Source organism: Eschrichtius robustus, chromosome 3 (assembly GCF_028021215.1).
Source record: "Eschrichtius robustus isolate mEscRob2 chromosome 3, mEscRob2.pri, whole genome shotgun sequence".
NCBI lineage: Eukaryota > Metazoa > Chordata > Mammalia > Artiodactyla > Eschrichtiidae > Eschrichtius > Eschrichtius robustus.
Window position 1 is genome coordinate 156,901,022 of NC_090826.1, and position 71,797 is coordinate 156,972,818.

Sequence of the window (71,797 nt, forward strand, 5' to 3'; positions counted from 1 at the left end):
GTAATTTTGGGGACGGTCTCCTCAGGATATTGTGAGGGTAAGAATTTATGGAGTGAGGTTTCCTCCCGCCTCCTATGATGGCCACTCTCCCACTCTCACTTAGGAGGCAATGGGCCTTTTTCCCTTAAGCCCAATGAAACAAAAGCGTTCAGGTCTCTGATAGAGCTTGCCATGATGGGCTCCAAGGGACAGAGCTCCAGACGTGTCAGTTGTGTGACCTTAGGCAGGTACCATAACTGCTCTCAGCCTCCTTCCACAACAGTAAAATTAGAATGCTACTGATTATACCTACCTCACAGGTTAGAGGAGACTAAATGAAAGACAAATGTTAGAGTGCTTTGTACATTTCATAGCTCTTTAGCCTGTCTCCCTCCCAGTGGAGTTCGGAGTAAGGCCAGAGTGCTAGGCAATCGAGGCTTTTAGCTCTGTCCCTGTCTCCCGAGGTGACCTTGGGCCGGACACTCCCTGTTTCCTCAACTGTAAAGTGGAGGTGGGAGGGGCTGTGGGACCAGCTGGCCCCTAAGACTCCTTCCAGCTCTAACGTTCTATGTGCTCTGAAAAGTGAAGTAAAGTAAAATGCCCCGGGTCCTCATACCTGGTCCATTTGGCTGTGAGCACAAAGGTCTTTGCCGGCGGCCAGCACTACCGGGGAGGGTCTCTTTCTTTCTCCAAAGCCCCCAAATAGGAATGGTGAACACTGATTGGCAGGCCACCAATTGGAATGCCCCCAACCCTGAATTTCTGTGCTGGGCCACCATGAGATCACCTGATACTACAAAATCCTCAGCTAGTTTCCAGGTCCCTAGAGAGGGATGGATTTGGGGATGGTTTGTGTGATGTCTTTTATGACATTTGACTTCTTTGGAATCTGACCATTTAAGCTGGGATCAAACAGGCAAGTCGTAGAGTTTGCACTTGGGGAGCATGGGGTCTAGGTGGGGAGAGGAGACTGACAGGTGACCCTGATTTGGGGAGCAATAGAAGAACTCCTTGCAGGCTGGAGTTTGCAGGCTTTGGGAGATGCTCAGGGTTTGGGTGTGTACAGGGAAGGTGTGAGGGTGGTGTAGAGGGTAGGGTATCTGAGGAAGAGTGACGAGGCTGGGCCAGCTGAGGCTGAACAGGGGATGTCTAGTCAACAGAACGTGCATTTGACTGATCAAGCACTCATTTGATCCTCACGGGCACTCTGGAGGTGGGGATTATTAGTCCCACTTTACAGATGAAGAAACTGGGGCTCAGAAATGCCGGGAGGCTGCCCCAGCTTGCACCGTTAGTTAGCGGGCCAGGCCTCCCAACTCTAAATCCACCAGGCTGCCCAGAAGGCAGCTCCCCTCGGGTGCAGTGGGTTTGCACAGAGACTGACAGAATCAGGGGTGAATCGGGACTGTGGGACTGTGGTGGGGGTCCTGAGACTGATGGGGTGAAGGGGCGATGGTGGGGCGTTTGCTGCTCATCTGTGGGCTGGCGACCTGGGGGGGGCAGTCAGGAAGCTCAGGAGCCTTGAGCTGGGCTGTCAGTTTCAGGGGTCAGAATGACTCCAAAAGACAGAGAGGCAGAGACTGGAGGGATAACTGGACAGCCTTACAGGTCACCAAGTGGCCACTCACTCCGGGTGGAGGTAGGCCATTGCCCCATCCTCCCCCATCACCCAGCAATCAGACTTCATCAACTAGGCAGCCAGTCTCTGCCCTCTCGGTGCCCTGGGATGGAGGAAAACCTCTGTCACTGCAGAAGCTGCACAGCATTTCTTCTCTTCTGGGGGCTTTCCTGCCCCTCCCTCCACTGGCTTCCTGATGCTCTGGGACCTGAGTTGGGGGATGGTGCGAGAGGGTTTCACTTTCCCAAGGTGGCCAGCTCCAAGATCCTGGCTTCTATTTGGCCCCTGACTCACCATCTGCCTCCTGCCTGGCATGGGCAGCAAGACTAGGTCTCTGCCTCCTTGTAGGAGCTCTGCACCTCTCATTCGACCCTTTGGTCTCCTGGGGAGATGGTCAATGAGCAGTATTCCTGGGCCATCAGCATCTGGGGGGCTTCCTAAAACGAAGCTGGTTGGGCGTCACCCTAGATCCTTGGAATCAGAATTTTTGAGGATGGGGCTTGGGAATCTGCATTCTAATTGGCTTCCTTGGGGAGTTCTTAGGAATGGTAAAGGGAGAGAGCCGAGAACCAGGGCATGCGATCATCACACTGTACCCTGTCGGGGAGGGGCTCATCTCCCAGGATGCCGGGAAGGAGTCTGGGTTGCTGGCAGTTAGATAAGACCGGTTGAATGAGCAGAGTTTCAGAAACCCAGGCAGGGAGGCAATCCCCTGGCTGGAGGCCCTTGAAGTGGAAAATTGCTCTCACCTCCGGGTCCCCCCCCCCACCCCACCCCCCTCAGGCTTCTTCACACAAGAGCTCTCTCCCTGGCAGAGCCAGCCAGGAACACTCAGGTTTGGGTCCAAGGAGGAAATTTGAGGAAGGGCTTGGAGATGGGCCAAGAGGAGAGCCAAGGAAGTGATGAAAGATATTTTTAGGATTACTTATTCCAGAGAAGGCCGAGGGGGCACTTATCATCATCCAAGAACTTGGAGAGGCTTATTTATTAGACTCTTGACCCAACAATCAGAGATTAAACGGCAGCTGAAAGGACTGAGGTGAGATGAGAGGAAGGGACCTGTGAGGTCCTGACACGGGTCCAGGAAGAGGCTGCGGAAGCTTCTATCCTGGTGTTTTTTGAGGACAGTTCATTCAGTCATTCCTCAGGTATGTTTTGTTGTCTGCTGTATGCCTGGTACTTGCTTAGCATAGGGGAAAACCACGAACAAGGACTTGTCCCCCTGAGCTGGAGGTCGGGTGGAGAGTCCCTTCTGTTTGGAAAGCCTTTCTCTTTGTGGAGCAAGCTTGCCCAGGGCAGACTCCTGGGTGGCGGTGCCCCATTCCCCGCCAACTACCCCCGTGCTCCTGCAGGGAAACATCTAGAGAGTTGACTGCTTGCCAGCTTTCAAGCATGCCGCCACATTTCCACAGGGGCCTCCTTCCATATGACTAAAGGCCTGTCAGCAAGCTGAGCAGCCCAGGCTGCCCTCACCTCTGACAGTCCTGTTGGGGAAATCTCCTGTTTCAGAACCAGTGCCCCCGGCCCGACTTGCCAGGCATGTCAGGTACCCTCGCTGAGCCCCTGTGGCTGCCAGAGTCACCTGGGCACTGTTGTCCGCCGCTGGACATCTGGGCTCCCAGACACCCCTGGTCAGTGATGGGCTCCATAGTTCAGCTTCTCTGGAGAGCCTGGTGAGATCAGGGGATTGCTTCTGCTTTGCTGTCCGTCTCTCAATACATCAGCCATCCCGCTATTCATTTTTCGAGGGTTTCTATATCCCAGCACTGCTAAGGGGGTAAGAGGGACACAGGAGAAAGCTCTGTCGCTGACTCATAGGGTGGCCAGGACTAACAGACATGAAGTAATGAGAGAATTTTATTCAAGTCCGAAACCACAAGGAAGTGGGAGTAGAAACTGGGACACCTTAGGTCTTTGTCCAGCTCCCTTTCCTGAATCACTGTTAACTTCTAGTAAGTTCCGGTTCCAGCAGAAACTCTCTAGGTTCTCCCTCTGTAAAATGGGAGGATGATCTCTGTGCTTCCTTGAAACAAAGTGAGGGTGTGTACGGGGACAGACAGGAACAATGGCTTGTGTTTATGGAGAGCTTGGGAGGTGCTGGGAGCAGTGCTCAGTGCTTTATATAGTTATCTCATCTAAGCTTCTTAGCAACCCTGTGAGGTAGCACTGTTATTATTTCTGTTTTACAGAGGAGGAAACTGAGGCAAAGAGAAATGAATAACTTGCCCACTAAGTGGCTGGAATCAGCCCCTGGCCTGTCTGACCAGGCTTCTCACTTACAGTAACCGGGAGAGTGAAAGGGCAGGTGGAAAAGCAGGGCCAGCTGGCTTTCAGACTCCAGGGTTGCCTCCCGAGGTTCCCAAGAGGTGCACATGCCACCCTCAGACCTGGAAGCAGGACCCCGTGTCTCCAACCCAGCACCTTTTCCTGGGTGACAGCTGGGTGCCAACCTGAAAAACTGCTCTGTTTCCTCTCGTGAGGTGGTCCCCTCGCCCCGAGCCAGGGTCCTTCACATCCCTTCAAGTAACGCTCGTATATCAACTCACTTGCCGTTTTCAGAGCATTCTCCCACTTCACCTTCCCAGTGTTTTTCTTCCTATTTACCAGATAAGGGGACTGAGGCTCTGGTGAGATCAGAGACTTGCACAGTGTCTCCTGGTTGGTGGACTCAGTCCAGTGCCCTTCACTAAATGGAGGAGTCTCCGTAGAAAGCAGTGAGAGATTCTTGGTCCTTCCCTCTCCAGGCCCCTTTATGGGGCTAAAACACCGTTTTAGTCAGAATTCTGAGGGCTCAAGGACCAGGCATAGCCTGGTCATTTATTCAGCCATATTTACTTGCCATGCTCTAAGAGCTGTGCCACATGAGGGCGCAATGATGAGCTGCCCTGGGGACCTCAGAGGCCCGGGGGATGGAGGGACAAGGGAAGCAGAGAGTGAGCAGGCAGTTATAATACCAGGTGCAGATACTGAGGAAAGACATCTAAATTTGGGAAGCAGGGATGGCTTCCTGTAGGAGGTGATGAGGCAAAATCTAAGGTGAGACCAGATGGATGAATAAAACTAGCCCCTGAAAATTAGGCTGGGGAGAGGGAGAGAGGAAAGTTCCTGGCAGAGGTAAAGCATTTGGGAGGGCCCAATGGCAAAGGAGCGCATGGTGCACCTGCTATGTCCTCAGCTCCACCCGAGTTTCTCTCGCCCCAGATCTTTCCATCTCCCAGTGACCCCTTTCACCCCCAGGATGCCCAGCTCCCCACTTCCCCTCGGATGGGCAAGCCTGGGAGTGAGCACCATTGCGTCTGCCTGCCTTGTGCAGGGATGCCTGGTGTGAATGTGGATTATTTCCCTTTGCGGGTAACTGGAGAAGAAGCAGCAGGTGAGGCAGCAGGTATAGTATCGAGGAACATCCTGGCACTGGCTCTGTCCTGGAGACCCGTGGGAAGCCTTTGTCCCAATGGCCTGTGATGGGTTTCAGGAGAGAGCTTCAATATTTGCAGCAAACAGTGGCACAAAGGATATGGAGGGCTATTGTGGACTCTCCAAAGAGGAGCTAATCCTCAGGCAAGCCTCCTGGGCCAGAAGGGGTTCAAGTGCTGGGCGGGCTGCTGGGGGGTGTTGTCATTTAAGAGCAACTGTAGGAGATAATAGCAGAGAGAGAGACATTCTCTATACAGGTGGAGGGAGGTGGTGAGAGGCACTCCCCACAGGGGAAGAAGGGGACAGCACCTGTCCTGAAAGCTCAGGGCACAGGTGATACTTCCCCACCCCCACGCATCTGAACTCTGTGCTTCCTCCAGGCGGCCTGGGCTGCCTTCTCAGCTGTCCTTTGCCCAGGGGTCAGATGACTCTGGGGTGGGGGGTGTCAGCCAGGGCTCTCAGGCCTCTCTTTCTTCCCTTTCCTTCTCTCTAGCTCTCTCTCTGGGCCTCTTTTCGGTCCACTGCACATAGACAAGTCATTGCTTGGCTCCAGGGGCCAAGGAAAGAAAACCAACTGTATTTGCATATCATTAGCATAAAGAAGCTCTATTTGCATAAGTCTATTTTAAGCTCCTCCCTCCTTCAAACTTGCCCCATCATCTCTGAATATGGTACATAAATGTGCTGTCCAGCCACTAGGACAAGGGATGTCTTGGGGATGGGGGTTGGTAAAGGCTGTTTTCCTAGGTCCCTTCCAGGGATGCCTTGTGGCCCGAGTGGAGGGAAACAGAACCAGAGTAAGGCTTTGTAATGACCTAGAGGGGTGGGATAGGGAGGGTGGGAGGGAGGCTCAAGAGGGAGGGGATATGGTGATATATGTATGCATATAGCTGATTCACTTTGTTGTACAGCAGAAACTAACACAACATTGTAAAGCAATTATACTCCAATGAAGATGTATTAAAAAAAAAAAAAAGAAATCTGCAGTCTGGGAGTGGGAGAGGTTGGAAAACTCAAACCTGCAAGCTTTGCATCAGCATGGGGGGTTCTGCCAGGATCCCCTCACCCCAGACACCTCCAGGGGTACAAAGAGCTGAGACTGGAAATAGAGGAGAAAATGTGCCAGTACACTGATTTACATTACAATTCGCATAATCTTGTGTGATTTGCATGGATGAGATTACTCAGTTGTCCAGAAATTTTCAAATTAGATCTTTTTGCTTCTTAAAATTCTTCTTTCTTGGAGTTTTCTTTCCTTTGCTTCTTGTCAGTTTCCTAAGATGTGGATCAGCTTCCTCTCCAGGAGGGAGAAGAGGACTGGGTAGGAGCATAGTAAAAGGGATGGGGTGGAGAAGACAGGCAGTGTAGACATCTGAACTGGAGAAAAGGGGTGGTGTAGACATCTGAGGCCTCTGCCAGGTCCCAGCAGTGCCATCTCCCCTTTCTGTTGTCCCTACTCTGTGGGATCTTCTTTCTACTCACAAATTCATGGGAGTAGAGCAGGGAGGAGGCTGGGTTTGTCTGCCCATTTCCCAGAGGGCAGCCAAGGCTACACAATAAGAACCCAGAAGGCCTGACTCCCAGGCCACATTCTGGCCAAGACTGAACTGCATCTAGAAATCAAGAGCCTTGCTCCTGGGGAGAAAGTGCTGGTCTTAAGAAACATCCTCCAAACTGCTCCAGACAGCAGCAGATGGGCCCCCTCAGCCCTGGGGTTCTAGGCCACCTCTCTCCTCAGGGTAGGAAGAGAAAGGGGAAGAAATCTGATCCCTCTCACAGTGGAGCCCTGGAAACCTATGTAGTTTTTTCCATTTACAGCCCATTATTAGTATATTGGATTGGCCAAAAAGTTCGTTTGGGTTTTTCCATACGATCTTACGAAAAACCTGAACAAACTTTTTGGCTAACGCAGTGTATAAGATAAACGAGGCTTAATTCTGCTGAAGCTCAGGCGAAGGGAAACACCTGCAAAAGTCATTTGCTCAACCACTGTCCCTACTCCCCGCCTACGTCTGCCTTCCCTGACCTCTTCTTCCCTCTGTCTCTTGTCTTCTAAACATGTTTTTAAAAAAACATTGTTATAATTATTATTAGCAAACTCCAATGCTATTTAAACTAAAAATAATAATATCTCTTCTAAAACATAATCACATTCAGATCACATTACTCTTCCGCCTGGGAGCCTCTGATGGCCCCCATGCTCCTTTCCACAGTCTCTGAAGCCCTGCACGGTGCAGATCCAGCCTTCCTTTCTTACTTCACCTCTTACCACTGTCCCCTTTCTCATGACTCTTCAGGCCCCTGGCTGCCCTACAGCTTGGAGAACATTCCTAGCTCTTCACACCTCAGCTTCTTTTCTTTGTTGGCTCTTCCTCCAAGGTCTTCTGAAAGCCAGCTTCTTTTCATCGCTCAGGGCTCGGCTCTGCAGTCCTCTCCTCAGACAGGCCCTCCTTTGCCTCCGCACCTGGATAGGACTCCCAGAGTATCAAAGCTGTGCCTTTCTTATTTATTTGTTAACTTACCGGTTCTGTCTTCCATATGGGCAGAGACCTCACCTGCCTCATCTATCTCCATGTCTCCAGCACATGGTAAATCACCTAGAACATTGCAGGTGCTCATTAAATATTTGCTGTGTGATGGATAATAACACCCAGTGACAGATTGGGGTTGGTGACAGATCATAGATTTGGAGTCAGAGAGATGCAAGTTCGCATCCTGGTTTTGTCACTCACTGGTGAATGGCCGTGGGCAAGGTACTCACCTCCCTGAGCCTCTGAGCCTCTTTCTGGGAACAGAGATAATAACATATATTGAAGGTGAAGTGTATGGCACTATTAGGGGCTCATTAAATAGAGATTATTGATGTGGATAATTACATCTTTGTTTCATACTTACTCTGCACATGAGTCTGTTCCTGCCCTCAAAAATTCAGTTTATTGAGAGACACAGTGACCTGCATGGCCAACTATGAAACAATGGTGAACATACTAAAACAGAGATATGAACCAAGTACCACAGGAACAGAGGCAATAACAACAAATTCTACAATCCCTGCATTGGAATAGCATTTTACAGTTTATGTACCATGTACACTTCTGTCATTCATTTGATTGGCTCCTAGGCTGTTGGAGTAGGCAAGGCCTCAGCAGCTCCATTTTACAATAAGAGATCAGAGACTCAAGGAGATGACATCATTGGCCCATGGTCAAACTATATCTCCTTGCCCTGCTATTTGTATTCCCCCAAAATTCATATGCTGAATCCTAACCCCCAAGCTGATGGTATTAGGAGGTGGGGCCTTTGGGAGGTGATTAGGTCATGAGGGTGGAGCCTTCATGAATGGGATTAGTGCCCTTATAGAAGAGACCCCAGAGAACAAGCTTGTCCCTTCCACCCTGTGAGGACACAGTAGGAAGGTGGCCATCTGCAACCCACAAGAGGGTCCTTAGCAGAACCTGACCATACTGGCCCCCTGGTCTTGGACTTTCAGCCTCTAGAACTGTGAGAAATAAATTTCTGTTGTTTATTAGCCACCTAGTCTGGTATTCTGTTACAATAACCTGAACAGCCTCAGACACCCACTCTATCCTTCTTACACTACCCTCACTCCTCTGGACACCTTACGTGATTATCTGTGTATGTTCCATCTCCCAGGCTAGAATGCAAGCTCCATAACAGTCTGTTTTGTTCACTGCTCCACCCCTAGTTCCTAGAACAGTGTCTGACACATAGCAGTTACTCAGTAAATATGTATGGAATGAATGAATGGAAGATAGAAGAAAGAATTAGTGAAAGGCAGGTGTACACTTCAAACCTCTCAAGCAGGAGGCAGAATAGCTGGCTAAGAGCTCAGCTTCTGGAGCCTGACAGCCTGAGTTTAGATCTCAGCTTTGTCACATACTAGTGTGCAACTTGGACAAGGGATTTAACCTCTCTGTGCCTCGGTTTCCCGATCTGTCTAATGGGGATGATAATATAACACCTAGTTCACAGGATTGTTGTGAGGACTAAACGAGTTAACATTCATAAAGTGCTCAGAACAGTGCCTGGTACATAATAAGCCTCAATATATATTTGGTAGCTTAAAAACAACCAACCAACCAACCAAGGTATTTTGACTCCAAATCCAGCATTCTCTCTCTACACCATGTTGTGTAGAGCTGTATAGTTTCCAAATGACTAACATATTCATGAATTTATTTTATCTTTCTATCATTTTTCTATCTTTCCCTGTGAAATGAGCAAGAAATAATGATATAATAGTTTTTTTGGCTGTGCTGCACGGCATGCAGGATCCTAGTTCCCCGACCAGGGAACCTGTGCCCCCTGCAGTGGAAGTACAGGGTCTTAACCACTGGACCACCAGGGAAGTCCTCAAGAAATAATTACTGTCCCCATTTTACAGAGGAGAAAACTGAGGCTAGGCACAATGGCTCAAGACCACACAAAAGCTTGGTTAAAATAACCTGACTTCAAATCAATGATTCTGTCCATGATTCCACAGGTAACTCTCTCCCTTAGATCTAGCCTGAAACAGGAAAAAAAATAAAATAAAATCAGAGACTGGCAGAGATTCTCAGAAGCCCTGAAAACATCAGTCTCTCCCATTTTCAGGATTTGGAAATCCACTTAATTTTCTCCAATCATGGGCTGTCATTGTATACAAAACAAATGTTGCTGAGACTTTAAGGGCAAGGAAATCTCCCACAGATTCAAGAGTGATGGATCCAAGGCTGCAAATGTCTGGGGAGCTCCCTGTTGACCAAAGCCCTCTCCTCCCCAAAAGCAGCTGTTATGGGCCCAGAACTGTGCCAGGTGCATGGCAGTAGGGAGAATGCAGTGAGTTCTTCCCACAAGGTCCTCTCTTTGGTCCAGTTTGGAGGGTGGAGACAGAATCTTCCTGGGGCTAAGCTTGTCAACTGCCTGCTTTCAGATGCCCTGGGTAGGCGTGAGAATTGGATTTTGTTTTAAGTGACCACAATGCTAACCAGGCAACTTGAGTCCCAGAAGTTACTGAGGGGAGCAGATGTGGAGGTACGAATAGGATGAATGAGTTTTTTTGTTTGTTCCCTCACTTGTTTATTCATTGCATCCTCATTTACTGTGCCCTTAACCTAGAATGGTGATCCCAGAATCCTATGCCTTTATTCACTTTATTATTTAAATACGAGATTTAAACCAACACCCTTGCAATTCTTCCTGATCCAGTAATAACCACCATTTATTAAGCATCTACTACGAGCAGGCATAGCGCATGCATAACCCTTCAACGTAAGCATTATTATCCCCACATACAGATGAGACCGTGGAAACTCTGAGAAGTCAGGTGACAGGCCCAAGGTCACACAGCTAAGAAAAGAAGGTCAGGATTCAAACCCAGGTGGGCCTGATGCCAAAGCTCAGGCTGTGGTTGAAATTTTAAAATTTGAATACTTGAGTCATTAAAAAGAATCCCTGTAACATACATCTAAGATACAAGGTGTAATAATAAAATGACTGCCTGTGGCTCCACAACTCAATGGAGAAATAGAACATTCCCAGCATCGTCCAGGTGCCTTGTGTGTCTGGCCCCTATTGCATCCCTCTGCTTCCCCCCACTCCGACCCCCCAACCAAGGTAACCACTGTCTAAATTTGGGGTCCATTAGTCCGTTGTTTGCATGCCTTTTTTTGCTTTATGTTGTTTTACCACATGCATTTGTGATAAATAAGTATGAAGATAAACCGTTTAGTTTTGAACTTTACATAAATGGTTTACAGTATGTCTTCTATGGCTTGCTACCTTCTATAAGCTTCTAAGATTCACCCAGTTGATATATGTGGCTTTATTTATTTCCACTGCTGTGAAATTCCATTGTTTGAATATACCACATTTTATTTATCCAATTTCCTGTAGGATATCGAGGTCATTTCTAGTTTCTTTCTTTCTTTAAAAATTTTTTTGCTATTACAAACAATACTACAAAGAAAATTCTTTTTTTTAAATTGAAGTATAGTTGGCACTTCCCTGGTGGTCCAGTGGTTAAGAATCGGCCTTCCAATGCAGGGGACGCGGGTTCGATCCCTGGTTGGAGAACTAAGATCCCCCATGCCGTGGGGCAGCTAAGCTCGCGCACCGCAACTACTGAGCCCACGTTCTCTGGAGCCTGCATGCCACAAATGGAGAGCCTGCACGCTGCAACTACTGAGCCTGCATGCCACAACTAGAGAGAAGCCTGTGCGCCACAACTAGAGAGAAGCCTGCCCTCCACAACGAAATATCCCACGTGCTGCAACTAAGACCCGGTGCAGCCAAAAACAAAATGAATAAATAAATATTAAAAAAAAAATTGACGTATAGTTGATTTACAATATTGTGTTAGTTTCAGGTGTACAGCAAAGTGATTTGGTTATATATATGTATCTATATCTATATCTATCTATCTATATATAGATATATATATTCTTTTTTTTTTGATTCTTTTCCATTATAGGTTATTACAAGATATTGAATGTAGTTCCCTGTGCTATACAGTAAACCCTTGTTGCTTATCTATTTTATATATAGTGATATGTATCTGTTAATCCCATATTATTAATTTATCCCTCCCCCTCCCCTTCCCTCTTTGGTAACCATAAGTTTGTTTTCTATGTCTGTGAGTCTGTTTCTGTTTTGTAATTAAGTTCTCTTGTACTATTTTTTAGATTCCACATACAAGTGGTATCATATAGTATTTGTCTTTCTCTGTCTGACTTACTTCACTTAGTATGATAATCTCTAGTCCATCCATGTTGCTGCAAATGGCATTATTTCACTCTTTTTTAATGGCTGAGTAATATTCCATTGTATATATATACCACATCTTCTTTATCCATTCATCTGTTGATGGACACTTAGGTTGCTTCCATGTCTTGGCTATTGTAAATAGTGATGTTATGAACTTTGGGGTGAATGTATCTTTTCCAATTATGTTTTTTTCAGGATATATGCCCAGGAGTGGGATTGCTGGATCATATGGTAACTCTATTTCTAGTTTTTTAAGGATCCTCCATACTGTTCTCCATAATGGCTACACCAATTTACATTCCCACCAACAATGTAAGAGGGTTCCTTTTTCTCCACACCCTCTCCAGCATTTATTATTTGTAGACTTCTTAATCATGGCCATTCTGACTGGAGTGAGGTGCTACCTCATTGTAGTTTTGATTTGCATTTCTCTAATAATTAGCGATGTTGAGAATATTTTACGTGCCTGTTGCCCACCTGTTATGTTATGTCCTCTTTGGAGAAATGTCTATTTAGGTCTTCTGCCCATTTTTTGATAGGGTCATTTGTTTTTTTGATATTGAGCTGTATGAGCTGTTTGTATATTTTGGAAATTAAGCCCTGTTATCTCTTCATTTGCAAATATTTTCTCCCATTCTGTAGGTTGCCTTTTCATTTTGTTTATGGTTTCCTTTGCTGTGCAAAAGTTTATAAGTTTGATTAGGTCCCATTTGTTTAGTTTTGCTTTTATTTCTTTTGCCTTGGGAGACTGACCTAAGAAAATATTACTATGATTTATGTCAGAGAATGTTTGCCTATGTTCTCTCCTAGGAGCTTTATGGTGTCATGTCTTATATTTAAGTCTTTAAGCCATTTTGAGTTTATTTTTGTGTATGGTGTGAGGGAGTTTTGTAACTTCATTGATTTACATGTGGCTGTCCAGCTTTCCCAACACCACTTGCTGAAGAGACTGTCTTTTCTCCATTGTATATTCTTGCCTCCTTTGTCAAAGATTAGTTGACCGTAGGTGTGTGGGTTTATTTCCAGGCTCTCTATTCTGTTCCACTGATCTATATGTGTTTTTGTGCCAATACCACGCTGTTTTGATTACTGTAACTTTGTAGTATTGTCTGAAGTCTGGGAGGGTTATGCCTCCAGCTTTGTTCTTTTTCCTCAGGATTGCTTTGGCAATTCTGGGTCTTTTGTGGTTCCATATAAGTTTGAGGATTATTTGTTCTAGTTCTGGGGAAAATGTCATGGATACTTCGATAGGGATCACATTAAATCTGTAGATTGCTTTGGGTAGTATAACCATTTAAACTATATTAATTCTTCCAACCCAAGAGCATGGGATATGCTCTTCCCATTTCACTGAATCTTTGTTGATTTCCTTTATCAATGTTTTATATATAGTTCTCAGCATATAAGTCTTTCACCTCCTTGGTTAGACTTATTCCTAGGAATTTTTTTTTTTGGATGCAATTTTAAACAGGATCTTTTTTTTTTTTTTACTTTCTTTTTCTGATATTTCATTGCTAGTGTAAAGAAATGCCACAGACTTCTGTATATTAATCTTATATGCTGCAACCTTGCTGAATTCATTTATCAGTTTTAATAGGTTTTTGTGTGGAGTCTTTAGGGTTTTCTATATAGAGTATCATGTCATCTGCATATAATGAAAATTTTACCTCTTCCTTCTGATTTGGATATCTTTTATTTCTTTTTCTTGTCTGATTGCTGTGGCTAGGACTTCCAATATTGTGTTGAATAGAAGTGGTGAGAGTGAGCAACATTATCTTGTTCCAGAATTTAGCAGGAAGGCTTTCAGCTTTTTACTGTTTAGTATTATGTTGACTGTGGGAGAAAATTCTTGATCATGACCTCTGGTGCACCAGCAAGGGTTGTGCATGTACAGGGTGGAATTGCAGGATTGGAGGGCCTGTATGTGGTGCCTTACTCAATAATATCCAAAAAAATAGTTGTACCAGTTTACTTTGGAGCCTATAAGCTAGAGCAGTGTCTTTCCAGGGGTCAGTGCTGGCTTTAGGAAAGAGGGTTCCAGGGTGTTGACAAACTGGTAAGCCCTGAGATTAACCTTGGGAAATTCCTACCTCTAAGTGTGGCAATTCACAAAGGAGTGAAGAGACTTGATAGTTTATCTCCAGAGCTGAGCTTCTGAGGTTGGAAACGATCGCTCAGTTACTAGTTAACATCCCAGGAGACAGGATCCTCCTATAGGACACAGGAGAACCAAGAGAACTTGAGATGATCTCACCACATGTCAGGGGACTTGGCATCTTGGCCAGAGCATGTGGGCTTGGAGCATTTCTTAGTCGTGTACCCTCTGGTGGCAGAATCCAAGTTTGTCAGCCTTGGATTCAAGGCCATAAGATGGACTGACTGGAGGCAGCTAGGTCCTGGTTGGAGTTTTGCTCCTTTCCCTGCTTGTACTTATTTCCACCAATATTCATTTTCCTTCTTTTAAATTATTGATTATGTAATAATTCAGAGTTCAAAATTCAAAGTATAAAATTATACAAGGAACAGTCTTGCTCTCACTCTTGACTCCCACTTGCCCAGTCCCCCTCTGAAAGGAAATTGCTTTTATCCATTTTCCATGCATCCTTCCAGAGTTTTCTTTATGTACAAGCAAAAATGAACATAAAGTCTTATCTAAGCCTCCTGTTATAGAAGAGATAGCATATCATTCCCATGATTCTGCCATTGCCTTTTCATAGCATCTCAGCTATCTATTCCATGTCATTACATAGAACATTTTATTGTTATTTAAAAAAAATACCTATGCAGTATTCTATTATATTCCACAGTATTTATTTATCATGTGCTGTGCACCAGTCTCTAGCTGAGTGCTGGGGTTAAAATGATTAATCAAAACAGGCCCACTTCAATAGAAGTTAATTAAAAAAACCAAACAAGCCCTGCCTCAGGGACACTACAGTCTAAGGGCAAACAGACAAACAATTATGATAAAATACTGCAGGAGCTCTTCCTTCCAAAAATATTTCTCCAGTCCCAATCACTTGTCAGGCATTGCTCTGGGCACGAGGGAGACGGTGGTGAATAAAACCGATGAAAATCCCTGCCCCGTGGCACTTCCATCCTAGTGGAGCTACTGTTCCGGCACTGTGATAAGGGGGGCTGGGGGGGCACATGGTGGGGTCCCTAACCTGGTCTTGGTATCAGGGAATCCTTACTGAAGGAAATGATGCTTTAGCTGGTAACTAACAGCTAAGGAGGAATTGGCCTGGTGAAGGACCAGAGAGGGGCCAGAGTTCCCAACAGAGGTCCCCCTGCCAGGCAGGGCGGGGAGGTGAGAGGCATCCCTGGGGACTGAGAGAAAGTCCTCCGTTTGCAGCATCGAGAGAGACTGTGGCCAGAGCTGAGCCCTGGCAAGCAGGCAGTGGCTGGCGGTGGTGGGCCCTTGTAGGTCACAAGAAGAACTTGTCCTCTGGAGGCCACTGCGATGGCTGCCATGTGGAGTGGCTAGGAAAGAGGGACAAGAGGGCAGGCAGGGGATCGAGGGGAGGGAAGTGTGGTCTAGGCAAGGCTTGTGGTCGGCTGGACCCGTTGGAGCAGAGGATGAGGGGAGAAGGAAATGAATGCAAGACAATGACGAGGGGGTGTTGACAGGACTTGGTGGGATGTGAGTGGAGGGAGAGGAAGCCTCAGTCTCCTCATCTGAAAAATGAGGCCAATGCCCTCCTCCGTGGGCTGTTCTGGAGGATTCACTGACATGAGGAGGGCTCTTGGCAGTGTTTCTGTCCCCTCACTGCCAGCACCCCTTCACCTGTTTTTTTGTTTGCTCCCCTCCAAGCCTATGAGCTTAGTTACAATTTTTCTGTACTTCAGCAAGGGAAACCTACTGTCTGATCTTCTAAGCCCTTGCTTCCCCCATGCCCCCGACAGGCGTGCACAGAGTGCCCTGGTACAGGCCGCTGCCCTCTACTGGGACGAAACTTCCTGCCTTGCCTGTCCGCCGCCTCCAGCACACACCGCAGAGGGAGCCTCCAGGTGCACATGCAGCAGGCCTGGCCTCACGTGGGTCCACTGTCGCAGCTGTGTCTGCTGAGCGCGGCAACTAGTTTTGGGTGTTGCTGCCAGCGTGGCTGCTTTGAGGCTGCCATTGGACTGTGCGCTCCTGGGAACAAGACCACATTGTGGGTACCCGCCACGTGCCTGACTGCGGCACCTGCCTGTGGCTGTGGATGGTGCAGTGGGAGCCCCTGCTGAGCAGGAGCAAATGCAGAAACAGCATTTCCCCAAATCCCCTTGTGCAGTATGGCACCCAGTAGGGCCCGGCCAGGTTTATTTGGCGAGAAGATCTGGGTTTGTTTTTCTCCAAGCCCCATGGGCGTGTGCTGCCCAGAGCCCTGGCCTGATCATTCACTAGCAGCGTGGAGCTGCCCCTCAGAGCAGGGCTGTGGTGGGTAGAGGAGCAGCCTGGTCGGAGCAGTCTTGTTAATCTGGGTCCTCTTCTCTGAAAGGATGCTGAGGACAGGGCCCTGGGACATGTTGCCCCCCCACCCGCCCCCCAGGCTCTAGTGGGCTCCCCTTGGCCCGGAGTTACAGCCCCACATCCTGCCTCTCTCTGCCAATACCTGCCCCTGCTGGCTGGGAACCGAGGGCCAGTCTCAGACTCAGGAGTGGGGGAGGGGGTGTGGAGCAGCCCACAGTGTTTTGGCTCAGTTCCATTTGCCCTGGAGATTGGTCACTAGCATGTCCCCTAGTCTTGATAGGAGGGATGCAGTGGGCCTCAGCTCCCCACTCTCCACCCCCATGTGAACATTCGGTCCTGGCTCCTGACTCTGGGGAAGATTCAAAGTGCGTGGTTTGGGGCTGGTGTTGAATCTCCATGTGGCTTTTGCAAAGACAGAACCTTTTATCTCCAAGCGGCCCAGGTGGGCCTGGCCAGGGCTCTGTCATTCTGGAGGGCACTGAAAACATAGTGCTTACTCAGGCACAGTTTCCTGGGTGCGTGCCACCTGCACTCAGAAGGACCCCACGCTTGGTTTAATGATCCAGTGTCACCGTCTTGGAACTCTTCATGATTTTTGGACAAGGGGTGGGGCATTTTCATTTTGGACTGGGCCCTGCCAATTATGTCACTGCTCCTATTTTACTTTTTGTTGTCTCTATCTTCCCTTTTATTATCTTTTGAATTTTGAACTATGGGGATATTGAAAAAAAAAAAAAAACTTTAAAAACTAAATACCACAAAAGATTAAAACAAAGAAAGACACACTTATTATTTGTTGTGCACATTTAGAATGGTCCCTATGTCCATTGCGGTGCACGAGCTGCTGCATACACACCCACGCACCACACATCCAATCCACAGTCCGACCGACTCCCAGGAGAGCCTGTGTGACATGCAGGGTGCCACCCCATGAAGGACACAGAGACAAAGGCATGCTCCAGGCCACCTGCTCCTGTGTCAGGTCCATGCCGTTGCCCAGGACGAGCAATTCTTACTTCACAGCTGGGTGGGGAGAAGGGGTTCCCCAGACTCTCTTACTGACTCCCACCTCCCCTTTCCCCCTACCTCTGGGCATATCTTCAGTGTTAGATGACACTTGGAAGTCATAGGCTAACATCCCCAGCTCTGCTGGGAGCTCAGGGAAGGATACTTCTGTGTAGACAGGAGACTTCTGTGGTGGGCATGGATGTGGTCATGGGAGACCCTAGGAGGGTCATCTTGCCTATTCCCTTCAGGTTGGGCTCTATCTGTGTTGTTTATCGCCAGAAGAAAAAGAAGATTATGGCTGTAGAGACTGCAGGGACAGAGACTCCATGAGCTTTCCAGGCCCCTCTTCTAGTATTTGTCACTGATGCAGATTTCTTGCCTGAATCACTGATGCTGCAGTTTTTGCTCATCTCTCTGTAGGCTTAAGAAACTGGGATTTTCCTGCCCCACAAATGTCGAAGGGTTGAAAATGCCCAGAGGCCAAGAACGAGCTTTGAGCATCTGCACAGGAAAACTGCAGCTCTTCATGGGCCCCTGGAGCTTCCGCTTTCTGCTCTGCTGGAAGGAAAGGAGCACTGCTGCCCTCTGGTGGCCAGTTGACAGAGACGCAAGGAGTCATCCATTGGGCGGGGTCCCCTTTGCTTTTCTCTGGGATAGCAGCTTTGAGTCCTCAGATAAATTAATCTTTTCACTGTTCCTGGAACACAAGTTTGTCCTCGATCTGGGGCCTTCGTCCTTGATGCAACCTCTCCTCAGAATGTTCTTTGTCAAGTTCAGGCGGCAGCCCCTTTCTCATTCTCTAGCCTTTGAGCCAATGTCACCTCCCCAGGGAAGCCTTCATGGACTACTTCGTCTGAAACAGCACCCAACTGTCCCTCTCTATCCCATTACCTTGTTTCACTTTGTTCAAGCACTTACCTGCTATTTGAAAATACCTGTTTAAATTCTGTGTTTCCTGCCTCTCTCCCTCGCCAGAATGTCGGATCCAGGAGAGCAAGGTTGGTTACATTTGTCACTGGACCTCAATGCACTGTACATAGTAGATACTCAAAAATACTTGTTGAAAGAATAGTAAATGTATCTCAACAAGAGCAACTGAGATTCAAGCAGAGGTTCTGGTCCTCAAAACCACACTGATGTGGGCAGGGCACATGTGACTCCCATTTGACAGATGAATAAGCTGAAGCTCAAAGAGAGTTATGGGAGTTGCCTGAGCACCAGCAGGGAGAAATGCACCAGTCCCCGGTGGGTTTTTCCTGCGCTCCCTCAGTCCTGCATTCTGGAGGGGACAAACGGGAGTGTCCCAGGTCTGAACAGCTGCTGTCAGGGGTTGAGGTAGACCCTCACTCCCTGGCCCCGGTTACGAGGGAGCCTGAGCTGTACCCTTGTCCAAAGCTGTGCTGTGGCTCTTGGGGGGTGTGGTGGTTGGGCTGAGGAAGGCCAGTCCATAGGAGAATATAACAGGACTCCAGAGAGAGCGGCCTGTCTGCAGAGATGTGCGTTCTGGAGCAGGGGTGTGGCTGGGAAGGGCGTGTGGCAAGAAAGCTGGAGTCCACGAGGGAATCGTGACTCCTCTGGGGTTTGGCTGTGGCATCCGGGGTTTCATCCAGGCTCAAGGGCCCAGCCCCGGCCTCTCTACACTCAGCCTGAGGCAGGGCCGCCCTCTGGTTCTGGGTCCCGCGCAGATGCGAGGGATTCAGGGCTCTGGCCGCAGAGCCTGGACTGCCATGTGAGCTTCGGCGGGCAGTGGGGCTGTTGGGGGCCCAGGATGACCAGGCCTTGCGCATGCTCTGTCCCTGGGTGTGCAGAGCGGGAGTCTGGAAGGTCAGCAGCAGCTGCTCTTGGACTGGCCTTCTGGTGAGAGCTTGATGGAGTCTGTGAGGTAATTCTCTAAGACGCTTCGATACTGGAGAAGGAAAAGAGGAGTCAGTGTTTGCATCCTGGCAGGCAGAGCCCCACCTGCCCTCTATTTCTTAATGGCCAATGGTGGTCGGGCTTTCTGTTCCCCCACCTTGTGCAGCTGGGAGACTGAGGCCCAGGGGAGGAAGTCTTCCCTGCCCCCCTCCTTCCTCACCTCCTCCTCCAGCTCCTTCCCAGGAGCCCAGAGCAGGTGGGCGGCTGCGTTAGAGGCCCAGGTCTCCTGACCTCCAGCCAGGTCCCGTAACTTGCCATTCTCCAGAGGGGACAACTGAGGTGACGTTTGCCCTCAGGCAGAGATGATGACGGCCCACTCCTCATTTCTGCAGGAAACCTCTCCCTGCAAACGTCCCCACACCCCAACCTTCTCTCACCGTGCCCACCTCTCAACCTCCCACCATTCTCTGAACTTTCCATGTCCAGGGAGCCCTCCCTAAAATAGACTCAATGTTTCTACTGGGCCTTTTTGCTTCTTTGCCCACCCTCGCAAAGTCTCCTGTCCCAACGATGTCCAGAGGAAGCCCCTTCTCAGTCTAGCAAGCCTCTCCCCACCCCGCTGGCCACTCCTCACCTATGACCCACCCAGCTTGGTTCAAGGGTGAGGGCGGGGGAGGGCATCCTTCCTCAAGGAGATGGGTTCTACACACTGAAAGGTCTCTTCTTCGAGGGATCACATCTCTTTCCTTGGCCAAGGCTCCCCCCAGTCTCTGAGCTCCCAGCCTTCATGTTCTCCCGGCAGCTGGTGGTGTGTGTGAGGGTGAGTGGGTAAGTGGACACGCTGGTGTAGACCTGAGCTGGACAGAGCCCCCTGTGGGGCTGCCTGTCTCAAGTGCCCCTCTGAGGGGACAATTTCTAGAAGAGCGGTTGTGCCTGCACTGATTTTTTTCTCCTCCATGGCTCCTGGGCTCCGGCCATGGTGCCCAGCTGGTGAATGTCAACCAAACCCTTAGTGCCGGTGACTCTGGACCCCAGGAGGCTGTGTCACACCTGCCTGCGGCACCCTCATGATAGTCACCCCCCAAGACACATGAGAAGGTCCCCTGATGCCCCGTCACTCGCTGCCACCACCAGACAGCGAGCAGTAGGTTAGCCTGACAGCACAGAGCTCAGGGCACCGGGCCTGGGACCCAGCCCTTCTTCCCACTGTTTCCTTCTTGAAGAGCCCCCATTTCTCACCCACTGCCTGGTAGGGTGTCCGGGCCAGCAGAGCACCAGCTACCCTTAGTCAGCCTGGATGATGGGCCTTGAGTAGCCCTCAGCAAATTCTTTGGCGCTATTAGAATTTTATTTGTTATATATATATATTTGCATTAGGAAAGATTAGTGTTGGGGAGTGGGGGGCAGTGTCTCCCAATGAAAGCCTGGCCCTCTGGGGATGTCTCCACACCCCAGTTCCATCTTCCCCTGCGCTGGGGAGGATCCTAGCCCACTGCTTGCCGACCTGGCCCCGCGCACCACAGGCCTTCCCCAGCCCTTCACCCTGAAGGAGCAGAGTCCTTCCCTGAGGTGCCTGAGGCTCCTTCCCCCAGCACTGCCCAGGTCTGCTGTGCGGGCTCGGGGCTGCACCGCCCGGGACACTATCCAGTCCTCCAGTTGGCCCCATCTGCAGGGCCCACTCACTCCCCTGAGCTGGTTGTAGTTAAAATCCTGACACGTCTGAGCCTCACAGGGAGGGACAAGGAGAAGCAGAGCATTACTGTTTAAGTCCCGTTCTAAGCTGACTGATCCGCTTCTCCCAGAAAGACAGGCTTTTGAAAAGATTCTCTGATTTTTGTACTTTCCTGGTCCCCCTCTCACCATAAACATCAAAGAGACCTTGTCTGGGATCAGGAACTTTCCTAGCTGGGTCTTTTGGACCCAGGGGGCAGGGCCTGTTGATTCATCACCCCCGGGTATGCCTCACCCTCACGTCCACAGAAGGCCCAGCTGGGATCATAAACAGAGCCCGTGCCTTGTCCTCGATGCCAGCCTTTGGGAGGGAGAGTCTAAGCTGAGGGCTTTCTGAGTTGCTTTGCACTTTATCCGAGGAACAAACAGTGCTGCCTTTGAAGGTGTGAGAAATGCCCTCGTTCATTACACCGGCAAAGCCTGAGGTCTTCATGCCAGCTCTCTTCACCCAATAACAGTCACATCCTCCCCAGGTCCAAGTCAGCTCTGAGCTCTTCCCATTTATGACATCATTTCACTCGATAATGGCATCATCTCGCTCCTCAGGTTTCTTGCAAACCTTCCAAGTCACTGGCAGTCCATAATTAGATTTCCTGTGTAATTCTTTTCTCCAGACCCCAGTCGTCTTAGCAAGTATGTGCATGTCTAACTGTAAAGTAACACCATAGTATCCTAATGCATCATTTCAGTGGGGATGTGACTGTGGGAGTCTGTCTCTCCAAGCCTGGTCACCTCATAGCCCTGACTTTAGATCCTACATCCTGACGACTTCATAAAAGTCCTATAATTTCACTAAGCTTACCTGCCTGTCAACCTGCTTCCCTCCCGGATGTGGCAAGTTTGTCTTTCTCTAATTAATCCAAAAGGAACTGGGCCTCCATGCTGCAGCTCATGCCGGGCCTGACCAGCCCCAGCAGGGTTGGTATTGCCAACTTGGTAAGAGCAAAATCCCGTCATCCCAAATCCCCCAAAGCAGGTGGGTGTCCCTTCTTTGATTATGAGGGCATTCTTAGTCATATTTTGGAATAACTAAATACCCTAATCCTTGAAGGTGGCCAGATTGGGAAACTAAAGTAACTAACTACCTTCTCTCCTTCCAAAATGTAAACCGAGTACCTCTTCTGGTGCTCTACCTGTAAGCTGCTGTTTCCATCCAGAGCTCACGGCAGAACTCAGACATTCCAAGGAACCTCAGGCAACCCCAAATGCCATGTGCTCCATTGCCTCCTACTCTTGGGATGCTTTTGCTTTCCCCTCTCTTTTCTATCTTGGTCTATAGCATCACTAATCAATCATCCCTCCGTTTGCCAAGCTAGAAACCTCGGTATCAATCTCAACAGCTCCTGATTCCTTCTCTCCTACATTTGATAATCATCAACCCCTAATGGTTCTCCCTCCAAAGTCTCTTTAATCTATACCGTCCTTGCCATCTTCATCTTCTCATGTCCGGACCTTCTGAACCACACATCAAGCCCATCCTCCCTGCGGCATGAAACTTCCCTGCTGAAAGCCCTTAGCCATAGCTTTCATTTAAAAATAGCTACCTTTTATTTAATGCCTTCTCTGTGCTACCATATTATTTTATTTAGCCCTGGCAACAACCCTATGAAGAAGATACTATTACTTGTACTTTAAAGGGAAGGAAGTGATGGCTTAGGGGAGGCTGTATGACTTGTCAGGGACACAGTGAGTAAGAGGTAGAGCCAGGATTTAAGCCAGACCCACCCGGCTTCAGAGCCCAGCTCTTCCCACCCCAGGCTGCGGCTCCCTCCTTATTCTAGCAGCACCTCTCACGTCTTCCTCTCCAAATACTCTGGGCTGGTGTGAATGAGCACATGACCTTCCTGGGAAGGAGGGGAGAGGTACTTGTAGGAAATGTCCCTGAAAACTCCTGTTTGATTTTAAAGTATAGATTTGGAAACTCCAGTTTCACCTTAAAAATCCATGTGAGTTTTTACATTCTGTGCTCTAGTAATTATGTTTATTTTAGGGTGAAATGTTTCTCTTTCAGATTTCTGAATAATAGAGACATTGCTGGAAGATGCGCCCTGCCGGCCTCCAGGTCCCGACTGGGCCCCTGTGTGCCCTGGGAGTCTGGCAGCGGGTCTCGAGGTCATGGGCCTACAGCATGAAGTCCAAGGTCTGGTTGGGGCTCACCAGGCCTTCATGGTCTGGTGCTGTTGGCCTTGAGAGCCCCATCGCTCACCTCGGCCCAGCGGCCCCACTTCCCTCCATGCCACGGTTCTTCCTCTTACAGACGGAGCCCACAGTGGTCCCTCACATGAGCCCTGTGGACTCACGCCTGGGCCTCTGCGACGCCCTTCTCTCCGCCCTTCTGCGGCTCTTGCTCATGCCTTCAACGGCCTACCATGTCCCCCATGCTAACTGCACATGACCTTTCAACCTCCAACTCACACGCCACCTCTCTGGGCAGGCATCCTTGCCCACCCTCGCCACCAGCACCTCTGAACCACCTCGATGCCTTGGCCATGTCCCCTCCCCGCCCCAGCCCATGGCACTTACCTCACTCCATGACAGTCTATTTGTTTTCTTTTTTATTTTGTAAATCTGTATTTTTTGTCTTTTCCATTATGGCCTATTACAGGATATTGAATATAGTTCCCTGTGCCATACAATAAGACCTTGGTGTTTCTCCATTCTATATATACTAGTTTGCATTTGTTAACCCCAAACTCCCAGTCCTTCCCTCCCCTCCCCCCTCCCCCCGCCTGGCAACCACAAGCCTGTTCTCTCTGCATGACCTCCTATTTTGGATGCCTTACTCCTTTACCTGACCGTGGGGCCACCGAGGTCCACATCTCCAGCCCTAGCCTGACAACTCAAGAATGTTTATGGGATGGCATTATTTCCATCTTATGAGGAAATTGAGGCTCAGAGAAGTCATATGTCTTGCCCAGGGGTCCACTTGAAAGCATGTGGGCGGGATCAAACCCAGGTCAGTCTGACTGCAGGTATCACACCCGTGACCGCCAAACTTCTCATCAGTAAGTTTCCCCCATCATTGTGAAGGACCGACATGGGGTCGCCAATCCATTCTTTTGCCAAGTAAGGACAATGGAAAAAAAAACAAGCAGACAAACTGCCATCCACTAACATCACCGTGTCATAAAAGTGACACAGCAGGAAGGACCTAGTTTCAAGAATGAAGGACACTCCTTCTCCAGAAAGGACAGAGGCTAACTACGCACAGACACTGGCTGGCTGTGGGCTGATGGAGCTTCCCTGCGACTAAGCACTTGGCGATCACTGCACTGTGTTTGTGGAGGATCAGTGATCACGTATCACCCTATGAGGTCAAACAGCATCCCTCACCTTCCAGGGAACGGCATGAGCAGGCACATCTGTGTTACCGACTGTGTGACAGAGCAGCACTTCCTGACCATGTGCTAGAGGTAGCCGCCCCTCTGCTTCCTTTTAACATGACACAGTGAGGGCTGGGGGCCAGGAGGGGAAGCATTAATAATAGCGCATGGGGGCAAACTCTGAGATTAAGGCAATGGGGTGTAAGGATGGCAAGCTTGAGCCCTCTCCCTGGGCAGCTGCTAGGGGTGGCTGCTGTCCCTCTCCGTTGTGGACAACCCACAGGGCAGGGCCAGGCAGACCCTGTGACAGCAGGCCCTTCCACAGAGGGGAGCCCTCCGATTGCCCATCCTCATTCGCTCCTTTCCTCAATTCAGAATCACTGCCGTGATGACCTTCTCCCCATTTCTAAGAAGCCCACCTTGATTGCCTATGGCAGAATAATGAAACATGCTGAGCCCCTCCCCGTGCCAATCTCTCACGGACACTCTTCAGAGTTTCTGAACTCTATATCAGAATGGCATTAAAACCCTGCTAATACTTCCAGGTGGCCTTCCCTGATCTTCCTCTTCTCTCTCCCCCTTCTCTCCCCTGCAGTGTGGGCTGTGTGTCCCTCCTCTGGGGCCCCATCACCAGTCCTTGCCCACCATACAGAGCCTGCCCTGCAGCCACTCCTGGGCCGATCTGTCTCCCTTACGAGAGCAAGGGACCCCGGAGCCCTGGACGGGACCTGACACACGTGACATACTCAACACATGCTTGTTGAGAGACTACACCAAGTGGTCTACATCTATCCATCATTTTGATTGGAGGATGACAGCAACTCCCGCAGGCTTCATTATTCCACTTGGACCAATACTTGGCACCTTGGGGCTTCTCTCCCATCAGTGGGGACTGAACTAGAGCATTACTTCTCGAACTCTTACTAAATTAGAGTCTCCAGGGGTGAGGTATAGAACTGTTATTTTTTAGAAACTCCACAAATGATAATCAGCCGGATTGAGGGACCACTGATGATGGATTCTAAGAAAGCTTTATGCCTCTGGCATTCTGTGGTTCCAGAATTGGAGTACTGTTGAGCCCATTCAACAACTAATTAATTAAGATGATGAGCAATCCTGTCCCAACCACGTCTCTCCCAATATATACTTTTCTGGACGCTCCTGAGTTCCCCCATCCTAGGGGGCAGCCCTGGCAGGTGCCACTCACCCTTGACAGAGCCCGACTGGCCAGCATCTCGAAGGCTTGTACCACATTGATGTCATTCTTGGCACTGACTTCAAAATAGGGAATATCCTTCTCTTTACACCAGTCTTGGGCTACCTCCTGTGGCACCTGCATGAGGGGAAGAAATGATCACTGTTCCTGTGTCCCCATCCCCACCATGATTATCACCATCACCACAGCCCCACCTTCCCCACCACCACTCTCATTTATTGAGAACCTTCCATGTGTCTGTAAGTTTACAGGTGTTATTATTATTTTTTAAATTAATAATTAATTAATTTATTTATTTTTGGCTGTGTTGGGTCTTCGTTGCTGCGCACGGGCTTTTCTCTAGTTGCGGCAAATGGGGGCTACTCCTCGTTGCGGTGTGTGGGCTTCTCACTGCGGTGGCTTCTCTCGTTGCGGAGCACGGGCTCTAGGCACACGGGCTTCAGTAGTTGCGGCTCGCGGGCTCAGTAGTTGTGGCGCACGGGCTTAGTTGCTCCACAGCACGTGGGATCTTCCCGGACCAGGGCTCGAACCCGTGTCCCCTGCATTGGCAGGCGGATTCTTAACCACTGCGCCACCAGGGAAGCCCCACGTGTTATTTTTTAACATAAGCCAATGAAGTGGCTATTGTTAGCTCCATTTTACACACGAGGAGACTGAGGACTGGAGTGTGTGGGGCTGAGCAGGGCTTGAATACAGGCTTGGCAGAATTAGAGCCCTCTGCACTATCCCATCTTCTTAAGGTCTACACTAGGAGCTTCTTACTGCCATTGACTCCTTCCCCAGTCCCTTCAAAGGGAGGTGGACATAACAGACACGAGCCAGGGAGGGAGGGCTTCCTTCTCCTGAGCTGGCTGACCAGGCCCACGCTGCTGGGCAGAGACTCAGGTCCCTGTTAACCCTTCTTCCCCAGGGTAGAGTCTTTGGAACAGTTGGTAAGCTCCCACTCCGGGCCAGATACTAGGTTAGACATCTGATCATATTAACTCACTTAATCCTCTAACAACCTTGTGAAATGGGTCTTTTTAGCTTCACTTTATAGATAAGAACACTGAGCCTCAGGGAGGTTCCGCAGCTTGCCTCAGATCACACAGCTAAGAAAGGCAGAACTTGGGTGCAGCCGCAGCTCAGTGCTCCCATGGCATCTGCGCTGCCCTCTTCAGGGCACTGCACAAGAATTGTGCTGCTGTTCTGTCTCTCCCACCGGACTGCAGGTTTCTTGAACTCAGGGTCAGGACTTTTAGCTCTTGGCCTGGCACCATGAGCCACTCAGTACAGGCTGAATGACTACGTCTCTACCCAAATGCAAACGCCAGTCACAGTTTGAGGATGTTAGATTGGAGAATGCTCTGGCAGCCCTGTGGGTTACTTCCAAAGACAATTGGTTCAACTGAGTTTAGTCTAATCAATTATTTTGGGGAAGAGGGAATGACCATATATTGATATTTGCTGTGCCTGATACTTTATAACCATTATTTCACTTTAAGGGAGCCAAGGTTTTTCTCCTGGAGAAAGAATCATTCTGCCCCTTTCCCTGAACCCCGGGCAGCCAGGGGGAGATCTGAGACTGTTCCTTGTCAAATTGTCTCCTGCAGGTTCTGGGAAGTCTAGCTTACTGGGATTAAAGGAACCATCACTGTCCCCTGTCTCTTTGGCCTTTGCTGTCCTGGCCTCAGGAGTGGCAGCAGGGCCCAGGGGCTCATGGCTCTCTTTCACAAAGCCTCTGTTGTCCAGTGGCATTGCTCTGGTATTGTGAGGCTCGCTTCCTAAGACTGGAGGGTAGAAACTGGGGTCAGCTAAGCAGTCTGCCCTTTGGGGAGCCCGGATGACACCCCTGGCCCCCCCACGCTCAGTCTCCCTGGAGCTGCTGCACTTGAGCAGAGCAGGGAGAGAGTTCAGGCCCTGGTCTTGGCCTCTGATCTCTAAGGTCCTCCTGCCTTTTGGGGCGAGGGGCCCCCGAACTGGCCACGACTGCTCTCTTCTGTGGAGCATAGATGTCCCTGGTCTGGTGAGCATCCAAGAAGCCTCACAGCTCCGGGAAAATCCTGAACTATTTGGATGAAGAATCAAGGATGGCCACATGGCTGATTATTATTTTCCTCACTAGTAACACACAAATAAATAATCATTAGGAATTAACAGGTTGTCATAATACCTTGATGGCATCTTTGGAATCCCAAAGGTTTTGCATCTTTTAAAGTTCTTTAAAAGACCTTAGGGTGGGCTTCCCTGGTGGTGCAGTGGTTAAGAATCCACCTGCCAATGCAGGGGACACGGGTTCGAGCCCTGGTCCGGGAAGATCCCACGTGCTGCGGAGCAACTAAGCCCGTGCGCCACAGCTACTGAAGCCGGTGTGCCTAGAGCCCGTGCTCCGCAACAAGAGAAGCCATGGCAATGAGAAGCCCGCGCACCTCAACGAAGAGTAGCCCCCACTCGCCACAACTAGAGAAAGCCCACACGCAGCAATGAAGACCCAATGCAGCCAAAAATAAGTAAATAAAATCAAGAAAGAAAGAAAAGAAAAGAAAAAAAGTTAAAAAAAAAAGACTTTAGGGCAAGGACTGGACTTACCCTTCTTATTGCTCCCCCTTCTTTATATCCTACCGCCACCCCACGGCCACCAGCTAATGAGCATTTTTCTGGGCACATCATTGGTGCTCAGGAGTTGCAGTAAAAATGGAAGTAAATTGCAATGAAGTCAAGTGCCTCTGATTCTCCAAGAGGCAGGGAGATTCTTCATATGCTATGGCATGAGAAGCTGAAGCCCAGACTGGTGCCCAAGGTCACCCAGAGACAAAGCTAGGAAGACAAGCCCACACCTACAGCCCGATGACCTCTCTGTCCCTTCTCTACCACTGACAGTGAGTGACTGGGCCTGCCCAGAGTCCGGTTATGACAGACATTTTCTCTCACTTCTCCCGGCTCATTCTCTGTCTGGTTTTTATGGAGTGATTAAATACACACTCTAGAATGTCAGTTGAGATTGTGTTGCAAATTAACATTCCTTTTATATCCCCTCACCTCTCCCACTCAACCTCAGAATGTCGCCCTGCGAAGAAAATGACCCACACAGCACTTTTCCCTTCCAATTCTAGTTACAGCTTCATGATTTTAAAAATCATCTTGTCTTCTTTTATTTATGAAATAACAGCTATTTATAATTTAGGCTCTGACTGTGGAAATAAACTCAGGGTGTCAGCCGTGGGGACATGGGAAGTATGAAAATTTTGGAAGTGTTACTTCCATTGATTTTGTTTTGGCTGACAATATACTATTAACATTTTACTTTCCCTGTTATAATTTGGCTTGTTCATCAGAGGTCAAATGTTTGACAAAATTAGTCCACTTTGCAGACTTTTATTTATGATGCTTTTCCATCTCATATGCATTTAATTAATTAATTTGTTTGTTTGTTTGCCTTTGGCCGCGCCGCATAGCATGTGAGATTTTAGTTCCCCAACCAGGGATTGAACCTGTGCCCCCTGCAGTGGAAGCGCGGAGTACTAACAACTGGACCGCCAGGGAATTCCCTAATATGCATTTATTTATTCTTTTTTCTTTTTTTTTTTAACGTCTTTATTGGAATATAACTGCTTTACAATGGTGTGTTAGTTTCTGCTTTATAACAAAGTGAATCAGCTATACATATACATATATCCCCATACCTCATATGCATTTAAAATGATCAATTGTGTGTGTTAAGATTAGTATGTCAGATACATCTTAAACCAATCAAAAATAATGAAGAAAACATAATAATCCCAATGTTATGAATCAGCAGTAAGTCAGAAACTGCCTGAGTGTAGAGCAAAGAATGCACATCCTAGTGAATAAATTCTTCGTAGCATAGATGCTAGCAGAACTGTTCTTTCTAATAAACTAATTTTTTTTCACTTTTACCTTGTGTAGAAGGAGTAGGGGTTTTAAGAAAAATCTAAGTCAGCAATTTCTTTAAAATTATCCTGGTGAGGTATTGATTGATTGATTGATTGTGGTAAAATATACATAAACATAAAATTTACCATTTTAACTATATTTAAGTGTACAGTTCAGTGGCATTAGTACATTCACATCATTGTGTAACCATCACCACTGCTCATTTCCACAGCTTTTTCATCATCCCACATCTAACATATATGTTTTAAATATTCATTTTCTCTTTGTTAAGTAGGAAGAGCTTCCCTATCTTCCCAGCCCACACCTCGGAGGTATTAAATTAAGGAGGGGAACAGTCACTTCCACGTATTAAGATTGCCATGTGCTTTATAGGCATCATTGCCTATAATCCTCAAACAACCTCATGAAATCTGAGTCTGGTCTCTATTTCACAAAGAAGCTGGAACTGGCCAAGGACACACACGAATTTGAGCCCAGAGAAGGGGCTCCTTCCGGTGGCCCTCAGCTCTTATCCACTCAACCCTGTGCGAGCGGGGACTGTCTCCAGACTGGCTCTCCAAGCCCAGGGTGTGCCTCTCAGCGACTGGCGGCATCCCCTGCTGGGTCTGTGCCGTTTGCGGGCAGCCGCTTCCCAGCCTCACCTCTGGCTCCACGATCCTGGGTCTCTGGATTGAAGTCCCTCTGTTCTCCCCACTTCCAGTTCCTCCTCTCCACTTCCCTGTGCTCATCTCATGGCTGCGAGCACTTCTTCACCTCTGTTCCTCCTGCTCTGCCTTCCTTCAAGCCCTTCCCTTGTCACCCTCTCCAGTGCGGGTTATTTCCACACCCTACTCAGTACAGACCCCAGAGACCTGGTTGGGCTTGCCTGGGTCTTTGCTACTTCTTTCAAACTTTTATTCTTCCTCTCTCTGCAGAACAAAGCTCATCCTCCTGCAGCTGGGATTGGACCCCCTCTACCCCTCTGAGTCATCACCTATGCCTCCCATCCTGCCAGGTACCCCCTGATTCACTGAACACTTGCAATCTCATGAAACTTCCTCTGCACGCAGCCCCCAACGCTCACGAGAGCCTCACACTTCCTTCCCCTGCAGCCGTCTTCACCTTCTCTCCACTCAGCCTCTCCTTCCCAGGCCCAGACCCAGGGCCTCCATTGTCTGGTCTCCTTTCCCCTCCCTCCTTCTGCCCTGTTCCTCAACCTCTGACAGCCTCCTGGCTCTTCAGCCTCTTCTTGTCTCTCCTCTTTCCTCCATGGGTTCTCAGCGAGTGCCCTTGCAGCTCTGTTCTTCAGCTACTCTTGTCTGGAAAAACCTTCCATCAGGTCCCTGGCTTTTACCCCATGTACCATTGTTGAAGAAAAACACAACATAGACTCCACTTCAAACTCCTGGTCTCCCTGAGCCCTTGGTGTCACCCATCAGTTCTGGTCTTTGTCCTTGACTAGCTCCTTCACCTGTTTCTCTGCAGAGTAACTGGCACAGCTTCACCATGATTCTTGAGATTCCTCCTGGGCTCCCTTCCTCCTCTCTCTCAGCAGAAGATGGTGCCTCTTATTTCACTGAGGAAACGTCGGACTCTCAGTCTTGAACTCCCTCGACTGCCCACCCCACGACTTGCAGGTATATGAAGCAAGATGTGAAATGGAAGTTTTGGCAGAGACACTACAGTGTGATTGATGCCAGGTATCAAGTTGGTTGGGAGACAGACCACCCCTGGGACTGTGCACATTTCCAAAGGTTCATGACCAAGAATCTGCTAGACGACTCTAACACCCCTGGCATGGATATAAAAGGATTGAAAAGGAGGGTTAGAAAGGATTTTTTTGGGGGGGTACACCCCTCCTAAGAGGGAGACCATGTAAGGCCTCACCTCTGGACAAAAGAGGGTTTCAAGGAGGCCACTTGGAAAGGTTAACATATGACCCCTGGAGTTTGGTGGCTACAGTGGATTGGTATCTGATTGCATCTGAGGGATTTAAGGCAAAAGGCAACAGGGCAGAGAGAGGACAGACTGCACTGAGAATGAATTACCCTTGGCCCTACAATGGAGCCAGAATGCACGGTGTGTCTTATGAAAGAGAGGCGGGCTCCACAGAGAGCTAGCCAGCCTGGAGCTGTTGTAAACCCCATCAGGAAGAGTGTCTGCAGGAGGAGGGGACCCCATGGAGTGGAGGATGGCTCTTAAGCTCCTAAATTAGGAGTTGAGGAAGAATATGCAAGACCCTTGTCAGGGGAGGTACAGTTAAATGTTCCCAGTGGAGGCTTCTTAGGACCCAAAGGAGTAATCCACCAAGAGACAGCTTGAAATACCTGTTGGGCCCGGAGAGCACAAACTATCTTAAGACAGTACCAGTCAAATAAGGATCTTTTCGCTTCTCCTGACCTCTTATCCCTCTTTTTGCTTCATTCCTGATGGGGTCTGAAACCAAAATTATCCTGAGAAGGGGAGGAAGTGTAGACACATAAAGTTGGCAATGAGATGCCCCTCCTAGACCACAGTGTTCTCACTTGCAGCTGGCCCCAGTGGGAAAAAGAGAGACCCCTTGGCTGTGAATGAACTTAGGACTTTGATTCTTATTTGAGATTGGATATTTGTAATTAGAGAATTGACACTAAATTTGCAACCTGAAGTTACCATAGAATTGATGACTTCTATATTTCTATTTCCAGCACAGACTTCTCCTTTGAAGTTTCATTCTTATGCGTTCTAAAGCCTACTGCTCATCCCCAATTAGTTGTTCTCCAAGCTCCTCCAACTCAGCATGTCAGAACCAAACTCATCTCTCTCTCTGAACAAGAGGCTCTTCTTTATGGAGGTAATAGCTTAGTTGGAAGCACCACCATCCATTCATCCACCCACCCATCCATCATTCCAAGTGATGCCTCAGTTCTCCTATCACTTTTCTCCATTTGAACACTTGTGAAAATGTGGTTCAAATATGAACCCCATTTATTTTCTCTATTTGAAACACTAAGACAACTTGTTCAGACACTCTTTTTGGTGTCCTTTGGGCTTTGTTTGGCACAAGAGCATCTTTAATAAATTGTCTACTTTTATTCTCTTCTCATTAGTAGGCAACGATGAACAGAGCTCTACTCAGTGCCACTGCCATGGTAAACACCTACGTAAGTGTGGTCGCTGCAGCCATGGAGCAAGCAGATCATTTGTCAAGTGGTTGGCCAGATGATATAGAATATGCTTAAGCTAATAAGAAATAAATACTGTATTACTACTTTCCCAGAAAATTTGTAGTTTCAAGACTTCATAACTGCAGACCCCCTATCTGACCCTGGGTAGAAATACTGTTCTACAGGTTAATTCAAATCCCACCTGCCTACTTCTGATGCCTTCATTCTTCCATTCCCTCTCTCTAGACAAAATTGCCTTCGGTTCTCGGTTCACATCATGCTATTTCTTACCTTTGTTCTTGCTGTCTCTTCAGCCTGGAACCCACTTCCTTATAGGAAGCCCTTTCTATACTCTGGGCTTGAGTAGATAGATGCCCTTTCACTATGGTCCCCAAATATCCAAGGTGTATCTCTATGATTGCTTATGATTTATCTTATTGTATCATAATTGTCTTTTAAATTATCTGCATCCATTACTAGACTGTAAAATTCTTAAGGTAAGGACTATGCCTGATTCAACTCTGTATGTGTGGGACTTAACTCAGTGCCTGGCATATAGCCAGTCCTCACATGTTTGGTGAATGAATGGATGAATGAGTCAGCGGTACCTGCCGGTCTGCCAGATCGATCTTGTTCCCCAGCACCACCATGGGGTAGGACTGCTCCATTGGAATGGTTTTGGCCAGAACATCACCCCTCCAGGTTTCCAGGGCTTCAAAGGTCTCCACGTCAGTGACATCAAAAGCCAGGACGCAGCCATCAGAGCCTTTGTAGAATGTAGACACCATGGAGCGGAATCGCTCCTGTCCTCCTGTGTCCCAGATCTGGAGGGGAAGAACAGAGGCTCCATGGGGCTGTGACGAGTGGCTGAAGGTATGCCCAAACAGGTCACATCATGTCAAAGCTTCTTTTTCTGGGTAGGGGGCAGATAGCCCTGGCACAGGTGCATGAGGTCCTTTCACACACGGGCATCACACACCCTGTCACCCATGTACACTACAGAATCTCTGCACTAATATTTAACATCCCAAGAGTACTTTCACATCTGAGTCCTCATTTTCCACCTGGGGCATCAGGACAGGCATTGTTCTTCCACCTGATAGATTTGGACCTTGGGAGTGACTTGCCCAAGTCCACTTGGCAATTTTTCCAGGGAACCTGAGCCTTAGGGGGCCTCTTAATTCTGGATTGGTGCTCTCCCTTCTAGATCAGGGATCAGTAAATTTTTCCATAAAGGGACATATAGTAAATAACGTAAGCTTTGCAGACTATATACCGTCTGTTGCCACTACTCAATTCTGCTGTTGTACTGTGAAAGCAGCCATAAGACCGTGAGTAAACAAACGGGCAGGGCTGTGTTCCAATAAAACTTTATTTTCAAAAGCAGATGGTGGACCAGATTTGGCCCATGAATTAAAGTTTACTGATCTATGCTCTAGACTCTTCTAGCTCCTGGTGCACATTGCTGTGTGAGTGGCCGTCCAGGGAATGTGGGGTGATATTCAGGTGTGTATGTTGAAGAGGGGATGAGAGGGCGGCTCACCTGTAGCTTCAAAGTTGTGTCATCCAGTATGATAATCTTGGAGAGGATGCTGGCTCCCAGTGTGGTCTGATAGTCCTCGTAAAATGTCTTGTGCACGAATCGGTGGAGGAGGGAAGTCTTTCCAACACTAAGGAAAAAAACCCAGACACATGTGGACACACTACAAACACACACACACACACACACACACACACACACACACACATATCCACACCTTTCTCAACATCTTACCATGACCCTCTCACCACCGTCTCTCTCTGAGATTTTGAATTTCTAACATTTGCAGTTTGAGCAGCTTGCTAATACTAGGGAATGGACACTAGAAGCAGGGACCAAAGTGAGCAGAGAAGTTTGCAGAGAGCTGAGTGCCTCACAGCAAAATGGTCAGGTCTTTCCTATATGTGGCAGGAGGTAGGAGGGCAGAGAGATGCTAAATGGCTTGCCTAATTCACATACCTAGTTACTGCAGAGCTAACTGCAGAGCCGGGGTCAGAAACCAAGTAGCCTGACTCCCAGTCTCTTTCTCCCATCTCAGCTCCCTTCCCTGGGGTGGAATGCCCTCCCTGGTGCCACTCTGAATCAGAAAGGGACCCATGCAAGGTGGGAGCACATACAGGACATCTCACTGTTCTTGGGTAGGGGCTTCTTCCCAACCCCCAGACCCCGAGCTGAACTTGGCTTACCCCAGGGCTCCAATGATGATGAGCTTGAGGTCCACCTTCTTCCGAGGATTCATGGAGGGGCTTCAGAGCCTGTAGGGAAACAGAAGTCATCTACATGCTGGCCAGAGTAACCCTGTGGCCATTGTCACTGGGGCTGGTCTCTACTTTCCCCTCGTCATGTGCAGAACTCTGCCCTGGGCTCGGATGGGGTTGTTCTCCAAGTGAGGCGGATGACTCAGCAACCCTTACACGCCCACCTCCTCACTTCCCCTGGGGGTCTCCCTGAGGCTGGAAGGATGGTGGCCCCACCCCATCCTAGGACAGGCACACCTCTTACGTTTCAGCTCTACCGACCCCGCAGGGCACCAAGGCTGGCCTGGACTGAACAGAGGCCTCGCAGACAACCTCTGTTCCAAGCCTGGAGCCAGGGATGCAGGGCGGTGCAGGAAGAAGAGATGGGGGTGGGACAAGGGGTCCATTGTTAGGACCGCTGAGAGGCTTTGGGTGGAAGAGTGGCCTTCCTTCAGCCCGAGGTGTTGCTGCATTGGCAGAATCAAAAGGCTCTTCTCTAATGCAGCTGGTGGGGGTGTAACTGGTACATGTTTCTGGAAAGCTGCTTGGCAGCAAGTATTGAGAGCCTTAAAAATGTCCCTGCCCTCCACTTCTAGGAATTTGTCCTAAAAAAATAATCTGAAACGCAGGCAAAGACTCTTGTTCAAGAATGTTCTTTCCCAGCGTCATTTATAAACATCCAACAATAAAGAAGTGGTTAAAAAAATCATGGCACACGATGAACTATTAAGCAGTCATTAAAATGGAGTTTGTGAGCATATTATAATAATGTGGGAAAATGCTTATGCCATAGGATCTAAATGAAAAACAGAAGACACTAAACTGTACATACCATACCACCCCCCCAAGTATTGAAATGAATTCCTACTTGCATGGAAAAAGATCTAGAGAGAAATATATAAAAAAGTAAGTCGTTAATTCTGGGTGGTAGGAAACTATGATTTTAACTTTGTTCTCTATACTTTTTAGTATGTTCCAATTTTTTTTTAACAACAAACATGTCAAACATGTATTGTTCCTATAAGAGAAAAATACTTGTATGTATGTTTTATATATATAAGTTATATATGTATATATATTGTGATTATTAACAAGATAAAGCAAAACTGTCTCAGGGAATTATGCTTAACTGGCTCTTTGGTTCTACCCTTACATGCACACACATATATACTATTCCCAACTCCTGGGTCTTCTGACCTTGGATGCAGTAGATGTATTGAGTTAACCCTGATCTGACTCTGCCTGGTTGAGGTAGCAAAAGTTGGCCAGCTTGAACTTGCCTGGTACTGGGAAAAAGCTCTCAACTGGATGTCCTGAGGTTTAGGTTCTAGTTCTCACTTTGCCACTGTGTGACCTTGGGCCAGTTACTTCCCCTCTTTGAGTCTTGGCTTTCCAACTAGAGGATGAGCCATCTGGGCCCCAAAGACCCAAGGCCCCTTCTGGTTGACAAATGCTTTATCTGCTGGAGTGTAACTCACTGGGCCACGAGAGCCTTGCACTGGACACTGGGAGGAGCAAAAGGCAAAGCGAATAGGAGCCCACTCCAGGGAGTCATCAGGGAAGGGAAAGGGGTGAGTGATCACAGCAGAGAGAAAATGTAAAGTGCCCCGACAGAGGCCCCGAGAAACTGCTGTGAGAATTCAGGGCTGGGGGAGAAGCTGCCAATCCAACTGGGCCCTGAGGAAATGACACACGTAGTTGGGAGTGATATTTCCCAGGAGGAAATGAAATATCAAAGCTCTGTGAACAGGGGAGTAGAGAAGGTGGATGGTTTGCTTCAGGGAAGGGTGAGGTGAAGGGTGTGGAGAGAGAAAAGCCTAGAAAGGAAGCAAGATTAAGATGGGTCATGAATACAGACCAAGGATTCTGTCATTCATTCATTCATTCGTCAAACATTTCCCACGCTTCAGACAGGCAGAGGAAGAGAATTCAAAGTATTAACAGGGGCTGGTATTTTGTAATGGGTGTCACCGCCTACAAGGAAACCAGCCAAGGGAGAAGTGACTCAGAAGCTTCTGAAAGGCATGTGTCTCTAAGCATCAGTTACCACTCGGGAAGGGGAGCAAGGGTGAGCTCTTTCCTAAAGGCTTTGGTACAACCCGCTAACTTGGCCTCAAAAGCCAACAGAGTACCCTGGAAAGGGAGTCAGAGCAAAAGGGAGGCAGGGGAAGTGGGAAGGGAACCAGCATTGGTTGAGCACCTGCAGGGGCTGCTCTGTAGAGCTTAGGAAATCATGAGTTATGAGATGAGTACAATGGGGCCTCAGAGAAGCCAGGTCACTCATAACTCATCTAAGGCCCCACAGGTAGTATATGGATGAGCTAATGTGTGAATCAAAGGCCAGAGAAGGCTGCTCTGTGCCATGTTGCCCGTTGACGTCCTGAGTTTGAATCGGTAGAATCTGTGTGCACAGGATCTAGGGCGCTGGGCTCAGGTTTGGTGAACCCCAACAAAACCTTGGTAGAGCTGTAGGGGATCGAGAGAAGGGCAGCCAAAGTGACAAGAGCCATAGTGGAAGCCAAGGGAATGGGCTGCTGAACAGGAGCTGTCGTGTGTGGACTGACCACAGGGGTCAAAAGAGCATCCTGAGGCAGAGGGGAGCAGATTCACACGTTGGCATGCGGAGTTGTCAACGCTCACACTATAAGCTAAGGTTTACTCGCCTGGTGGTGTTCTAGAGCGCTTTGCGAATATGCAAATAAACATATCATCGTGAGGTTAATAAATGAATACATTATTATACTACATTTAACACACATAGTACATTATTATAATGCATTTATGGCACAAATTAAGGGCTCAAGAAATGTTAGCACACAGAAATATCTTGTGGGATTGATACTACTCTTATCTCTGTTCTACCACTGAAGAAACAGGTGTTTAGAGAACTTAAGTATGAAGTTCATCTCTAAAAGCATGGTCTGTAAGTGGCAGAACTGGGACTTGAATACAGACAGGCCTGACTCCAGAGATCACACTCTTAGCTGCTAGGTCCTACTTACTGCCTTCTGTGAAACTAGAATGAGGATCACACACCCTGCCACTTGGTGCCCCTGTCGGAGAGTCTGGGGGGCTGGATGGTTTGGGTTTGACATGGTACAGCAGAGCTGGTGTGCATATGAAGGGAAAGCTGGGGTTGAGGGCAGGGTAGGTGGAAAGTGTATGTGTATAACAGAGGATCAATATCCACTATGTGTAAAGCACTCTACAGACAATCAAAGACAACACAGAACATAAAAGCGGGCAAAGAATACGAATAGGTAACCAGTAGAGATCTTATAAATGATAAGTAGTAAGCTTTGGGAGATACTTAAACTTACTAATTTTTAAGGACATGCAAAGTTAAAAAATACCACTTTTTAACCCACCAGAGTGGCAAAAATTAAAAAGATTGATGATAATATTTAGTGTTGACAAGTGGGTGGGGGAAAACTCTTGTTTATTGCTGATAGACTATGAATTGGCACCGTCTCTTTTGGAGAGCAGTTTGACATTATCAAAATTTAATATGCGTACACCCTAGATTCTAATTCTAGGAGTCTATCCAACCGAAATACACATATGCTCAAACATGCATTTTTACAAAGATAATTGCTGAAGAACATTGTAACCTAAATGTCCATCAATAAAAGACCCTTGGCATAAATTATGATCCATACATACTCTGGAATACTAGGCAGTTTTTAAATGAGTGAGGTAATGAAGTGGAAAAATATGACAATTTAAGTGAAAAAAAATCACTGAACATTTTGTATAGTATGATCCCAATTGTATAAAAACAACAAGCCTATGTGTGTGACTATATGTTTAATATTATATTTATGCTTGTCCTGCAGTACATAGAAAGCTATGGATAGATACATACTAAATGATTAATAGGAGATGGGGAAAGGTAGATTAGAGGCAAGGAGCTATTGTTTTATTTTATATATGTCTTGTGTTAAAATTTGTTACACAAGTCTAAGTTGTTATTGTAATTAAAATATCAAATAGGGCTTCCTTGGTGGTGCAGTGGTTAAGAATCCGCCTGCCAATGCAGGGGACATGGGTTTGATTCCTGGTCCAGGAAGATCCCACATGCTGTGGAGCAACTAAGCCCGTGAGCCACAACTACTGAAGCCCACGCACCCAGAGCCCGTGCTCCGCAACAAGAGAGGTCACCACAATGAGAAGCCCGCACACCGCAACGAAGAGTAGCCCCCACTCCCTGCAACTAGAGAAAGCCCGCACGCAGCAACAAAGACCCAACATAGCCAAAAATAAATAAATAAATAAATAAATTTTTTAAAAATTAAAAAAATTAAAAAAGCCTGGTGAGGACTTTTCAGTGTATGTGGCATGAAGTCCAGTTTCCTGGCTTAAATTCCTGGAATTCCTCACTACGTCTAAAAAAATATATATATCAAATAAAGACAACATTTCTTTATAAAGAGCAGGTGGAAGGATGGCAGCCCAAAGTCATCTGAGTGTGACTTCCTGACAGGACAAGTCACTTTTGTGTCTGGGGCAGGAGAGAGAGGCCTCCTGGGACTCCGGAGTGATCATGAGTTTTGGAGTCAGAGTTTTCATCCCACCTCCATATATTTGTGACCTTGGGAGAGTTTCTTAACCTTGGTGAGTCTGTTCCCTTGTGGGTAAAATAGACATCGCTCATGGCTGTGGCTGATTCTGCAGTGTGGCATGTGTCATGTTCTTAGAGCAAATTGGAAAGACCTGGTTAAACGGTTAAACACGGTAGGGGGCAAGATACCTGATTTGTAGTGCCTGTCACTTTCAGTGGTGTAAATACTCCCACCATGACTGATTTCAAGCTACCAGTGTGGATCATTCTCCAGTTCACTACAGAAGGACCCCAAAGTTCATCTAGTCTAACCTCCCACCCAGTGCTTGAGCCACCTGCACCATATTCATGGAAAGATGGCCAGACTTGCCCCACAGAACTTGCCTCCACTAGGGGTGGGTTTCTCCTGGAAGCCACAGAAAGAATGCTCAGTTCCTCTGCTACATGCCAGCCCTCCTGAGATTTAAAGTCTTGGAGTTTTACTTGAGTCTTTTCTTCTCCAGATTCTTATAACTCACCTCAGCCTTTACTCTGAGCCCCCTTCACTCACCACTGCCCTAGTCCTTCCTCTGCATGAGCCCTCAAAGCCTGCTGCCATGCAGATTCCCCTACACCTGCCAGAAGGGCAGGGATTTGCTGAGGCTGCTCTTTATAATAGCCTGTCTCTCTCTTCCCTTCTCCACCACCTTGGTGTGTGTGGTTGACTCTGTTCCTTGCCATGCCTTCTCACAAGACATTCAGGATCAAGCAATTCCTGGCCAGGAAACAAAAGCAGAATTGTCCCACTCTCCCAATGGATTTGCATGAAAACTGGTCACAAAATCAGGTACAACTCCAAGAGGAGACATTGGAGAAGAGCCAAGCTGGGTCTGTAAGGAATCACACACGAGACGGCCCACATATCGATGCTGTATCAAGGTCACTGGCATCTTACCATATCTAGCTGAAAACATCGCCACCGTCTGGACAGCAGGACATGTTCTATTGGGAAAAATGATTTTTCTCTTTGTCTCTATGCTTCTGCACTAGCAGGTTGGTTCAGTAGTAAATACGTGAGCCCTTTTGTTTGAAAAATAAAATAATATAAAACAGCCTGGTCGTTGGTCCCAGGATAACTAGCAGCAAGAGGGTGACCAGGACTACGTCACTGGCAGTGGAGGGTGGCTTGAGGGTAGACACTGGATGGGCTCACCAGGGAACCACGTGCAGATTTCAGACTGTGGCTGAAGGTCCTTCTTGTATCCTTTGGGCTCTGCCCTTGGCTGGGCTTTGGCAATGTCTGTCCTTTTAAGCCTCCTTCCTCCCACTCAGCTGACTCAGATACTTTAAACCAGTGCATCCTCCTAGAGGCCAGACTGAGTCATCACCTTCCACTGTTAAATAACAGTGAAAAGCACGTTTGCAATGCAGGGCCCCCCTTCAGCCAGCTCAGGTCCGAACAGAGCAGAGTCTGCCGGGGACTGTTCTCCACTGCACGTGGCTAACTGTTCTCCCCATCTTGCCTGGCAGGACTTCTAAGCCCTAGCCTTGCCCATCTGCCAAAGCTCAGTGTAGCTCAGTGCCCAGGGAGTGAGAAAGATGGAGTTGATGCCTCCCCAGTGCCCCCACCCCATGCAACACATTTTTTTTTAAAGTCAGTCTTCTAAGAACTCTTGGACCTGCTCTGCTTTTACCTTCCCACTTTGCTTCTCTCTCTACCCTCCTGGCCCCAGCCGGGACCCAGACACAAGCTTCAGCCTAAAAGAGGTGTTGGGTGAGGTGTCATTTCTGCTGACAGGGAGGAGGGATGAGAGGCAGTGAGCAGGGGCAGCTGAGATTCCTGAAGCAGGCAAAGCCTCCCCCTCCTCATATCATCTTACCCCACGTCACAGCCTCCCCTCTGTGCTCCCACGCCTTGGAAAATGACAAATGTATCCACCCTAAAACATAAATGGGATTTACAATCTTGAAGTAAGTTTGCATTTGAAAAGAGGCTATCGGGGAGCATAAGTCTTTATTGCCTCTCAGGAAGGCTTACAAGTCTGCCTCACCCACCCAAATCCTAGCAGGTTTAGACCTGCTCTCTCCGGGAAGTGTACCCACAGCCCTGGTTTCAGAAGGCTCAGCACTCCTGTTCTTTAAGTTCTTTGGGGGTATTAGTTCTATTTCCCCAAGTAGACTGTCAGTGCCCAGAGGGCAGGACAGTGCCTCACACCTCTCAGTATCCCTCCAAAGAGTCTGACCCATGCTGGGAATACTGAGTCTTCAATAAATAGTCATCTATCTATCCGTCCATCCATTCCCATCCATCCATCCATCCATCCATCCATCCATCCATCCATCCATCCATCTTTCTGTCCATCCATCCATCCATCCATCCATCCATCCATCCATCCATCCATTCATCTGTCCATCCGTCCATCAATCTATCCATCCATCCAGCACGTGTACTACATGCCTACCACGCACTATGTAGGTCTGAGGATATAGGTAAGTTACTATCTCCATGTGACCTGTGGTGGGGGATTGATCTGTAAGTTAAAGAAATTATTTTTATTAATATACAATGCTAGCAACTATAGGACATTTTGCAGTTAACAAAATGCCATCATAGCCCAGTGGATTTCAGAGTCAGGAACAACTAGTTTGTGACAAGCTGAGACTAAAATCCGGGCCTGTCCAACGCTGTTCATTGGCTTCCCAAGCACCACAGAGCTGTGCTGAGAGGCGTATTTACAGTTTAGAACAAGAGGGACACTTTCCTACTCCAGGGGTTCCCCGTTCCCCGATGAGACCCTTGGGTTGACACGGTTCCGTCCCAGAAGGTGCCCTGTCAAAGTGGCGAGGAGACTCTGGGTGCTAGCAGGACACGGTCCTGCTGAAGGGCTCCGGTCTCTGGCTGGCCCTTCTCTGACTGTGCCGGCAGCTGCATCGCTTCGCTGCTGACAGCGGGCCGTGCAGAGCCCCGAGCCGGGCCCCAACTCCCCTGGCTGGGCAGGGAGTCCTTTCTGCCTTGGCTCGCTGCCACCCCCTGGGAGTTACTCAGGCGAGGGTGTTCTTTGGGCTGCAGCTGACAGATTCTAAGCCTCCCTTGCCTCCACTCCTCCCCGCACCCCAAAACCCAAATACCTCTGGGGCTGCTGGAATAGACAGGAACCGAGAAAAGCTTGCAGGGCCCTTTCAGCCTCTGACGGCAGGCGGGGGTTCTCTCTGAGTCGGGGGTCTCCTCTTAGAGCAGCAGTCTCAGCCGGGTCAGAGGAAAAAGGCTTTGGGAGTAAAAAAGAGTTTGTTGAGGCTAAGCCACTTCCTTCTGAGTTTTCCTCCTCTCCCTCTCATGCACAAACTTGGGAAAGTTGCAAAAGAGGCTGGGCTGGGGTGACCTCAGCCGTGTGGGTGGAGGGAGTGGGAGGATGGGAAAGCCAGGCTTCCGAGCTGACTGGATTTGGGGCCCCTTGAGAATTTAGTTTACAGGGACTCTGGTCCTGGGGGGAGTGAGGCATAGGAGGCATGAGGGTGGGCCCTTGTGGGTCAGAGGGTCTGCAAGGTAACGTACCAGTTTGTGGGCACCATAAAAAACCTCTGGCTGCTTTTAGGAACTTCTGCCTCTGCTGCTGGAAGCCGCCCAGTAAAGGGGCCCTTTTGTTGGTTGAATTATCAGACTCACATGTGTAGTAGATTCCCTCCTGCCACCGGCCTGGTTGGGAGACGTTCTAGTCCTCATGCCTTGCCCTCACTTTAATACTGCACACCACATCTCCACACACACACACAAACACACCGCATCAACACACACACACACACAGAACCAGACTTGTGAGATGGGAGGCAAGTCCTGACATCTCCCTGTGCCTCTCAGATGAGAATGTGTGACCCAACCTGAAGTTCTTAGGAGACTACAGGAAGTTAAAATGTTAGTGTGAGGCAGGTTTGAGCTGCCTGGAGCTATGCCTTGGGTAACTATGGTTGGCAGATTGAACGGGAATAAAGTGAGTTTAGACACGCCCAAATGGATCCCTTTAAGGCTTATAATACATTCGATGCGCCCCTCCATTCCCACATTCCTCCTGAGATGGGGTTTTTCCTCCTTGGAGTTCCATCCTTTGTTTAATAATCCTCACTCTCAAAAAGTTCTTCCTTTTCTCCAGTCTGAGTCTCTGACACTGCTTCATTTCTACTGTCTAGGTCTGTCTGGCCAGGTAGACTCTACATTCCTCAAGGGTGGACTTAATATCCCTGAACCCACACTAGGCCACATGCAGTGCTAGATACAGGCCCTGGAGAGGAGTTTTTGGTGGAACAAAAGCTCCGGTTGAAGCTCATTTCTTTGTTTCACTAGCAAACATGCCTGGAGGGAGGGTGCAGTGATTTCCATGAAGTGTAGTATTGGACAGGATACATTACATTTGGAAAAATTCTAGGGCATATTCCACTTGGTTTACTTCGGAAAGGGTGCATCAATTTGCCCTCAGGACAACCACTGGTTTATGACAGCCAATTTGCCCTTAATTCGGTGCCCTTTGGAATCCCCTGCCCCCCCATTCTTCTGCTTTTCTGAGATCAGGTTTTAAATGAATGTGTGTGTGTGTGTGTGTGTGAGAGAGAGAGAGAGAGAGAGAGAGAGACAGGGAGAGAGAGAGAGAAAGAGAGAGAGAGACGGGTATCTGTAGAGGTATAGAGGCACATTTGAGCCTCTTTCAGAGAACATGTAAAAGTTACCATGGGCCCGACGGCTGCTGTGGGTGCTTTTGGGTAGGGGAAGTGAACTGTCCTCAGCTAGTCATTACAGCCTCTGAATATGGGACTGAAATTTATACTTTTAGGGGATGTTTGCAAACTACCCTTAACACCTTTGGAAGCCAAGTCACTAAGCACCTTCAGGCTCTAGTCCCCACTTCCTCTGTCTGCACGGATCAAAAGTCAGCAACTTCCCTTCTCTTCCTCTGACACATGCTCCACTGGAAAATGGCGTCCAGATTCTACTCTGCAGGGGAGGCCCTGACACTGCGTTCATTGAAGTTCCTTCCTTTCTTCCCTCTTGCATGCATTCATTCAATAATCTGAGTGTGTCAGAGCCTTTGGGGGACACACAATGGATACTTGTATTTTATCAGAGGAAGTAAGACATGGTTCAAACTCACCTCTGGCCCTCACCACCGCCCTGCCAATGGTCTATTCTGAGCTGCCCTCAGTCCACGGCCTTGCTGGAGGTGCCTGTGTTTGCTGCAAATCTGTAGTGAGCTTGGAAACTCACCTCCTTGTATCTATTCCCCTTCTCTTTCTTCTTCACTTCCCTTTCCCCCTTTCTTACTTCCTTTGAATTGAACTTCCCAATAAAATGTTAAATATAAGCTTCTGACTCAGGCATTTAAAAAAAATTTCCCCTTAAGGAAACAGGCCCAAGATAGGACTCCATAAATATTTGTTGGGTAAATGAACGAATTGTAGGACAAGAGGTCAGGCTAGATAGCGCAGGATGAGAAACAGAGATACAGGAGCTACTTTGAAAAGGTCGTAGATTTACAGGTCGTCTGCGTAGAGATGTTGACACAGGGGTTGTCTCCATAGGTTGCACTCAGCAGAGACACATCATCCCCGATGTGGGAGAGGGGAAGGAGATGGAGAGAGGAGAATGAGAGAGAGAGAAGAGGGCTGAGGCAGAACTTGAGACATACTCACATTTAAGAATCAGGAGAAAGGAAAGGATCCCGGCCAGAGGCCTGGTGAGGCAGAGACGACCAGTGTTCATTCAAGCCCCCTTACACTGCCAGGCCACAGCTCACTGCCTTTTCCCACCCCCTGTAGACAGGCATGGTCATGGACCACATTTTAGCCGATGGACGGAACGGTGAACAAGACAGAGCCCCTGGTCCCATAGAGCTCAAGTCAAATGGATATAGAGAAGTGTCCCGCTGGTACTGGGCCTCTTTCAAACCTGGCCTGGGAAGACTTATTGCAGGAGCCGCCATAATCTATCCCTGTCCACAGGACAGTAGAATGACTCTGAGGTCCTAGGGGACGTGGGAACCACAAGGCAGATGGATCCCAGGGTTTTGAAGCATCGGCTCTTCAACTGGCCTCTCCATGAACGAGGAATACACTTTGATTGTGCTAAAGCACTGTGATCTGGGGGTTTCGTTGTTATAGAAACCAGTGTTATGTCATAACCTGGCAAGTGTTGAAAAGATGAGGGCAGATGTTGAAGCTGAGGAGAGGGGGCATACTATGGTCCTGAGGCCTGGACTTGTAGCTCTAAACCCTGATGTGTTTTACACACCCCAAATGTGTGGGGTGTTGGGTAAGTTCTCACATAACTCCTCTCCCCTGACCATCCTCGTAAGCACAAGTTCTTCTTGTAAGGGCTCCCCAGCCAAAGTCACTGAGGCATGCTTTGGAACTTTCCTTAGAGAAAAGAGCAGACTTCACAGTCCTGAGGCCACCGACTCCCACACAAGACAGTCATCCCAGCCTCCCTCTTACAGTGAGTTGCACGTGCCAGAGTTCTTTAGCTGAGAACAGACACAGTAGGAAGGACAGAAGCAGGGTAGCCCTGTGACCTTGGCACTGGGAACTTGGGAGCACTCTCTGTGTGCCTGCCATGCACGACTCAGCTCCAGGCACCCCTCTGTCCTGTGGGGTCCCACTCAAGATTTCCATTCCCAGGAGAGAGAGTCTGACAGGTGTGACTTGAGGCCTGAGTCCTCCCCTGTAATGTCACTGGTGATGACGGGAACCCAGGAACCACCAGGAGAGGCTACAGGACTTAGAACAGGAGGGGAAAAATTCCTCAAAGGAAGTGATGCCCGACACACGAAAATAGCAGGCTCCCGGGAATCCTTTGGCAGGGTCTTATCTCCATGTAGGAGCAGACATGAGGACGCTGTTTGGATCCTTTTGGGGGTCAGCAACCATTAACTTTTCAGCAGCTTATACATTTTTATTTTAACAAGTAAACATTATTAGGGGGACTGTTTAGAATCTACCTTTCATCCTTGCCTTTGAGATATCCTGAACTGGCAACTACCTGGGTGGGGGAGGAGGATGAATCAGAAGCAGTGGATTAGGAGCTGGGAGACATGGATTCTACCTTCATCTCTACTTTTGACAAATGGTTTCATTGTTTTATACCCCAATTTCCCCATCTACAAAACAGGGTAAGAAAACCTCCTCTGCCTAATTTACAGATTTGTTGTGAGGGAAAGAAGAGAAAAGAAGACAAGAAAAGAACAACAAAACACCGAAAACTCCTAAAAGGATTTTAAGAAGCCAAAAGTCACATATAAGAGCAGTTAGTTAGCAGAGCATCTGTTACGGGTTAAATTGAGTTCCCCTAAAAGACAGGTTGAAGCCTGAACCCCTGTACCTCAGAATGACCTTATTTGGAAATAGGGTCGCTGGAGGTGCAATTAAAATTGAGATGAGTTCATACTAGAGTAGGGTGGGCCTTTAATCTGATGTGACTGGTGTCCTTATAAGAGGGAAGAGTCACAGAGACAGAGACACACAGGGACGCATCATGGGATGACGGAGGCTGAGATTGGAGTGATGCAGCTGCAAGCCAAGCAATGCCGAGGATTCCAGCCAGAAGTCTGGAATAGGTGAGGAAAGTTTCTCCCCTACGATTTCAGAGGGAGCATGGCCTTGCTGACACATTGATCTGGGTCTTCTAGCCTCCAGAACTGTGAGACAATAAATATCTGTTGTCTTAAGCCACTAAATTTGTGGTACTTGGTTATGGCAGCCCTAGGAAATGAATACAGCATCCTTTAACAATTCCCAGGGTACAGTGAAGCTTTGGCCAAACCTCTTGGCCCATCCCTGAGAGGTGGTAACCTAGTATCAGACATGGGACATGGGACACAGTCCTGGATTTCAGAGGTAATAAACACTGATGTGAAGGTCACAAAGAGCCAAGGTCAGTTGTGGAAAACCCAAAGCAGCTATTAGGGTTAAGTAGGTTTACACAGGCAGCAGGAGTTTAGTCCACACTGACTGAAAGCATCACTTCTGCCTTGAGGGACCAGAGTGCTCAGAGCAGAACTGGGTTCGGGCAGCCTTGGGACTGAGCATGATTTCACTTCCTACAGATGTGATTGAAGCATCACTTTCATACTCCAGCCTCCACCACTCAGGCTCCTGGACCCTCAGGCTCCAGGCCAGCACCTCAGGGTTGCTGCCCATGCAGAAATCACCCTGGAGGAGAAAGTCTGCAGGGATGCCCTCTAAAGGCTGGCGCCCCGCCCTCACAGAGCTTGTGTTGTTAACCGCTCCACTATGCTGCTTTTGACTTAATTGCTTAAATATTGCTCTGAAAGCAATAATTTAGTTTTAAAAAAAGCGTATATATATATATATATATATACATACATATATATATATAGGCAAAAAAAGAGTAAAAACAAAGCAAAAAAAAGTGTGTGCATGTGTGTAGCTGTGAACTTCTTGGATCCTGATGCTTAGAGAGAAGGGACGCTAACATTATGAGCCAAGCGCTTCCATCCAGATAAGCTCAACTCTTCCCAAGAGCTCTGCAGGGAGAATATCCCAGAGACACAAAGTAATTAGCCAAGGATGGCAGATTGATGAGGGGTGGAGCACAGATGTGGATACAGGCTTAGGGTTAGGGTTAAGCCTGGTGTGTTTTGCACGACCCCTGCTGCCAGAAGTGACAGCTAGGGCCTCCCCCAGTTGTCTTGCAGGTCTTGGGGTGTCTCTCTTAGCACCTGGCACAAAACAAATATTTATTAAGAGAGGGTTTGATAAATAAATTGACACTGTGCTGAATGAGTTAGAAGAATGTACTGTTGGGAAATCTACTGTTAAATGAGAAAAGAAAAAGGTTTCCTTACCAATAGCCATCTCTGTTTACATATGCAAGGAAAAAAGTCTGCATAAGGTAACTTCAAATTGATAGTAATGCTTATCTCTGAGGAGGAGGCCCATGGGGGACTTTCACATATTTTAGAATAAGAAAAACGCTGAAGATATTTCCATTTTGAAAAAAGAAAAATTGAAAGGAAGGAAAAGAAAGACAAGTTGTTTCTAGTGGCAAAGGATGGTCCTTAGACCCAGATTCCCCATATCAGCTACCTTAGGGTGGGCCCTGGTTCCCAAAAGTGAAAAGCGTTCGTTCAGAGCCTCTCTCTCCCTCTCTCTTTCTCTCCAACCACACCCCTCCCATGTACTATGAAATATTTTCATTTACAACAAACACATGAACACACTGCAAGGAACCAGAACTGTGGGAAAATGGGCCCAGAACATCTCTTTGTATTGAAGTCAAGTCAAAAGTTCACAGGAGCTAAATTGAAGGGGCGCCCACTGGCTAAAGGTGGGGCGATCTGAGCGTTAAAAAATGGCAGTTAAGTTGAAACATACTCTTAATTCTGAAAACTGGTAAATAAAGGGAAAAAAGCAGGTAATCTTGCCTTTCTTGTATGAGCTGCACCTCATAGTGGACAATACTTAATGAAAGGGTTGTTTTTTGTTTTTTTAATTATTTATTGATTTTTGGCTGCTTTGGTTCTTTGTTGCTACGCGCGGAGTTTCTCTAGTTGCAGCAAGTGGGGGCTACTCTTTGTTGCAGTGCGCGGGCTTCTCATTGCGGTGACTTCTCTTGTTTCGGAGCTCGGGCTCTAGGCACATGGGCTTCAGTAGTTATGGTGCACGGACTCAGTAGTTGTGCCTTGTGGGCTCTAGAGCACAGGCTCAGTAGTTATGGCGCATGGGCTTAGTTGCTCCACGGTACGTGGGATCTTCCTGGACCAGGGCTCGAACCCGTGTCCCCTGCACTGGCAGGCGGATTCTTAACCACTGCGCCACCAGGGAAGCCCGAAAGGGTTGTTTTTTATAGAAGAGTTCCAGCTAACAAATACAGGAGGAAAAATAGAATTAGAAAAAGCCCTGTTTTCAGCCCCTAGTGATAGTGTGGATCTAAGCGAGGATCATCAGTGGCTGCTGAAACCTTTAGGTCAAACGCTGAAGGGAACGTTATCGTGGGTGGATGAGGCTGACAACTCGGGAACCCACCCATCAGTCCTAACGTTACAAATTGAGAGGCGCCCGGCATTATCTGCCCCCGATGGGATACAGTAGAGGTACCCAGCACCATTTAAGAAGTGTTCTTTCCACGAAATAAGGCCTCTAGATCTAAATATCGTTTTATAGGAACAATGAACTCAGACAACTATGTTACATGACAGCTCTGGATTTCAACCAGTGAAATTCAGAATGTGAAACTATGGATGAAAAGAGACATTTCAAACAAATGTACTCTGTGAACCTTGAATCCTGACACAAACAAGTCAACTGTAAAAATGACCAAACATTTATGATGCAATAGGAAACATCTGAACACTGACAGCACATTTAAGAATACTGGTTTCCCACACAAGGAACTGTATTCAATATTCTGTGATAAATCATAATGGAAAAGAATATGAAAAAGAATATATATATGTATAACTGAATCACTTTGTTGTACAGCAGAAATTAACACAACATTGTAAATCAACTATGCTTGAATAAAATTAATCAAAAAAAAAAAAAAGAATACTGGTTTCCCTTGTTATCTGAAAGTAGAAGTTTCCTATGAAACTATGCTAATGGACACATCTTGTTAATGGACACACAAATTAAATCAAGATAAAGCTCAGATGCTCACAGATACAGTTCAAAGCTATGGAGGCTTGATGCCCAGATGCTGAGTGTAGTTCCCATGAAGGAGCTTGGTGGTGCCACTCTCACTGCTTGGGTATGCCCTGCCTCTATAAAAGCTTGCTGCAAAACAAACACTGACTGTTTTTTTCGATTTCTGCCTTTTTTTCATAAGTGCAAAAATCCTCTTTGGATTCCTTTAGTTTAGGGAAAACAGGTACTAATGTAGGTCTTTCATAAAAGCAAAATGGTATAAAGTGAACTTTTGGAAAGCAGGGGATACCTGTATTAGAAGGGTTTATGGATAAATATTTGATGTGATGATTTATGATGTGATGCTAAGAATTTTACTTCAAAATAATCCAGGCGTGTGGGGCTGGAGAGAGGAGTAGCTGGTGATACAGATAAAACAGGCCCTGCCATGTGTGGATGGGTTGTGGAAACTGAGTGGGGCTGCACAGGGATTTATTGTACTATAATTTCTGCTTGTGCACATGTTTGGAAATTTCCATAATAAAATATTAGCAAAAAGCGATAAAAAGTATGGGCATACAACTTAATTCTTGCATTATGATGTTGGTGGATTTGGTGTGTATGTGCGTGTATGAAGTATGTGTGTGAGTGTGTATGTGTGTGTTCTCATGCTCTGTTTCATTCTAATTTGGGTTGCAGCTCTGGAAAAACTGCATTCTATTGAAAATAACTTTGACAGCTGTGGAGAATGTCCCAACCTAATAGGCCCAGGTGAATTTCCAGGGGGGCTGGCACGGACACAAGGCCCCTGCTTAGGGGACTGCTGGGGCCAGCCCCACATGGTTATTCCCATGGTCAAAGGCAGTAAAACTGTTTAATGATACATTGCTTAGGGTCCGGAAGGACCAAGTTGGAGGTTGGATGTCAGAACCTTGAAAGCCACTGCTTAAGAACTTCATTCCATCCATGAATTTCTGGAATTGGAAAGAAGAATATAAATGACGTATAGGGAAAGAAGGAAGTAGTGCTGTCTAGAGGCTGTACTGTGTAGTAGTGGTAGCTATACCAAATGGCCTTGGACAGCCACTTCACAATTTTGGTTGGTTGGTTCTTTCTTCCATTTCATATACCTATACATGTTTACTCAAAAAAGTGTTTGCACAATTTCATATACATGGGTCTTGGCTTCTAAGTTCTACAATTTTGATAATTGTTCATCTGTTATACACCTCCACTGCTTACCACCAACTTAACGATTGGGAAAACTGAAACCTTGTTGCATGGCTGGAACAGCAAAAGGTTTGGCATTAGAAGATCTTGGCTTAAATTCTGGTTTCTTTAGTTTCTAGCAAAGCTCACCTTAATTTTTTAAGGGAGAGTAATTGCTCTGTAAGTGGCTAGCCACTGCTACTCTCTTGCTAAGTTCTGGGAAGAATCATTTGAGTGGCTCCTTCAAGTTATAAGGCAAGTAGGTATCCATTGATCCGTGAGAGGAGTATAACCTCTCCCAACCTTATTTGGTTTGGTAAAGACTTGGGGTCTAACAGGCAGGAGTTGTCTTTCCAACGACCACTTGAAATTTGAGGTTGCTGATGAGGGTTTGGGAAAATTCACTGAGAGCTTCGAGTCTTCTTGAGAGGAAGGGGATAAAAATGCAAAGTTATGACAGCATCCTCGATGGATTAAGGTGGCTTTGATTGAAAACTGCTAGCATAAAAGGACAATAGCACCATAATGGGTACAGGGAAGGGTGTGCGGGTGAGCAGGGACTCACGTCGGGTGAAGGGGAGAGGGTGTGGGGTGTTGGAGTGGGGACAGGTGTATAGACTAATGAAATTAGCACAGTTGAAATGTGTAGCTTGTCCTCAGCATCGTGTTCACAGTTGCAGCTCTAGAATTCCTTTGTTGGAGGAGCTTAGGAGACTTGACATGAAGCTTGTGTTTTAAAGCAAAACATTTGTTTTCACTTGCATTGTCTGTTTATATTTGGTGGCTTTGGGAAGGGGTGAATGGAGATCAAGTTATGGGGGTAGGTAAAGCCCTCTGTCTACGCCTTAGTGCTTCCATCCTGGTGCAGTCACCCTGATGCTGCAGGTGACTCTTGGGCAAAGTTGGTGTGTTAAAGTGTGTTGCCAAAGAAACGCGATATTGAAAATTCAGGATCATAGATTTCCAAAACACCTGGAAGTTCCCTTTCTACCTCACTCTCCAAACTTACCAATCGCCTGCAACAAGACATTTTCTTGTTTGAGGACAATGTTAACTTGAATGTTAGAAGAGATATAACCGTATTCTGTATCCCCCTACCTCTAGCAGCTCATATCTTGAAACATTTAACTCTCTGAGTATCCTCATCTATAAAATGGGCTAATAATATCCCAGTCTGACTTGGTGGTTGAAGAGATTAAGCTTTGTCAGTTGAAAAGTCCTACCTGACAATGTCAGAAAACCTCATTAAATGGCTTGTCCAAGGTTTGCTGCTGCTTCATGGCAGAACAGGAAGTTAGAACCAGCCCAGCGGTGTTTCCGCCATCGGCAGTACCACCCCTCCCAGAGGGAATGCTTTCAGAGCTGGATAAGATGGGAGGGAGGCAAGGGGTAAAGGCACCCTGAGTACAGGCGACTGTTTGGAAAGGAGAAGTGGCAGGCGTGTGAGGATGGCCCTGTGACTTGCAGAATAAGGAAACAGTTCTCACCAGCAGGGTGTAGGCAGTTTGTTGGAGGGTGTGGGGGACCCCATTGATGGTGAAGGTGACATCCAGCAAGACACCGATGTTGACACACTCCACAGTGTACGAAAACACAGCACAGAGGATCCATTCAGAGGCCTCCCAATTCCCCATCCATGGGCTCTGCCCCAGGGATCTGTGCAGCTGCTTGCTACTGCTTGAGGGGCCTGTGATGAGGGAGGCCCCTGGGTCCACAATGGCCTGCAGCCTTCGGAGAAGAACATCATGGCGCCTCCCACCTGGATTCTGAGGACAAAGGAAGCATCGTCAGCTACTCCTACCTGCCCCTTCCCCTTTCTCCCCCTAAGCTTCCCTGGCACCCCAGCAGCTCTCACTCTCTGCTGGGTTCTCTAATCTGCTGATGCACGTTAGTAATTTCCATTTTGGTCTCTCTCACCACATGAGTGTTTCTCAATATTTTTTTTTTTTTTTGACTGAGATGCATAGCAGGAAATACATTTACTTCTTGACCCAGTACACACACACACACATGCACACACACACGCAGGAAATAAAAATTTCATGAAACTGTACTTAACCTTAATATGTGAAGTGCACTCTGATTTTTTCTATTTTAGCCCATTTCATTAAAAAATGTAGGTCACGATCCCCTAAAATGATGTCATGACCCATAAATGGGTAAATCCTTGCAGTTTGAAAAACCCTCAGTAGACAGTAAACATTGGAGCCTTTATGGCTTTTGTATCTCTGTGCCTAGCACATGCCTGTCCCCTTGCAGGAACTTATCTTCAGCTGAATTGAAACTTGAATTACATTTCTTTGAATTCCTGCACTGTCTAGTACAGTGCTAGGTATGTGGCACTTTCCCTGATTCCTCCATGCCTCTGTGTGTGTGTAGACTCAATCAATGCCACCCACTCCATGAAACCCTTGACAAGTTCTTCAGATAGAAGTGGTCTTGTCCTTTCTGCTGGGCCACTTTCGTGGCCCATCTCATGGAGTACTGACCACCTTCTACTCTACATGGCAGTAGTTTGTGTATAGGTGTCATCTTCTGCAATGATTTGTGAAGGCAAAATCTGAGTCCAGTTCGCTTTTGCACCCCTGTGTCACTCAGCCCTTGCCTTACATGTTAATTCATGTTGAATGAGTAGTTGGCCGAGTGTTAGTATTTACTGTCTGTTGAATTGGAGATACACCACATGTACAAGAAAGGAAGCTGAGAGTTGGTACCGTGTGCCTACTGCCCCGTCCTGCCCTCTGCTCAGCACCTCCATGTTCTAGCCGCATGCAGCCAGCTCCCAGCATCCTCTCTCAGTGACCAGCAGTTTCATTCAGGTCAATTTAGTTAATCCAATTTCAGTTGAGCCTGTTAGGAGTTCTTCCCTCATTCTGTAAATGCTCTGTGGAGGATACTTACGTGTCCACTGCAATCTGCCAGTAGCCTTGTTTGGTGACTGGGACTCAATCTATGTTCCCAGAGAGATGGGAGTGGTCATAGCCTCTGAAAATCAGCTCGCTACCTGCACCACCTCCTGTGTCACTACATGGAAAGTAAGGCAGATTTTCAAGGAAGGGCCACTGGAAAACCTTAGGGGCGAGCCTCAGCCAGGCCCCTGCTTCTTGGTCTGGTCACTCACACCAAGTACCTAGATAGGCAGAAATATCAGCCTGTGCTTTGAGACCAGGGCCTCTGACTGCTGCAACTTGATTAGTCTGAACCTCTTGGGCAAACAATAGAAACAACTCTGCTCAATGATTTGTGAATATCCTCCTGCTTCTTGGATAGAAGGGGTAGGGAGGTGAGACATGGAGACCACAGATCTGATCAAGCAGAACTCATGCAGCACCAAGGCCAGGACCATCGTGGGGTGTGCATTCACCATGCAACTTGAGGCACCCCCAAAGACTCCTTTGCCCCAAGTATCTTCTCCACTATTGTGGTGGTGCCTGGAATTTCCACAGTATTCACTCTTTCGTGTTAGGCAAAGACACTAATTGAACACGAAATGACTTACTGGAGCTTGAACATTTATTAATATTGTGTTGATTTCTCAGAATATGTTCTGCCACCTAGCAGGATCCTGCAGAAATAGGACCTAAAACTGATTTGTTTTCAGGAGGAAAAGGATCAGAGAAAGACAAAAATTGGGGCCTTGTATGCAGGGCAGTAAAGGGGAAGGGAAGTGGATATCTGTAGGAATCCAAGGAAAACAGTTTTCAAGGCACGAGGTGGGAGGAACTGATGTTTGTTGATGACCTTTATGCAAGGCGCTGTGCTAGGAATTTTCCCTGCCTTATCTTATTAATTCTCACGTCAACCTAGTGTCCATTTGAGAAAAATGAGGCTCAAGGAGATGAAGTAATGCAAGAGGGGAGATTTCCTTTTTTAAAAATTAATTAATTTATTTTTGACTGCGTTGGGTCTTCGTTGCTGCACGCAGGCTTTCTTTAGTTGCGGCGAGCAGGGGCTACTCTTTATTGTGGTGCACGGGCTTCTCATTGCGGTAGCTTCTCTTTGTTGCGGAACATGGGCTCTAGGCACACGGGCTTCAGTAGTTGCGGCACGTGGGCTCAGTAGTTGTGGCTCCCGTGCTCTAGAGCGCAGACTCAGTAGTTGTGGCGCATGGGCTTAGTTGCTCTGCAGCATGTGGGATCTTCCTGGACCAGGGCTCGAACACACGTCCCCTGCATTGGCAGGCAGATTCTTTTTTTTTTTTTTTTTTTTTTCATTTGGGGTATAGAATAATTGAGTTCTATTTATTTATTTATTTATTTATTTATGGCTGTGTTGGGTCTTCGTTTCTGTGCGAGGGCTTTCTCCAGTTGCAGCAAGCGGGGGCCACTCTTCATCGCGCTGCGCGGGCCTCTCACTGGCAGGCAGATTCTTAACCACTGAGCCCCCAGGGAAGTCCCAAGAGGGGGGGATTTAAATCCAGGTCAGTCTGACTGCAAAGTCTTTGCTGTTTTCCACCACAATTCACATCTTTCCAGGCCGAAAGGGAGCAGGAAGCTCTGAAAGGAAGAAGCGAGTTGTCCAGACACCTGCCCTCTTACTCACAGTTCTGTCCAGGCCTGGTCTCCACTGCAATCAGGCTGGAGAGGAAGCCATTTGATGGAGGAGATTCAAGGCTCTCCATGTGAGAGAGGAGAGCGAGAGAAATGGGCTTCTGCTGAAACAGGGTAAGCTCAGGCCAAGTTTCCTTGGGAAGGAGTCAGAGAGGTAAGAAATCTCCTCCCTGACCCTCCCAGGACCCCAGGTAAACGTGCCCAAGGGCTGGTGAGTCTCATGACCTTTTCCAACCACAACATGCAATTTAAAAAATTGTATAAATTGGCAAAGAACACATAAAATCGACCCTCTTAGCCATTTTTAAGTGTACAGTTCAGTAGTGTTAAGTATATTCACATGGTTGTGCAACCAATCCCCAGAACCTTTTCATCCTATAAAATTGAAACTCTATACCCATTCAATAACTTCCTGCTTGTTGCTTCCCCAGCCCCTGGCAGCCACCATTCTACTTTCTGTCTCTATGAATTCCACTACTGTTAGAATTTTCTTCCTCTTTCAGGCTGAATAATTTTCTGTTGTATGTATATACTACATTTTGTTATTCCATCCATTAATGTGTAATTATTTTATTGTCAGCTAACATTTGAATTTTTTTTCCTGCCTTCTCCCACTAGAATTAAGCTTTTTGAGGGCAGGGACTGTCTTTCTTGTTCCGATGTGTTCCCAGTGCCTAGCAACATGGTGAGCACATAATAGGGGCTTGATAAATATTTATTCACTGCATAAATGAATGTCCAATCCCAGAGATTCTTTAATTACTCCAGTGTGGTACAGTTTACAAAGTCCTTTTTTCAACGACTTTGAGGCAAACCGCATTTTCTCAATATTCAGAGAGGGTAAGTGTTTTGCCCCAAATCACACAGCTAATACAAGACCAAGCAAGAGCTCCAACCCAGGTGTAGTGACTGCTAAGTCTAGACGTGTTGTCTCCCTATAGTCATAACCTTAACCTGGTGGGTCTGACGGGCCTTACCTGCTCGTGTACACAGAAAACACGGGTAGATCCACCAGCTTCCGGGCCATTGTGTCGAACACCAGGGTCACACTTTCAGCAGCCAAGCAGGGGTATCCCAGGCCCAGAATGCCATCAGACTCTGCATTCATAAAGGACTGGTCAGTCTCTGTGACACTCTCTTCAAACTGCTGACTGACCTCAGTCAGTCCTTCTACCTAATTGTGGAGCCTGAAGGAAAATCACACAGATCTTTGGCAAACAGTCTCAGATTCTTGAAGTCTTCCTCTGTCCTAAACCTAATTCTTCCCCTACTCAATTTTCCTTGGTTAAATGGATACAACAATTTTTGCCATGTTCCCATCCACTTAATTTTTTCTATATAAACATTTTTTATGGAAGTATAATACAGAAATCACAAGTGTACAGTGTTTTCACAGACTGTACACATCCATGTAATCAAGCTCGTAAATCAAGAAACAAGACATTACAACCCCATCGCCAGAAACCCCTTCAACTACCCTGCCAGTCATTGAGACTTTCCTCAAGAGTAACCAATCTCAAAAAAAAAAAAAAAAAACCAGCAAGGTAACCCATCTCTTGGCTTCTAACAGCTTATACTGTCTTTGCCTATTTTTGAATTTTATATGAATGGAATCATATGGTATGAATTCTTTTGTATCTGGCTTTTGTCACTCAACATGATGTTATTGCATGCTGTTGTAGAATTTTCATTGTCTTTAGTATTCCATGTTATGAATATATCATCATTATTTATCCATTCTACCACTGATGGATATTTGGGGTGTCTCCTGTATTTGACTATTGCTAATAGTGTTGCTTGTACTTGTCTTTTGGTGAACATGTGTACATATTACTGTTGGATATATGCCTAAGAGTAAAACTGCTAGATAATAGGGCTTGCAAGTGTTTTGCTTGAGTAAATACTGACAGTTTTCCAAAGTGATTGTATCAATTAACATTTCCAATACCAGTGTTTTGAAAGGTCCAGTTGTTCCATATCCTCACCAATACGGGCTATTGCCTATCTTTTCCACTTTAGTCTTCTAGTGAATATGCAGTGGGCTACATTGAGGCTGTAATTTGTATTTCCAGATGACTAATGAAATTGGACATTTGGATATCCTCTTTTGTGAAGTGGGTTATCTACAATTTTCTTATCGATTAGTAGGAGTTCTTTATTTATTCTGGAATAAAGTCCTTTGTTGGATATTTGTACTACAAATATCTTCTCCCAGATTGTGGCTGATGTTTTTACTCTCTTAATGGTGCTTTTTGATGAACAGAAGATATGAATTTCAATGCAGTCAAATTGATCAGTTTTCCCCCTTATAATTAGTAGTTTTTTCTTTCTTTCTTTCTTTCTTTCTTTCTTTCTTTCTTTCTTTCTTTCTTTCTTTCTTTCTTTCTTTCTTTCTTTCTTTCTTTCTTTCTTTCTTTCTTTCTGGCTGAGTTGGGTTTTCGTTTCTGTGCGAGGGCTTTCTCTAGTTGTGGCAAGCGGGGGCCACTCTTCATCGCAGTGCGCGGGCCTCTCGCTATCGCGGCCTCTCTTGTTGCGGAGCACAGGCTCCAGACGCGCAGGCTCAGTAATTGTGGCTCACGGGTCCAGTTGCTCCGCGGCATGTGGGATCTTCCCAGACCAGGGCTCGAACCCGTGTCCCCTGCATTGGCAGGCAGATTCTCAACCACTGCGCCATCAGGGAAGCCCATAATTAGTAGTTTTAAAAAACTTGTTACAAAAATTTTTGCCTACCTTAAGGTCATGAAGACATCTTCCTATTTTTTTTCTAAGAGCTTTATTGTTTTGCTTTTCACATTTATATATATCTACAATCTATTGGAAGTTTGATAATGTGTGAGTTAAGATCCATTTTTTCTTTATTAAAAGTCAGATTTATTGAGATATGATTTATACACAATAATTCACCCTTTTAAGTGTACAGTTCAGTGATTTTTGACACACAAATAGTTTCTGTTTGCTAATATTTTGTTTACAACTTTTGTGTCTACATTCATGAGAAAGAGACTGGTCTGTAATTTTCATTTCTTGTAATGTCCTTTTCAAGTTTGTTATTAAATTTATGCTGGCCTCATAAAATGAGTTAAGAAATGTCTCTTCTTTATCAATTATCTGGAAGAGTTTGTCTAAGATTGGTGCTATTTCTTCTTTAAATGTTTGAGGGAATTTACCAATGAGGCTACCTGGACCTGGAGTTTTCTTTGTGGAAAGGTTTTTAAGAATAGAGTCAAAGTTTAAATAGATACTGGAGTATCCATTCAATGTTAAATAGATATTGGAGTATTCATTCAGTGTTAAATAGATATTGGAGTATTCATTCAATGTTTAAATAGATATTGGAGTATTATATTTTCTAATTTTTTTCTTGTGTCAGTTTTGACATGCTCTATTTCTCAAGGCATTTGCCAATTTTAAAAAATTGTCAAATTTATCGAAATAAAATTACTCTTGATATCCTCTTATTATCATTTTAATGTCTGTAGCGTCTTTAGTAACGTGTTACTTTTTACTTCTAATATTGTTAAGTGTATTTTTTTTCTTTTTCTTGAACAGTTTTGCTAGAGGTTTACCAGTTTGATCAATCTTTGTAAAGAGTTCATTCCTGGCTTTGTTGATTTTCTCTATTGTGTGACTTTTCTATTGTATGAATGTTCCACTCTTCTAGTTATTATTTCCTTCCTTCTACTTTCTTTGGGTTTGATTTGCTCTTCTTTGTGGTTCTCTTGTTTTTTTATTTGTTTGTTACTTGAAATAGTTGCTGAGACCGTTGATTTTCAGCTTTTATAATACTCACATTTCAGGCTGTAATTGTTTCTTGAAGGACTGCATTAGGTGCATCCACAAATATTGACATGTCGTATCTTCATTATCTGTAATAGTTAAGGTTTTATAAGAGAAACAGAGTCATTAGGAGCTATATCTAGAAAGGATTATATTCTAGATATTTGACACTATGCAATTGGAGGTCCTGGCTAACAGAGTACATTAGGATGTTGCTTCTGCCCTGGTGCTGCAGTCTCAAGTCTACAGTTTGGACAGTCAGCAAGGGAAGACAGATGTCAAGTGGGAGAAGAAGGGTGAATTGAACCCTTAAGGTTGAAGGGGAACGGGAACCTGCACTGTTCTCTCACTGCCTCCAAGCCTCAGTGATGGGGGAGCCTGCAGCACAAGCTGACACTGTCTGTCACAGAGGCCACCACTGCTGTCACACATGCCAACGCTTCCTAGCTCTGGAGTAGGAGGTAGGGGACCTGGATTAGGTCAGCTCTGCCATGACCAGCCAGCCGTCTGGCAAGTCTCCTAACTGCCGCTGAGAGCTCTGCTTTCCGTCTCTGAAGCCCAAGAGGCAGATGGACTTGGAGCTTGGAGATAACTTGGGCCCTGCCTTGGGCTCCAAAAATGTTAAAAAGGACATCAGAAGGACTTGGGGACCAGCCCAGACCCTTGACCCTTGCCCCCAAGTGAACAAATCCTCTTTGGCATTTACCCACTTTGCAAGAGTCCTTCCTTTTGACCTTTCACTGGGGAGAAAGTGTGAGCCGGAAGTGGCTGGAAGTGGTGAGAATTCTGGTTAACGCTGAGCCCTGCCGTGGTTTGCCCCTAATTGCCCATGTGTGCCATCGGGACTGAAGATGGTCACTATAGAGACCTTACCCTGAGAGACTTCCTTCAGACCCTCCAGGCAAGCCCACTACTATAGCAGGTGAGGACGCCGAGGCACAGAGAGGTTAAGTGACTGGCCCAAGATCATGCACTTCACTCAGTGGCCAGGATGAGGACCCAGGCCTCCTGCCTTCCAGGCCAGTGATCTTTCCACTACAGAATTACCATCATCATCACCATGATCCCTCCCTCCCCTCCCATCTTCCAGGCCAGTTAGCCCCCATATCCCCTTGCCTCTGTTTGTTGTGAGTGGAGGGTGTGGCTGGCTGACACGTGAGAAAAACTTTGTTGGTCTGTGCAGCTGTGGCCACCTGGCCACTAACTAGATCAGAGACATCCTGGATGGTCTGCGAGGAGCTCCAGGCTCTGGCTGGATTTGGAAAGTTTGGCACAGATTAGAGGCAGGAACGTGGGAACGTTTGTCAGAACTAATGGGTCTGTTATCTCTGGAAACACCCGGAACTGCACCTGCCCCGGTTGCAGGTTTCTGATCCTCCCACGCTGGAACCAAATATTGTTGTGGACGATTTGAACACTTTCCCTAGGGAACAAAAGCCCTTGGGCATGTGGGTGACGGTGCGTGTGTATGTACGTGTGTGTGTGTGTTCTTTACGAAAAGGGAGAGGGAAGAGCATTTGGGGTGAAATGGTACCATGTGGGCAAAAACAGGTCATAGTACAGACAACGATCCAGTCTCTGCAGTCTGTCAGCACTGGGATAGGGTCCTGGGGGGCAGAGAGAGAGAGAGACAGACAGACAGAGAGACAGAGAGCGTGCGAGCGCCTCAGGCCTCAGGGATGTGGATTGGAGGCTGGTTTGGAGGCAGAGGTTTTGTCTGTTACCAGAACATTTGAAGGCTGTTGAGGGTGACACTATCCAGTCAACTTTTCTGGAGCTTCAGCTTCCAGAATGTAAATTAATATTAAGAGGACGGTTGCTCAGCGCTCTGTGGAAATTGGCTCTAGCAGGGTGTGATAGTCCTGGAGACTGTGCGTCATTATGATACGTAAGCAGCACTTCCCCTCGTGCTCAGCCGGCCCCTGACCACAGCGGGGCCAGCAACCCAGGATGCTCTTGGCCCTGGCTCTGCCGAACTCAGGAGCTCAGCACGGACATGACCAACCGGAAAGCGTCCCAACCTCATTCTGCTCGAAGGTCATGACTGGCGGGAAATATACTATGCGATGTGTGGTACAGCAGGAAGAGGGCCTGGCTGGGGTGCCTGGACCCAGACTTGGCTCTGCCATTCACTCACCATATGACTTTGGATAGATCACTTTTCTCTAAATCCAGTTTCCTTGTCTGTAAAATGAAGAGGGTGGATTGGGTGATACTGCAAGGAACATTTTGGGGGCATAGGCTATGTGCCTGGCTCTGCCCTAAGGATCTTACAAGCATTAGCTCATTCAGTATTCACACCAGTCCCATCGGGTAAGTATTATTTTTAAGCCCATTTTACAGATGAGGTAACTGAATCACAGAGGGTTTAAGTAACTTGCATAATGTGCCATAACAAGGATTCAAACCCAGGTTTTTCCTGCCTTTCAAGTTGATGGTCTGTACTAGATAATGTCTAGCGTTTGACATTCAAGAGTTTCTTCCTGGAAGAGAAAAACAGAGAGAGGATGGGAAGGAGGAGGAAAGGGGAAGAGAGGGAGAGAGACTAATTTCCTACATGGTGGAAATTTTGAGGCCTTCTAACTGTAAGAGAGAGGGGTGTGTGCAGGATGGAGTATGGTGGTAAGGAGCTGTGTGATGAGAAATCTTGTCATTGCTTACTTTTTGCAAGTATTTTCTGTTTCATCTTCAAGGGACCTCTCAGCAGGATCATTATTGTATTGTAGACAGGTGCAAAAATTCTCCCATGCACCCCTCTGCTTGTTACCCTCCCCCACCTGGACACTGAATTATGAAAACCAAAAGTTTAAGGTGGTCGAACCATTTGTTTACTGCTATAAAGAGCATCTGGCACTGAACGTGTATTCTCTCCCATGGCTTGATCTTCTTTGGTTTGGCAAAGCTTCTTGCTTTCATGCAGCTGGAAATAAGAAGGATCCAATGTCCCCAGCAACTTGCCATGTCAAGAATTCAATTAGTTTGAGTCATTTCCAAAACCGCTGTCAACTCCACTCTGGGAAAGTGCCTTTCAGACCAGAAATTGTTGGGTGTGTAGTCAGCAAAAGGCACAGGCGCGGGGGAAGTTTCCCACTGCAATACTGCATGTGCATGTGCCTGTGCATGCATGTGCACGGGTCCCTGTACCTGTAAGCAGGGAGAGCAGATCATGTCTCAGATTTGCCAGAGAACAGGACACACGCCAGCACCGCCAGCTTCTGTGCTTGTTACTGAGACCAGACTTCAAAAGCAGACAAAGCAGGGTTTGGATTTCAATGCTGCTACTTAGATGATTGTGTGACATTGGGGTAGTTTTGGAGTTTCAGACCTCTCTACTGTAGAAAAGGAAGAATGATTTCGTTGTTGGATGATGTGAGGATTCCAGGAGACCATCCTTGCAGTGAATGCTTTCTGTGTGTCATCCAGCCCAGGGCTGGTACGCTGGCTAAACCATATGAACCGGGACAGGCGCCCAACATTAACTGAGTGCCACACACTGCTCTAAGTGCTTTAACTATCTTCAGTCATGTAATCCTCTCAACAACCCCATAAGGTAAATAGTCCCAGAGAGAGAAAGGAGTTTGTCCAAGACCACACAGCTGGTAATGATGGAACCAGGCTTGAACCCAGGAAGTCTCACTATAGAGTCTGCGATCTTACACAACACTGCTGTCTGGAGCATATGTGTATATTACTGTACGTATTAACAGACTGAAATTCATTGTGGAGATCATCCACCCTTATGTGTATTGTAACTGTTCAAGAATGTTATCAAGGTTTCCACATGTCCTTAGTTTTTACTGTGTGATCAGGGGCTCAACCATTTAAAGTCTAGAAAACGAAAATTCTCCCTGACCCTTAGTTTCCTTATCTGCAAAATGGGAAAATGGGGATGTTAGGAAGATTAAATAAAAGCATTTGTGAAAATGCATGACACACAGTAAATGATCAATAAATACCTGCTAAAATTTTTATTATAAGGGAAGAGAGATTATGCTTAGGCAAACGTGACATAAATCTGATGCGTTCCTTTGTTATCTCCCTGGGTTTTCATTTTCAGATTTCTAGTGACAGGGGCCTCACCTCGGCAGTACTCCTTTCTTGACTACTTTTATTTCCTCTACCAGGACTGGACTCTCTGAACCAGTTCCCATCCTGGAATTTCCCCAAGCACCCTCAGGGTAGGGTTTAGGCTGTAGCTAAATAGAATAAAGGCAGAATTTTTTTTTTTAAAACATCTTTATTGGAGTATAATTGCTTTACAATGGTGTGTTAGTTTCTGCTTTATAACAAAGTGAATCAGTTATACATACACATATGTTCCCATATCTCTTCCCTCTTGCATCTCCCTCCCTCCCACCCTCCCTATCCCACCCCTCTAGGCGGTCACAAAGCACCGAACTGATCTCCCTGTGCTATGCGGCTGCTTCCCACTAGCTATCTATTTTACATTTGGTAGTGTATATATGTCCATGACACTCTCTCACCCTGTCACGTCTCACCCCTCCCCCTCCCTATATCCTCAAGTCCATTCTCTAGTAGGTCTGTGTCTTTATTCCCGTCTTGCCACTAGGTTCTTCATGGCCTTTTTTTTTTTTCCCTTAGATTCCGTATATATGTGTTAGCATACTGTATTTGTTTTTCTCTTTCTGACTTACTTCACTCTGTATGACAGACTCTAATTCCATCCACCTCATTACAAATACCTCCATTTCATTTCTTTTTATGGCTGAGTAATATTCCATTGTATACATGTGCCACATCTTCTTTATCCATTCATCTGATGATGGACACTTAGGTTGCTTCCATGTCCTGTCTATTGTAAATAGAGCTGCAATGAACATTTTGGTACATGGCTCTTTTTGAATTATGGTTTTCTCAGGGTATATGCCCAGTAGTGGGATTGCTGGGTCATATGGTAGTTCTATTTTTAGTTTTTTAAGGAACCTCCATACTGTTCTCCATAGTGGCTGTATCAATTTACATTCCCACCAACAGTGCAAGAGTGTTCCCTTTTCTCCACACCCTCTCCAGCATTTATTGTTTCTAGATTTTTTGATGATGGCCATTCTGACCGGTGTGAGATGATACCTCATTGTAGTTTTGATTTGCATTTCTCCAATGATTAATGATGTTGAGCATTCTTTCATGTGTCTGTTGGCCATCTGTATATCTTCTTTGGAGAAATGTCTATTTATCAAGAGAAAAAGGGAGAAGACTCAAATCAATAGAATTAGAAATGAAAAAGGAGAAGTAACCACTGACACTGCAGAAATACAAACGATCATGAGAGATTACTACAAGAAACTCTATGCCAATAAAATGGACAACCTGGAAGAAATGGACAGATTCTTAGAAATGCACAACCTGCCGAGACTGAACCAGGAAGAAATAGAAAATATGAACAGACCAATCACAAGCACTGAAATTGAAACTGTGATTAAAAATCTTCCAACAAACAAAAGCCCAGGACCAGATGGCTTCACAGGCGAATTCTATCAAACATTTAGAGAAGAGCTAACACCTATCCTTCTCAAACTCTTCCAAAATATTGCAGAGGGAGGAACACTCCCCAACTCATTCTGCAAGGCCACCATCACCCTGATACCAAAACCAGACAAAGATGTCACAAAGAAAGAAAACTACAGGCCAATATTAGTGATGAACATAGATGTAAAAATCCTCAACAAAATACTAGCAAACAGAATCCAACAGCACATTAAAAGGATTATACACCATGATCAAGTGGGGTTTATTCCAGGAATGCAAGGATTCTTCAATATACGCAAATCAATCAACGTGATGCATCATATTAACAAACTGAAGGAGAAAAACCATATGATCATCTCAATAGATGCAGAGAAAGCTTTCGACAAAATTCAACACCCATTTATGATAAAAGCCCTGCAGAAAGTAGGCATAGAGGGAACTTTCCTCAACATAATAAAGGCCATATATGACAAACCCACAGCCAACATTGTCCTCAATGGTGAAAAACTGAAACCATTTCCACTAAGATCAGGAACAAGACAAGGTTGCCCACTCTCACCACTATTATTCAACATAGTTTTGGAAGTGTTAGCCACAGCAATCAGAGAAGAAAAAGAAATAAAAGGAATCCAAATCGGAAAAGAAGAAGTAAAGCTGTCACTGTTTGCAGATGACATGATACTATACATAGAGAATCCTAAAGATGCTACCAGAAAACTACTAGAACTAATCAATGAATTTGGTAAAGTAGCAGGATACAAAATTAATGCACAGAAATCTCTTGCATTCCTATATACTAATGATGAAAAATCTGAAAGTGAAATTAAGAAAACACTCCCGTTTACCATTGCAACAAAAAGAATAAAATATCTAGGAATAAACCTACCTAAGGAGACAAAAGACCTGTATGCAGAAAATTATAGGACACTGATGAAAGAAATTAAAGATGATACAAATAGATGGAGAGATATACCATGTTCTTGGATTGGAAGAATCAACATTGTGAAAATGACTCTACTACCCAAAGCAATCTACAGATTCAACGCAATCCCTATCAAACTACCACTGGCATTTTTCACAGAACTAGAACAAAAAATTTCACAATTTGTATGGAGACACAAAAGACCCCGAATAGTCAAAGCAATCCTGAGAATGAAAAATGGAGCTGGAGGAATCAGGCTCCCTGACTTCAGACTATATTACAAAGCTACAGTAATCAAGACAGTTTGGTACTGGCACAAAAACAGAAATATAGATCAATGGAACAGGATAGAAAGCCCAGAGATAAACCCACGCACATATGGTCACCTTATCTTCAATAAAGGAGGCAAGCATATACAGTGGAGAAAAGACAGCCTCTTCAATAAGTGGTGCTGGGAAAATTGGACAGGCACATGTAGAAGTATGAAATTAGAACACTCCCTGACACCATACACAAAAATAAACTCAAAATGGATTAAAGACCTAAGCGTAAGGCCAGACACTCTCAAACTCTTAGAGGAAAACATAGGCAGAACACTCTAAGGCAGAATTTTAATCTCAGGGTCTTATTCAAATTGAATTTGTCTCCACTCCTAAAAACTCTTATCTTGTTCCTGGTCCATTAGATGTTTTGGAAACCCACAAGAGGAAAACACATATTAGAGTTGCAATTAAGATGACGTCTATTCCATGGTCTTCATTTATACCAGGTAAACTGTATTTGAACTACATGCAGGCAGCTTTGTTTTAATCTGCTTGGCTACCTATGTAGCTCCTTTAAAAATCTTATTGTTCAGATATCTAAGAGCCAAACTCGTTCCATTCCATTTAAAATGTTTTCATTTAGTCCTCCTCCTTTCCCCAGTTCCCTTCCTCTTATTCAATGAACTTTAAAACAAAAAACAAAACTGAGAACAGCACATCTAGGAATTAAGAGTTTTGCCAGTGTTTCTTTGTGCTGTAAGCAAGCGAACTTATTAGGTGTTATTTCCTTAATTTATGCCTGAAATTGAAAAGTATTTCTGGCTTTCTCCATGGCCTGCTGTAACAAGTAGGAGTTTTATATATAGATTAATTTCAGCATTGGGCACTGAATTAGGACAGTCCTCAAATCATTGCTTGGCCCTTCAAACAGCCTAGCTAAAAGATGCTGATATTTTATTTAGTACTGCAAACTTCAAGTGATTCAAATATCTTGCTTTCTGAACCAAGATATATTTACAGTTCATTTTGGGGTTTTTATGCCCAAGGAGGATTCTGCATTCCAGCATTAAATCCGCTTAATTTTAAAACTTTTATGAAAAGTAACAGCTGGAATATACTCCCAGTCTTAAAAATAAATGCCTGATTTAAAGCAAATAGGTTATGCTGAAGTATAATAAGTTTTATCCTCTCTCAAAAATGGTATTATCTTTATTTGCTAGATTTTTAAAAGCTTTTAAGAGGGCTGTAACAGTTGCTGCTAGTATTTTGTTAGGGTTCTACCAGTATTTAGTTTTTACGTCATCCTAATGTATAGTTTCAAGTCTTACTAGACAATCTGAATTCCACTACATTTCTGTTTGGCTCCAACATTCCATTTAGCTTGACCAGTCTAATTTAACATGTGTTTGTTGGAGGTCATTAATGTTACTTGTACAATGCTGTCATTCTATGACATCCATATGAATTTTGGTGTATATCACATTGCATTCAATCTGCTGTAATTATGCTTAGAAATACTACAGTAACTAGATGCAGTGTGAATTTTTTCCATTAAGAGTAAGTCAGTGGCTTCCCTGGTGGCGCGGTGGTTAAGAATCTGCCTGCCAGTGCAGGGGACATGGGTTCGAACCCTGGTCCGGGAAGATCCCACATGCCGCGGAGCAACTAAGCCCGTGCGCCACAACTAGTGAAGCCCGTGAGCCTAGAGCCCATGCTCTGCAACAAGAGAAGCCACTGCAATGAGAAGCCCGCACACTGCAATGAAGAGTAGCCCCCGCTCACCACAACTAGAGAAAGCCCGTGCACAGCAACGAAGACCCAATGCAGCCAAAAATAAATAAATAAAATAAATTAAAAAAAAAAAAAGAGTAAGTCAGTGGCTTAAATGTGATTATGGTCCTGCAAGGTGATACTTGCTAAAGTATCTAAACATTTTTTTGTTGTAACTGAATCATTTTATAAAAATTTATAAAGCTGGAAATGATCAAATGCTGTTTTTTTTCATTATCAACAGTGGTGTGTCATTTTATGTATGTTCTTAATGCCTATGGACCGGTCCAAAGTAGTTATTCAAAAAGAAAAAAAAAGATGTTGTCTATTCCAGGACGCCGAGATACTTGTCTGATCTTCCTTTCAGGTTTAACAAGTTTCTTTTATCTGAGAGCCTCTAATTGGAGCCCCATCACTAAAGTCTTGGCAAACACCATTCATTTATCCACACAAAATCAGGACACCTAGTCTCATTGATCATATGTCAGAGACAAGAAACCCAAGGTCCTAAGAGAGCTCTTCCCCAAAAGGGCAAGATGCAAGCTTAGGGAATGGAGGGCCTTCCATACCAAACTCTCACATAGATGCGTCCACTGTGCTCTCCCCAGCCAGAGATGATAGTGGCTTGAAACGGATGGAGATGGAGCACTAGGAAAGAAGTGGAGATAGAACTCATAGGATGTGACACTGAATTGGATGGGGATGAAGGAAAGGAAGGATCTAGGATGACTCCTGGAATTTGTCCCACAGACACACTTAGTCCTGTGCAAAATGCTGCTAGTTCAAGGTTGTTGGTTTTTTTTTTTTCCATTGAGCATTGTTTGTGTAGGAAAGCTTGGGAATAAGCATCAAAAAGGGACTGTCTGAATAATTATGGTACATCTATTCAATGGAATGCTGTGGAACCAGAATAAAACAATGAAAAACTCCAAAGAAAAATCTCTAGTATATATCGTTGTGTTAAAAAATGTCTTAACAGTATCTACAGTATACTACCATTGGTATATAATAAAAGGGGAAAAATACATCTAGTCCCATTTGCTTATATATGCATAAAATATCTCTGGAAGAATATACCAAGAAGTTGGTAGCACTGGGTACTTTTTGGGAGGGGAACTAGGTGGGTGGGGGCAGGGTGAGAAGGAGTCTTGTCATTGTACATCATTTTGTATTTCTTGAATTTTGAATCATGTGACTATGTTACTTTCTTAGTTTTCTATTGCTGCTATAACAAATTACCACAAACGCAGTGGCTTAAAACAGCCCAATTTTATTATCATATAGTTTTGCACATCAGAGGTTTGACCTGGGTTTCACTGGGTTAAAATCAAGGTGTCAGAAAGGTTGTGTTCCTTTCTGGAGGCTATAGAGGAAAATCTGTTGCCTTGTCTTTTCTAGCTTCTAGAGGCTGCCCATGTTTGTTGGTTCATGGCCAGCAATGTTGCATTTCTCTAATGTCCTTCCATAGTCATATCCCTCTGACCACAGCCAGAGGTCCTTTTTATTCTTTCCAGTTTTACTGAGATATAATCGACATACAGCACCATATAAGTTTAAGGTGTACAGCACAATGATTTGACTTACATACATCATGAAATGATTACCACAGTAAGTTTAGTGAACATCCATCATATCATATAGATACAAAATTAAAGAAACATTAAAAAAATGTTTTCCTTGTGATGAGAACTCTTAGGATTTACTTACTCCTTAACAACTTTCATATGTAGCATACAACAGTGTTCTTAAATTTCTCATGTTGTACATTACACCCTAGTACTTATTTATCTTAGAACTGGAAGTTTGTACCTTTTTACTGCCCTCATCCAATACCCCCTCCCCCCACCCACTGTCTCTGGTAACCACAAATCTGATCTCTTTTTCTATCAGCTTGTTTGCTTGTTTTTGTGGTATAATTGACCTACAGCACTATGTTAGTTCCTGTTACACAACATAGTGATTTGATATTTCTATACATTTCAAAATGATTACCACAATAAGTGTAGTTACCATTTGTCACCATACAAAGATATTACATTATTATTGACTGTATTCCCCACACTGTACATTTCATACCTGTGACTCATTTACCCTGCAACTGGAAATTTGTATCTCTTAATCTCCCTCACGTATTTCTCCCCTCCCCTTACCCCTTCCCCTCTGGCAACCACCTGTTTGTTCTTTGTATCTATGACTCTGTTTCTATTTTTATTTATTTATTTATTTATTTATTTATTTATTTATTTGGCTGTGTTGGGTCTTTGTTTCTGTGCGAGGGCTTTCTCCAGTTGCGGCGAGCGGGGGCCACTCTTCATCGCGGTGCGCGGGCCTCTCACTGTCGCGGCCTCTCCCGTTGCGGAGCACAGGCTCCAGATGTGCAGGCTCAGTAGTTGTGGCTCATGGGCCCAGTTGCTCTGTGACATGTGGGATCCTCCCAGACCAGGGCTCGAACCTGCGTCCCCTGCATTGGCAGGCAGACTCTCAACCAGTGCGCCACCAGGGAAGCCCCTTCTGTTTCTATTTTATGTTTGTCCATTTGTTTTGTTTTTTAGATTCCACATATAAGTGAAGTCATATAGTATTTGTCTTTCTCTGTCTGACTTATCTCACTTAGCATAGTACACTCTAAGTCCATCCATGTTGTTGCAAATGATTTCATTCTTGTTGAAATGTTGCAAAGATTTCATTCTTTTTTATGGCTGAGTATATTTCATTGTATGTATACATACCACATCTTTTTTATACATTCATCTACTGATGGCACTTAGGTTGCTTCCATATCTTGCCATTGTAAATAAAGCTGCAATGAACATAGGGGTGCATATATCTTTCTTAATTAGTGTTTTTGCTTTCTTTGGATAAATACTCAGGAGTGGAATCGATGGACTGTATGGTAGTTGTATTTTTAATTTTTTGAGGAACCTCCATACTGTTTTCCACATTGGCTGCCCCAATTTACATTCCTACCAACAGTGCACAAGTCTTCCCTTTTCTCCACATCCTCACCAACGCTTGTTATTTGTTGTCTTTTTGATGATAGCAGTTCTGACAGGTGTGAGGTGACATCTCATTGCGGTTTTGATTTGCATTTCCCTAATGATTAGTGATGCTAAGCCAGCCAGAGATCCTTTTAAGCACTCCTGTGATTAGATTCAACCCTCCCAGACAATCCAGGATAATCTCCCCGTCACGAGGTTCTTAATTTAACCCCACGTGCAAAGTCCCTTTAGCCATGTAAGGTAACATTCGCAGATTTCGGGAATTTGAATATGGACATCTTTAAGGGCCATTATTCTGCCTATCACAATTACCTATTCCCAATATTTAAAAATGCAAAAAAGAAACAACTCCTAAACTTTTCGTTTGAGCTGTTGGAGGGGATAGTGGTGTGTTTTACTGAGTACAGGATCAGGAGAGCAGAAACAAGTTGGGGGAGCTGGAGAATCAATGTCTTTTTTGGGGCATATTAATTTCGAGTCGCTGGTAGACTTTCCAGGGGTGACAATGAGGTTGACAGTTGAATTTACGGGTTTGGTGCTCTCATAGGATTTGTTGGGGCTGGAGATATAAATTTGGGAGATGTATAGAAGGTGGTTAAAGCCATGAAACTGGCCGAGAACTCCCAGGAGTGTGCTTGGATGGAGAAGAGTAGAGCCACAGGTGGGTGAAGGAGGAAGAAGGAGCAGATAGGGCTAAGAAGGAGCGCAGGGATGATGCAGGAAAAAACCACCTTACCCCCTCCCGGAGGTCTCCTCCCCGCTCCCTGGTTTATCTCCATCACCCTCCCGGGTCCATTTTGTTTGCAGGGATGAGCACAATCTGTCATTCTCTTTTATTGTCTCTTGATTGTCTGTCTCCCCCCCACTGTCCTGCGAGCTCCAGGCGAGCAGGGCTCTGGCTGTCTCGATCACTGCTGTATCTCCAGCACCTACCCCAGTGCTTGGCTCAGAGTAGGCACTCAATAAAAATTTGTTGATTGAATGAGTGGATAAA

The 71,797-nt window shown here is 46.2% G+C and overlaps 1 protein-coding gene and 1 pseudogene across 1 annotated transcript; one reads left to right on the forward strand and one right to left on the reverse strand.

The window, feature by feature from the left end:
* Positions 1–16,997: 16,997 nt before the first annotated feature.
* Positions 16,998–42,539, reverse strand: RAB7B (RAB7B, member RAS oncogene family). The gene is made up of 6 exons (XM_068541599.1): positions 42,330–42,539; positions 34,610–34,678; positions 33,927–34,053; positions 32,992–33,207; positions 25,356–25,481; positions 16,998–19,146 (listed from the first exon to the last, which is right to left on the reverse strand). The coding sequence occupies exons 2-6, from the start codon at positions 34,660–34,662 to the stop codon at positions 19,066–19,068; spliced, it is 603 nt and encodes a 200-aa protein (XP_068397700.1). The 5' UTR covers positions 34,663–34,678; positions 42,330–42,539; the 3' UTR covers positions 16,998–19,065.
* Positions 39,940–40,096, forward strand: LOC137761550 (large ribosomal subunit protein eL39-like; annotated as a pseudogene).
* Positions 42,540–71,797: the final 29,258 nt, after the last annotated feature.

What these genes read in the sequence shown, in the direction of transcription:
- RAB7B (XM_068541599.1), bottom strand. Translation starts at nt 34,662, where the DNA reads ATGAATCCTCGGAAGAAGGTGGACCTCAAGCTCATCATCATTGGAGCC. An exon ending in ACACAACTTTGAAGCTACAG is followed by an intron (nt 33,208 to 33,926) that starts GTGAGCCGCCCT and finishes CTTCCCCTCCAG; the next exon opens with ATCTGGGACACAGGAGGACA. An exon ending in TCGATCTGGCAGACCGGCAG is followed by an intron (nt 25,482 to 32,991) that starts GTACCGCTGACT and finishes CCCCTCATGCAG; the next exon opens with GTGCCACAGGAGGTAGCCCA.